This window comes from Simochromis diagramma, unplaced genomic scaffold (genome assembly GCF_900408965.1).
Source record: "Simochromis diagramma unplaced genomic scaffold, fSimDia1.1 OVJJ01000293.1, whole genome shotgun sequence".
Lineage (NCBI taxonomy): Eukaryota > Metazoa > Chordata > Actinopteri > Cichliformes > Cichlidae > Simochromis > Simochromis diagramma.
This window is the reverse complement of record NW_024386801.1, coordinates 14,031-86,119: the sequence shown is the minus strand read 5'-3', so window position 1 is coordinate 86,119 and position 72,089 is coordinate 14,031. Positions and strand designations below refer to the sequence as shown.

Sequence of the window (72,089 nt, the reverse complement as noted above, 5' to 3'; positions counted from 1 at the left end):
TTTGAAAACAGCCGACTGATATTTTAAAGCCATTAGAGTGATCGTTGTACATGGATACATTTTCATTTTATGATTTTAGTTTTTCCATATCACAGCTGTGCAATCATTGCTGCCAGTGCTACATAAGAACCACACGTATGTTACACATTTATAAAATACAGAATCAGGTCTTTTTATCTAAATCTTGTTTACGCTTTGTCTCTTTGTATCTTAATATTAAAGTTTATTTAGTTTATGATCTTATGTGAGGGTTTCCTGCTGTTTGAGCATGTTCAGCTCAAGTTTTTACCTGGAAATTCTGACTCCTTCACTCTTTTCTTTCAGATCTTTACAAGTCACAGCAAATTCTTGTAGATTAGTCAGTTTACCCAGTTTACTTCCACTTTCTTCTTCACATAGAAATGAGGACCTTCGTATTGAATTGTGTTTTATTAACAATGGAAGAAAATGAAACACAGAAAAATGCCTGACACTATGTGATATTTAAGGAAATCTGATACCGCTGTACAGTAGCCTGTCACATTACGCTAAAGGTGGTGGAGCAATGTGCTCTGTTTTTATCACGCTGTGTTTCACCTTTCACACAAATCTCAAGGTGTGTAGGTAGAAGAGGGCCGGCTGAGCTACATATTTGTGGGTCTGCCAGCTATTCCTCTCATTTCAAGTCAATGCTGTGGAAGAGAGCCAGAGATCAGTAACAACTAATACTTTTTCATAGTGCAGTCCAAATCGTCTCACCATGTTTGTTTCAATTGCACTGCTATGCCTCTGCCTTTTATTTCTTATTCTTCAACTCAAATCCAAGAGGCCCAAGAACTTCCCACCAGGCCCCCCAGGCCTTCCCCTGGTGGGGAACACTTTGCAGTTGAGTTTGGAGAACCCCTTAAAGGACTTTGAGAAGGTAAGAAAAAACATTCAATAAAATAAAAATGTTCATAATGTTTTATAATATTTTTTTATCCTATTACTATTATTAGCACTAAATGGGTTTAAATGTTTAGCTACTAAAACATTAGTGTGCTTTTCCTGACTGTGCTGTTAAAGACAATACCAATGCTTGTGGCTGTAAAAGGAAACACCTTTAAAATCCAAAGTTCTTACACTATAGTGAGCTCCTTATGTGATTACAAGCTAGTTTAGCATAGTTTAAACCCCCTGCAATCATCACTGTATATGGATCAATCTTCAGCTTATCGTTTAAGAAATGTCATGTGACAGTGCTACATGAGAAAAGAACCACATGCATCTCTACAAATCAGACACACTGTGCCCCGTTTTTAAAACTGACCAACATCAACATCTTACAAAATGCGAGTGAAACACTGAAATCCTTTGGTCTCATCACTGCTAACGTTTGCTTATGCTGTATATCGTTTTTTGTTTCGCTGCAGGTCATCAAACTACAGAGAGAAATGTGTCTTTAACAAATGCATATGGCATGCTCTGCAAGCGTAAAGTTAATAAATGTGTGCAGTGTGTAATGCGTGCTTCTACCCACACACAAATACAAAGCAATTTTACACCACGTCAAACTATTTTACAAATGTGTATGCCCAGACCTGAATAAATACAGATGTATAATAACTGATTTATAACTTAATTTATTAATTTCAGCTTCAGGAATTGGATAACGTTCTCCTTCAAAAAGCTGTTTGTGCATACACATATTTCTAAAACTACACGTTACTTCACTCTCACTTGCTTAGAAAACCTGAAATGCACGTGCACGAATCATCTGATCAGTCACGTCGTCACGTGGAGTCTTGAGACAAATTTCACGCTGCCAACTTTGCACAGATCCACAAATGTAAGCATGTCCCACTGTAAATATGTGGGCTTCCTCTGTATCCCTCCACGAAATGTTCAGGATTAGTTCACTTGATGCTTTTTTCTCTCCACAGAATAACTGAAATTACTGGACAGAAATGTTTAACCGTGTTGGAGGGAAATGTCCACCTGAGTATCTGGTTCATAAATTTCAAAAACTGCCATGTCATTTTGTTCCCTCCCAGCTGAGGAAGTCTTATGGAGATGTCTACAGTATTTACATTGGCCAGAAACCAGCTGTAGTCATCAATGGGCTGAAGGCCGTAAAGGAGGCGATGGTGACTAAGGCTGCTGATTTTGCTGGACGACCCCAAGACTTGTTTGTTAATGATGTCACCAAGAGTAAAGGTAGAACAGATGTTATCTATCACATGATACACTGTGTTCACACACATTTTACCATCAGTACCCAAAACAGCAAAACGAAAAATTAAATAAAGAAAACAAAACAAACGAAAAAATCCAGTATATACGTTAGCATATACTAGATTCTATGGTTTCAAGTTTTAGTGCATTATTATTTACTGCATGCATGAGGAAAAACACCCAGTTTGAGATAAGCACGCAGGGACAACATGGGTTAGGAAAATTCACCTTTTGCTGTTATCTCTTTGTAGAATACTCCTCTTCATCACAACGGTGCAGCACACATGCTGGACCATGTGAACGATCCATGTAAACAATAGAGTTCTTTTAATGAATGTGGAACGTAATAAAAGACGACACAGTCCAGAAAGTAAATGATCTTGTTTCCCTTTGTGCTGATAAATCTGTTTTAGGAGTAATTTTGGTCGATTACGGCTCTAGTTGGAGGGAACATCGTCGCTTTTCTTTGATGACTTTGAGGAACTTTGGTCTGGGGAAGAACTCGATGGAGGACAGGATTCATGAAGAGATAAAATACATCGTTAGAACCTTGGAAGACAGTGTTGGTAGGTCCGTCTGTGACCACAACGACGTTGCATTTGCTGTTGTTTCCTTTGCATTCCTGTAAAATTCTGTTCTGCTGAATAATCTCTTCCACAGGGAAAACCATGAGTCCTCAAGTTATGTTTCACAATGCGGCCTCCAACATCATCTGCCAGGTCCTCTTTTCTACACGCTACGAGTATGATGATGCGCTAATCAAACAGATTGTTAGGTGCTTCACTGAGAATACCAAGATGGCCAATGGACCGTGGGCTATGGTGAGTAAAAGCATGTTTCCCATGTAATCGTGCTTACTTAGGAATCCTGTCGTGGCTGAAGTTTTACGGCGACAATTCCACTGATACCAAAACTAAGATGCAGAAGTTCTGTGTTCATCCCCCCCACTCTCATTTAACTCTCTTATCTTTCCTTTCAGCTCTATGACACTTTTCCCATAATTCGTAACCTGCCACTGCCCTTCCAAAAGGCCTTTGAGAATTTAGAGGTAATTTCAATTTTCACTTTACCAGCAGGAAGAAGTAAAATTTGTTCAAACTTTGAGTGACTACATTTGCTTTTTAGACTTCAAAGAAAATTGCAATTGGTTTGATCAATGAGCACAAGAAGACCAGAGTTCCTGGAGAGCCACGAGATTTTATTGACTGCTATCTGGATGAACTGGAGAAGGTGTGTGAGTGTGAAAAGAAACAGATCTGCTCTAATTTGAGTATACAAAATATAAAAATTATTTGACTTTATTCAACCTGCACTTTTCCAAAAGGAGATATTTGTATAGTTTTAGTTCACAAGATGGTTAAAAATTCTGTTTTAAATGTAAAGAGCTGAAGGCATTTCTATCATATTCATTATTCCCCTCTTTTTAGAGAGGCGATGATGGGTCTTCATTCTCAGAGGAGTGGCTCATTATGAATGCTTTAGATCTTCACCTTGCTGGGACTGACACTACCTCCAACACCCTCCTTACTGCTTTCCTTTACCTTATGAACTACCCGCACATCCAAGGTAAACCTGCACATGTAAATAAGACATATTATGGTTATTTGTCATTGGTGTCTGTGGTCCTGCTCGAGGTTTTCCAGGTGTTCACTTGTACTTCAGCCTTCACATAATACAATCTAGCCTGAGCCACACCTGATAGCAGCAAAAGGGGCCATGCCCGTCCCAGCATGCTATATTCTATATGCTCGTTATATTAACTTAACAAAGGAGAGTCCCACTTAACTCAATTCCTTACCGGTACAAATTATTTGTATTAGTTTAGGTGTGGATGTGGTGTTTGATATGACTAATATCATCTCATGTTAAAGGTTGAAGACAAATTGAATGAATACAGAAGGTTCCATCTCTACGGGCCTAATGCTTTAGTGTTACATTACTTGTGTGTAGTCTTCCTTTGTCTCACCTACAGATATCTGAAATATGGAATTTAATGTGTGGTGTTATCCCTCCTGCACAGAAAGATGTCAGCAGGAGATAGACGACGTGTTGGGAGGGAAGTATCGGGCCAGTTTTGAGGACAGACACGAGATGCCTTACACACAGGTACTGTATATCAGAGAGATTTCTACTTATAATTGCCTTTTATTTAGCAGGCATGGTTACACAGCATAGCAAGTCCTACAGGTAATCATAAAGAGAGAACACACACATGCACAGGGTCCACAATAAGACGATAGCTCCAGGACAAGCAGTAGGTGGAAAACAGAATAAATATCAGCCTGATCTCCTCATTTCTCAAACAGTTTATGTTGGTTTATATTGGCAACAGACACAAAAACTCAGACCAGTTTTGGTCATCATTAATAACATTAGGTGATGCATTTAAACAGCTTCTTTTCAGGAAACCGTGGAGCCTCCATTGTTGTAGAAAGAACTGGTTTGACTGGAACTGGTCTACTCATAATGAAAAGAGCGTTTCATGTCGAAATCATATTGCAGAATCATCATGACCTTTTTCCACACTGTGAACTATGATGTTTGAATGTTTTCATTAGACATGAAACACAAACGTGTTTTATCTTAATGCATAAAATCTAGTAAGGCTGCTGTGTGATGACGTTGACAAAGAAGTTTTATGTTTCCACATCAGGTAACTGTTTATTTAAAGCAGAACATTAGACTGATGGTCCACAGCAGTGTCAGCTAACAGGGAGAGTAGCCTCTCTGTCGTCGTGCGCTGTCACAAACATTGAGTGTCAGGTTCATGCTCCAGAATATTTAGGAAGCCTAACATGGTAAATGGGCTGGTTCTTATATAGCGCTTTTCTGCTCTCGTGGAGCACCACATGCCACATTCACCCATTCACACTTTTTTCTGTCGTTTTACGTGCTTCCTTATTAACATTCACACATACTGCTCTACCTGCTGAGCCACAGGAACCCACTGATTTTATAAGAAACATACGCACTCAACCATCAGGGTCGTGTTTGCCTACTTTGAAAGAATTATATTGTAATTTAAAAGCTTGTTTTGCATAATGTCCTGGTTACAGACTGTAGTTAGGAAGTACCAGGATAGGTAGGAAGGATGTTAGGAACACCCTTTCCCTAACAAACCCCTGGCTTACAAACACAATAACATGCAGCTCTGGCTGCATGAAGGGCCTGCATATCTGAACATGTTGTGGGTTACACCTAACGCCCATGTGATGGCAGGAGTGTTTCATCACATGACTGTGAAGATTAGATAGGATTAGATTTCCTGGCACTGCCAAAGGCAAAGTCCACGTGACCCTGTCTGAATATTTTTTAAGGTTACATCAGCTGAAATGATCTCATTAATACTGCATCCTGTCTGTGGCTTATAGGGAGAGGTCCCCACGTCTGCAGCCTCTAATTTCTGTTGTGTTTTTATGTCAAAGTACTTAAAAATTGCTCAGAGTCAGATAAAGCACAGAAAATGTCTTCTCTTCATCCAGGCTGTGATTCACGAGATACAGAGAGTTGCCAACACTGTTCCTCTCAGTGTCTTCCACTGCACCACTAAAGACACAGAGCTGATGGGTTATTCCATTCCCAAGGTAAGGGACAACTGGTTAAATAGGTAGAGGCAATAAAGTGACGAGCATCCTTAATGGTTTTGAGGTTGATTTCGTCCTCAGGGAACAATAATCATCGAGAATCTGACCTCAGTGCTCAGCGAGGAGGGACAGTGGAAATTCCCTCATGAATTCAACCCTGAAAATTTCCTCGATGACAAAGGAGAGTTTGTTAAACCAGAGGCCTTCATGCCTTTCTCTGCAGGTACATGAGCACAAACACGCTGAGTAACAGCACAGACATGGTGTCGGGATGAAATGTTATTTTACTGTTACTATTCATAATCATTATTATTACTGTTGCATCACTTATGATCTATCATTATCATTTCATTGACACATTTATTGAAACTGTTGATGTTACATTAAAGTCTATGACTAAGACTAGTCTAAGACTATGGACCTTCAGTCGTATGTCTTTCCTCAAATACGAATCAGGACAATGGCCAGTTCAATCAATGTGTTTTTGATAATTTTGCGGTCTTTTTCAATGCCTCAGGTCCTCGGGTGTGTCTCGGGGAGGGTCTGGCTCGTATGGAGCTCTTCCTCATGATTGTGACTCTGCTGAGGAAGTTTAAGTTCATCTGGCCCGAGGACGCAGGAGAACCAGACTTCACTCCAGTCTTTGGAGCCACTATGACTCCCAGCCCTTATCACATGAAGGTCCAACTCAGGACCGCGCACTGAAGTGGTGTGCATAGGTGGAAGATGCAGAAAGAAAAAGTGCCACTTAGGTTTGAAAACCTATTTAATGAAGAATGCTGTACTTTAGTTTACTGTACCTGTAGTTTAAATAGCTTCTGCTGGGAAAATTTCCCTGAGATGTTTTTAACACAATGATTCTCAAACTGTGGGACATGGAGCCTCTGCAGGTGGGACGTGGGTAACAAAGGGAATGATGAGAAAAAAAATTAGTTGATTAGCATCTGTTGAGTGGTATTTATTAAAACTCAGCTGTGATTTTTTTTTTTTAGATTAAAATGGTCGTAGAGTGAGACGTGCTTTGGGCTTCTTAGCGGGGTGATGCCAGTTAAAACTTTAAGAACAAGTGTATTAAAAACACTAGACAGTCTCTAATAAACATGCCAAACTCACACTTGTCTTACTCCTTTTAAAATCACTTTCTCAAACATTAGGAACTTTGTTTTGGAGCTCCTCGATATTAGATAATATTCATAACTCTTGACTAACTCTGAGTCAGTATAAATGGAAGCATCACTGAGGCTACGAACTACTCTGAATGCTACAGTCACTTACATTATCCCTCTTTTCATTAAAAAGGTGCATTTTTAAACTCTAAAAGCACTTTAGAAAACAATGAATGATAACCAACAGCACTGGTCTGAGAAATGATGGAGGTATGCTTTGGAGACCTGTCATCAAAGCATTCAAATTAAATGTGTACCAGCTGCTGCAGCATGGGTGCTGTTGTTGTTGTTGTTGAGTGTGTGCAGCAGTGTTGTCACGGCAAAACGTTGTCCTTTAGACGTCTCATGTAGCAGAAAAAATGACAGAGTTAAACCCTTTGTCCTTTGGCCTTACTGTCTTTGAACAGGTTTTGTCAACACAACCACTCAAGATGTGTCAAAAACTTTACACATGTGTAGTTAGAAGATGGGTCTGGTCCACGATGGGAACACATCAGTCTTCTGCTTTATGTCAGCAGATTGCCTCCACTAGTTGAATATCAGTTGTTTTTGTTTACTAGCACAAGTTAAAAAGAAATAATCACTTTGCGACTGACCGTCAGAGCCAGACTTTGGCCATTTAGCACAACTGTTACTGTTCAACAACAGTTTGAAATAATAACCTAAACTGAGGATACGCAGTCATTCCTGACTGCTGAATCATGCAGTTTTTCAAATGACCTAAATTATTGATGAATATTCAAAAATATTACTGAACAATATAAAGCACCTTGAGGCGACTACTGAGGCGATACAGCCAAGTGTGACTCACTTCACACTTGGCTGTATCCAGTGAATACTGTGAGTCAGTTCTTTGGCAGTTCTGAGCCTTCCTTTCTTTATAAGCCAATATTTGCAAAGATTATTTTCTATATGGGTGAAAGGGCTTGTGTTATATAACTGATTGCATATTGATAAGATGTTTGATCCTTAGCAGTCTGCAAAGACTCTGTGTGCCTCCCAGAGCACTCTGGCATACACACACATCCTAAGGTCATGAGAGAGGTCGTACCTTCTCTTACTGATTTATACTATGGGAAGACAGCTACTCTGTATCTGCTTAAGTAAGACACAGAGAAAAAACCCAACAATCATATGACCCCCTATGAGCAGCACTTTGGCGACAGTGGGAAGGAAAAACTCCCTTTTAACAGGAAGAAACCTCCAACAGAACCAGGCTCAGGGAGGGGCGGGGCCATCTGCTGTGATTGGTGGGGTGAGAGAAGGAAGACAGGATAAAGACATGCTGTGGAAGAGAGACAGAGGTTAATAACAGATATGATTCAATGCAGAGAGGTCTGTTAACACATAGTGAGTGAAGAAGAAACACCCAGTGCATCATGGGAATCCCCGGCAGCCTACGCCTGTGTCACGGCTGGCGGAGTGAGCCGTGTGGAGTGGAGGAAAAGGAGGACCCAAAATGCAGCAAACTGATGATACGAGTGAAGTTTATTTACACGGTGGCAGTGGCAAAAACAGGCAAGTGAAGCATGAGTAATGACAAACCTAAACTGGGAGAAACTAAAGAGCAAACCTGAAGTCTTCAAAACGGAGAGCGGAGCGGAGCGGAGCGGAGCAGAGCAGAGAGACGCAGACTAAGGAACAGGGTAACAGACTGACACGGAGTTATACAGACGAACCGGCAACAGGCAGGAGAACACACAGGGCTTAAATACACACACCAGTAATCAGGGGATGAGAAACAGGAGGGCAACACAGCTGGGAGGAATCTGAGCTGACGGAATAGGGGAAACGTAAACTGAGCACACTCACATATGACACAGACCTTCACAATAAAACAGGAAACTCAGAACACCACACCAAGACACAGACCTGACACTGAGAGACAGACAGAATGACACATGGAACCTGAACTAAACTAAACGTGAGATACAACCGAGAACAAATCCTTAAACATGAAACTCAAATAATCATCATCATCATCATCATGAACACAACAAGAGAACAAGAACACAATCCCTGATGCAAACTTAAATCAAAACACAACAAACTCAAAATACTGGGTCCAACGGACCCAGAACCGTGACAGCCTGTTGCAGCATAACTAAGGGAGGATTCAGGGTCACTTGGTCCAGCCCTAACTATATGCTTTAGCAAAAAAGGAAAGTTTGAAGCCTAATCTTGAAAGTAGAGATAGTGTCTGTGACAGGGGATTTCTTTAAATCACCCCGTAGTTCTTCAGCTAAGACACCTGAGTTAGAAAACACAAACACTGCAGTTGTCTTTACTCATTCATGAACGCAAGACCTGCGACCTGCGTCTCATCACTGTCTGCGTTCTTTATTTAAACTTTTCTGTGTGTCTGTGTGTGTATGTGTGTGCATGTGTGTGTGTACAAAAATAACAACGTCACTCAGAGCTACGGGTTTTCCCCTTTTCTACATCTGTATGTTCTCGGAAAAGAGCTGAGGTTTCTCTTCTCTACATCTAACTATTCTCTGAAAACAGGAAGCGGTTAGTAGCTGAATAAGTTCATCATCACAAAAGTTATTAGGTGAAAAGTCACGTAGACATGTAGATTGCTTAGTGATCAATAAAAAGCACATTTCATGAAGCTGATCACATTATATAAAAACAATTTCCCTTTGACATTCCCTCCTGTTGATCAAAAAAATTTATAAACAACTCTTTAAAAAGAGATTCATAGTTTTAATGCAGAAAGGTGAACATACGTGTGGCTGTGACCGTTCCGTCTCTCGTACCGTGTCTGTCACTTTCTTTTCCATTTATAACTTTTTCTTAGAGAGGCAACGATGGGTCTTCATTTTCAGAAACGCAGCTCCTTAGGTTCACCTTGGATATTTACTTTGCTGGGACTGACACTACATCCAACACCCTGCTTACTGGTTTTCTTTATCTTGTGAACTACCCACACATACAAGGTAAACCTGCACATATGACTTGGCTTTTTGTTATCAGCTCTTGTTCTCTTGTACCATAAAGTCATGCACACTGCTGTGCTGTATACTAAGGCCCATAATGTAAAACAGCCATTTTTTGCAAATGATTTGTTGATGTTTAGGTCCAATATACTGGACTGCATACACAGTACACCTACAGGGGCTGCTCGTCCATGGAAACCCATGTCACGAAGCTGCCGATGTATAGTTTTAATGCCAATGGTAATGCCAGAGGAGGACGGCTCTGCATTGTCATTGATTCAGCAGAGCATTAGCAAGTTTAATGCACTGTGTGCCTCCGCATTCAGCAAACCCACTGTAACTTAATATGGTCTGTCACTTTGTGGCTGACTTCAGTTGATTGGAGTACCACACTCTGATTCACTGTGCTCTGTGTAACAACTCATTCTTTCACAGATGTTCGTAAAGGCACATTGCATGGCTACGTGCTTAATTTGTTACATCTGTGGCAAAGACACTGAAAACACCTGAATTCAAATATTAAGCATTGTGGTCAAATACTTGTCCATATAGTGTATATCAAATGTTGTATGCCTACGAAGTTACTTTTCTAAAATCATAGTTATATCGCTGGTTATGGTGTACTGCAAAGTGTTGTGTTGTCCTGTTCTAACAGAACAATGTCAGGAGGAGATAGACCGAGTGCTGGAAGGGAAAGATCAGGCCAGTTTTTGAGGACAGACACAAGATGCCCTACATGCAGGTATTTTTTTTTTACTTACATCTAAGGTCTTTGGTTGTGAGTGCTGTGTTTGTTAGATGGTGACACAAAGCCATGTAAAGTTTAGAAATAATTTATAAATGAGTAAAAGTGAAACGGTAACTCTATTTGTAGCTGTGTCGATTCTTCTCAGAGACTCTCAAACCAAAGCACAGACTGTCAAAAAACAGCTGCTCTGTGGAACTGCAGATCCACTAAATTATTCATCAAAATATTGCTCAAAGTATATATGCATTGTTTTTGTGGCTGAATTTGACAGCATGCATGTATTCTGCTCTAAGTCAAAGAAATGTCTTCTCTTCATCCAGGCTGTGATTCACGAGATACAGAGAGTTGCCAACACTGTTCCTCTCAGTGTCTTCCACTGCACCACTAAAGACACAGAGCTGATGGGTTATTCCATTCCCAAGGTAAGGGCCAACTGGTTAAATAGTTTTTGGCAACAGAGAAAGTGACGAGCATCCTTAATAGTTTTGAGGTTGATTTTGTCCTCAGGGAACAATGATCATCGAGAATCTGACCTCAGTGCTCAGCGAGGAGGGACAGTGGAAATTCCCTCATGAATTCAACCCTGAAAACTTCCTCGATGACAAAGGAGAGTTTGTTAAACCAGAGGCCTTCATGCCTTTCTCTGCAGGTACATGAAAACACGATTCACATACCGACATAGTTGATTAAATCTTCTGTCGTAGATGATACTGAGGTATTTTTTTCAACGTCTCAGGTCCTCGGGTGTGTCTCGGGGAGGGTCTGGCTCGCATGGAGCTCTTCCTCATCATGGTGACTCTGCTGAGGAAGTTCAAGTTCATCTGGCCCGAGGACGCAGGAGAACCAGACTTCACTCCAGTCTATGGGGTCACTCTGACTCCCAAACCTTACCGCATGAAAGTCCAACTCAGAACGCCACAGTGAGGCGGTGTGCAGATGGACATTAACTAGCAGTTAGACCTGGTCGGAAGTTATCTGGGAAACTTTTATCCATTTCTTATTTCTACTGCATTGGTGAAATATGAAATAAACATACAAAACTCACATTTGTTTCTTGTATTTCACACTTTCCGCAGTTTGAATCAGCTTCTTTTATTTTCAGGCTGTTCTTTATTTGTTAGCTCATGACTCCATAAATAGATTAAAGATTGTTTCTGGCCCAACAACATAAAACTTCAAACAAACATTTCACCTCAGTCATTTTCTTAGTTACATTTGATTTGGCTTTTCACTAAGTTGTTTTTAATCTTGGTCTATTTACCACAATATAACTGAGCTTTGGTCAGTTATTAGTACCAGACCATGATCATTATGATCTTTAAAGGCCTCAAAGAATTTCTCAAAGAATCTCTTTAAATTCAATATCAGACACTTACAGGATCATAAAAAGTATTGAAATATGATTATTTCAAACTTCAAACGTGAAACATTGAAGATTTGAACTTGCATTAAATCTACTGAAACCCTGTTGTGGAAGTTTTCCCTTAAATAAAGCCTGCAGATGAGCGGTGAGCGGTAGCTAACATTCTTTAATCCAAACACACAAAGAACAGAAAACCAAGCTTGTGGAGAGCCTACATGTCCGCGGGGCAGACGGTCAGCAGAGTCTCCCTGAGCCCAGCATGGCTCTCAGTTAAATACCTTCTTCAGGAACAAAAGGCAGTACACAGCTGTTTCACACTTTAAGGTTCACACTCCCTTGCTACCTCCCAGAGTCCTCAAAGAGACAAAAGACTCTTCCTGTGGAGTTGTCTGCTTCCCCCAACTTCCTTACTACACCCCCACCATTTGTCTTAATGTATGAGTGTGAGACTTGTTAAAATCCAGTGGCACCAAGGCATCATACAATAAAATAATGTGATTAATACATAAGTAAAAGAAATTCCTATACAACCCTTATTTAAGAAATGCACATCCTCAACTTGATCCAACTGCATGTCTTGGATTCTTAGACTTTTATAGCCACGATAAAGTCCTCCCTGCAGTGCAGCACTTGCAAACATTAACAAGATTCTTTAGTCTTGATGTAATGGACTTCAGTAACTCTGCTAGCCTTAATGTTTCCATAATGCTAGCAGCATTAGCAAGAGCAGCTAGGTGAAGATTTTGTTGCAAAGCAATGGTAACTTTTACCATTGCTCTGACTCATCTACCTTACAAAATCCTTGCAATAAAACAAGGTTGGTTGCTCAGCAGCAGCTGGCCCTTTGCTACTTAGCTGATTACATAATGTGTTGTCTGTATAGAGTTCAGCACCTGTACAGTTCAATGATCCAACAGGCCTTTCAACTCACACAAATGGAATGTTTTCTTTTGTTCATTCTTTTTCTCAAAGAAGAGTTTGAAAACAGCCGACTGATATTTTAAAGCCATTAGAGTGATCGTTGTACATGGATACATTTTCATTTTATGATTTTAGTTTTTCCATATCACAGCTGTGCAATCATTGCTGCCAGTGCTACATAAGAACCACACGTATGTTACACATTTATAAAATACAGAATCAGGTCTTTTTATCTAAATCTTGTTTACGCTTTGTCTCTTTGTATCTTAATATTAAAGTTTATTTAGTTTATGATCTTATGTGAGGGTTTCCTGCTGTTTGAGCATGTTCAGCTCAGTTTTTTACCTGGAAATTCTGACTCCTTCACTCTTTTCTTTCAGATCTTTACAAGTCACAGCAAATTCTTGTAGATTAGTCAGTTTACCCAGTTTACTTCCACTTTCTTCTCACATAGAAATGAGGACCTTCGTATTGAATTGTGTTTTATTAACAATGGAAGAAAATGAAACACAGAAAAATGCCTGACACTATGTGATATTTAAGGAAATCTGATACCGCTGTACAGTAGCCTGTCACATTACGCTAAAGGTGGTGGAGCAATGTGCTCTGTTTTTATCACGCTGTGTTTCACCTTTCACACAAATCTCAAGGTGTGTAGGTAGAAGAGGGCCGGCTGAGCTACATATTTGTGGGTCTGCCAGCTATTCCTCTCATTTCAAGTCATGCTGTGGAAGAGAGCCAGAGATCAGTAACAACTAATACTTTTCATAGTGCAGTCCAAATCGTCTCACCATGTTTTGTTTCAATTGCACTGCTATGCCTCTGCCTTTATTTCTTATTCTTCAACTCAAATCCAAGAGGCCCAAGAACTTCCCACCAGGCCCCCCAGGCCTTCCCCTGGTGGGGAACACTTTGCAGTTGAGTTTGGAGAACCCCTTAAAGGACTTTGAGAAGGTAAGAAAAAACATTCAATAAAATAAAAATGTTCATAATGTTTTATAATATTTTTTTATCCTATTACTATTATAGCACTAAATGGGTTTAAATGTTTAGCTACTAAAACATTAGTGTGCTTTTCCTGACTGTGCTGTTAAAGACAATACCAATGCTTGTGGCTGTAAAAGGAAACACCTTTAAAATCCAAGTTCTTACACTATAGTGAGCTCCTTATGTGATTACAAGCTAGTTTAGCATAGTTTAAACCCCCTGCAATCATCACTGTATATGGATCAATCTTCAGCTTATCGTTTAAGAAATGTCATGTGACAGTGCTACATGAGAAAAGAACCACATGCATCTCTACAAATCAGACACACTGTGCCCCGTTTTTAAAACTGACCAACATCAACATCTTACAAATGCGAGTGAAACACTGAAATCCTTTGGTCTCATCACTGCTAACGTTTGCTTATGCTGTATATCGTTTTTTGTTTCGCTGCAGGTCATCAAACTACAGAGAGAAATGTGTCTTTAACAAATGCATATGGCATGCTCTGCAAGCGTAAAGTTAATAAATGTGTGCAGTGTGTAATGCGTGCTTCTACCCACACACAAATACAAAGCAATTTTACACACGTCAAAACTATTTTACAAATGTGTATGCCCAGACCTGAATAAATACAGATGTATAATAACTGATTTATAACTTAATTTATTAATTTCAGCTTCAGAATTGGATAACGTTCTCCTTCAAAAAGCTGTTTGTGCATACACATATTTCTAAAACTACACGTTACGTCACTCTCACTTGCTTAGAAACCTGAAATGCACGTGCACGAATCATCTGATCAGTCACGTCGTCACGTGGAGTCTTGAGACAAATTTCACGCTGCCAACTTTGCACAGATCCACCAATGTAAGCATGTCCCACTGTAAATATGTGGGCTTCCTCTGTATCCCTCCACGAAATGTTCAGGATTAGTTCACTGATGCTTTTTTCTCTCCACAGAATAACTGAATTACTGGACAGAAATGTTTAACCGTGTTGGAGGGAAATGTCCACCTGAGTATCTGGTTCATAAATTTCAAAAACTGCCATGTCATTTTGTTCCCTCCCAGCTGAGGAAGTCTTATGGAGATGTCTACAGTATTTACATTGGCCAGAAACCAGCTGTAGTCATCAATGGGCTGAAGGCCGTAAAGGAGGCGATGGTGACTAAGGCTGCTGATTTTGCTGGACGACCCCAAGACTTGTTTGTTAATGATGTCACCAAGAGTAAAGGTAGAACAGATGTTATCTATCACATGATACACTGTGTTCACACACATTTTTACCATCAGTACCCAAAACAGCAAAACGAAAAATTAAATAAAGAAAACAAAACAAACGAAAAAATCCAGTATACGTTAGCATATACTAGATTCTATGGTTTCAAGTTTTAGTGCATTATTATTTACTGCATGCTGAGGAAACACACCCAGTTTGAGATAAGCACGCAGGGACAACATGGGTTAGGAAAATTCACCTTTTGCTGTTATCTCTTTGTAGAATACCTCCTCTTCATCACAACGGTGCAGCACACATGCTGGACCATGTGAACGATCCATGTCAAACAATAGAGTTCTTTTAATGAATGTGGAACGTAATAAAAGACGACACAGTCCAGAAAGTAAATGATCTTGTTTCCCTTTGTGCTGATAAATCTGTTTTAGGAGTAATTTTGGTCGATTACGGCTCTAGTTGGAGGGAACATCGTCGCTTTTCTTTGATGACTTTGAGGAACCTTTGGTCTGGGGAAGAACTCGATGGAGGACAGGATTCATGAAGAGATAAAATACATCGTTAGAACCTTGGAAGACAGTGTTTGGTAGGTCCGTCTGTGACCACAACGACGTTGCATTTGCTGTTGTTTCCTTTGCATTCCTGTAAAATTCTGTTCTGCTGAATAATCTCTTCCACAGGGAAAACCATGAGTCCTCAAGTTATGTTTCACAATGCGGCCTCCAACATCATCTGCCAGGTCCTCTTTTCTACACGCTACGAGTATGATGATGCGCTAATCAAACAGATTGTTAGGTGCTTCACTGAGAATACCAAGATGGCCAATGGACCGTGGGCTATGGTGAGTAAAAGCATGTTTCCCATGTAATCGTGCTTACTTAGGAATCCTGTCGTGGCTGAAGTTTTACGGCGACAATTCCACTGATACCAAAACTAAGATGCAGAAGTTCTGTGTTCATCCCCCCCACTCTCATTTAACTCTCTTATCTTTCCTTTCAGCTCTATGACACTTTTCCCATAATTCGTAACCTGCCACTGCCCTTCCAAAAGGCCTTTGAGAATTTAGAGGTAATTTCAATTTTCACTTACCAGCAGGAAGAAGTAAAATTTGTTCAAACTTTGAGTGACTACATTTGCTTTTTAGACTTCAAAGAAAATTGCAATTGGTTTGATCAATGAGCACAAGAAGACCAGAGTTCCTGGAGAGCCACGAGATTTTATTGACTGCTATCTGGATGAACTGGAGAAGGTGTGTGAGTGTGAAAAGAAACAGATCTGCTCTAATTTGAGTATACAAAATATAAAAAATTATTTGACTTTATTCAACCTGCACTTTTCCAAAGGAGATATTTGTATAGTTTTAGTTCACAAGATGGTTAAAAATTCTGTTTTAAATGTAAAGAGCTGAAGGCATTTCTATCATATTCATTATTCCCCTCTTTTTAGAGAGGCGATGATGGGTCTTTCATTCTCAGAGGAGTGGCTCATTATGAATGCTTTAGATCTTCACCTTGCTGGGACTTGACACTACCTCCAACACCCTCCTTACTGCTTTCCTTTACCTTATGAACTACCCGCACATCCAAGGTAAACCTGCACATGTAAATAAGACATATTATGGTTATTTGTCATTGGTGTCTGTGGTCCCTGCTCGAGGTTTTCCAGGTGTTTCACTTGTACTTTCAGCCTTCACATAATACAATCTAGCCTGAGCCACACCTGATAGCAGCAAAAGGGGCCATGCCCGTCCCAGCATGCTATATTCTATATGCTCGTTATATTAACTTAACAAAGGAGAGTCCCACTTAACTCAATTCCTTACCGGTACAAATTATTTGTATTAGTTTAGGTGTGGATGTGGTGTTTGATATGACTAATATCATCTCATGTTAAAGGTTGAAGACAATTGAATGAATACAGAAGGTTCCATCTCTACGGGCCTAATGCTTTAGTGTTACATTACTTGTGTGTAGTCTTCCTTTGTCTCACCTACAGATATCTGAAATATGGAATTTAATGTGTGGTGTTATCCCTCCTGCACAGAAAGATGTCAGCAGGAGATAGACGACGTGTTGGGAGGGAAGTATCGGGCCAGTTTTGAGGACAGACACGAGATGCCTTACACACAGGTACTGTATCTCAGAGAGATTTCTACTTATAATTGCCTTTTATTTAGCAGGCATGGTTACACAGCATAGCAAGTCCTACAGGTAATCATAAGAGAGAACACACACATGCACAGGGTCCACAATAAGACGATAGCTCCAGGACAAGCAGTAGGTGGAAAACAGAATAAATATCAGCCTGATCTCCTCATTTCTCAAACAGTTTTATGTTGGTTTATATTGGCAACAGACACAAAAACTCAGACCAGTTTTGGTCATCATTAATAACATTAGGTGATGCATTTTAAACAGCTTCTTTTCAGGAAACCGTGGAGCCTCCATTGTTGTAGAAAGAACTGGTTTGACTGGAACTGGTCTACTCATAATGAAAAGAGCGTTTCATGTCGAAATCATATTGCAGAATCATCATGACCTTTTTCCACACTGTGAACTATGATGTTTGAATGTTTTCATTAGACATGAAACACAACGTGTTTTATCTTAATGCATAAAAATCTAGTAAGGCTGCTGTGTGATGACGTTGACAAAGAAGTTTTATGTTTCCACATCAGGTAACTGTTTATTTAAAGCAGAACATTAGACTGATGGTCCACAGCAGTGTCAGCTAACAGGGAGAGTAGCCTCTTCTGTCGTCGTGCGCTGTCACAAACATTGAGTGTCAGGTTCATGCTCCAGAATATTTAGGAAGCCTAACATGGTAAATGGGCTGGTTCTTATATAGCGCTTTTCTGCTCTCGTGGAGCACCACATGCCACATTCACCCATTCACACTTTTTTCTGTCGTTTTACGTGCTTCCTTATTAACATTCACACATACTGCTCTACCTGCTGAGCCACAGGAACCCACTGATTTTATAAGAAACATACGCCACTCAACCATCAGGGTCGTGTTTGCCTACTTTGAAAGAATTATATTGTAATTTAAAAGCTTGTTTTGCATAATGTCCTGGTTACAGACTGTAGTTAGGAAGTACCAGGATAGGTAGGAAGGATGTTAGGAACACCCTTTCCCTAACAAACCCCTGGCTTACAAACACAATAACATGCAGCTCTGGCTGCATGAAGGGCCTGCATATCTGAACATGTTGTGGGTTACACCTAACGCCCATGTGATGGCAGGAGTGTTTCATCACATGACTGTGAAGATTAGATAGGATTAGATTTCCTGGCACTGCCAAAGGCAAAGTCCACGTGACCCTGTCTGAATATTTTTTAAGGTTACATCAGCTGAAATGATCTCATTAATACTGCATCCTGTCTGTGGCTTATAGGGAGAGGTCCCCACGTCTGCAGCCTCTAATTTCTGTTGTGTTTTTATGTCAAAGTACTTAAAAATTGCTCAGAGTCAGATAAAGCACAGAAAATGTCTTCTCTTCATCCAGGCTGTGATTCACGAGATACAGAGAGTTGCCAACACTGTTCCTCTCAGTGTCTTCCACTGCACCACTAAAGACACAGAGCTGATGGGTTATTCCATTCCCAAGGTAAGGGACAACTGGTTAAATAGGTAGAGGCAATAAAGTGACGAGCATCCTTAATGGTTTTGAGGTTGATTTCGTCCTCAGGGAACAATAATCATCGAGAATCTGACCTCAGTGCTCAGCGAGGAGGGACAGTGGAAATTCCCTCATGAATTCAACCCTGAAAATTTCCTCGATGACAAAGGAGAGTTTGTTAAACCAGAGGCCTTCATGCCTTTCTCTGCAGGTACATGAGCACAAACACGCTGAGTAACAGCACAGACATGGTGTCGGGATGAAATGTTATTTTACTGTTACTATTCATAATCATTATTATTACTGTTGCATCACTTATGATCTATCATTATCATTTCATTGACACATTTATTGAAACTGTTGATGTTACATTAAAGTCTATGACTAAGACTAGTCTAAGACTATGGACCTTCAGTCGTATGTCTTTCCTCAAATACGAATCAGGACAATGGCCAGTTCAATCAATGTGTTTTTGATAATTTTGCGGTCTTTTTCAATGCCTCAGGTCCTCGGGTGTGTGTCTCGGGGAGGGTCTGGCTCGTATGGAGCTCTTCCTCATGATTGTGACTCTGCTGAGGAAGTTTAAGTTCATCTGGCCCGAGGACGCAGGAGAACCAGACTTCACTCCAGTCTTTGGAGCCACTATGACTCCCAGCCCTTATCACATGAAGGTCCAACTCAGGACCGCGCACTGAAGTGGTGTGCATAGGTGGAAGATGCAGAAAGAAAAAGTGCCACTTAGGTTTGAAAACCTATTTAATGAAGAATGCTGTACTTTAGTTTTACTGTACCTGTAGTTTAAATAGCTTCTGCTGGGAAAATTTCCCTGAGATGTTTTTAACACAATGATTCTCAAACTGTGGGACATGGAGCCTCTGCAGGTGGGACGTGGGTAACAAAGGGAATGATGAGAAAAAAAATTAGTTGATTAGCATCTGTTGAGTGGTATTTATTAAAACTCAGCTGTGATTTTTTTTTTTTTAGATTAAAATGGTCGTAGAGTGAGACGTGCTTTGGGCTTCTTAGCGGGGTGATGCCAGTTAAAACTTTAAGAACAAGTGTATTAAAACACTAGACAGTCTCTAATAAACATGCCAAACTCACACTTGTCTTACTCCTTTTAAAATCACTTTCTCAAACATTAGGAACTTTGTTTTGGAGCTCCTCGATATTAGATAATATTCATAACTCTTGACTAACTCTGAGTCAGTATAAATGGAAGCATCACTGAGGCTACGAACTACTCTGAATGCTACAGTCACTTACATTATCCCTCTTTTCATTAAAAAGGTGCATTTTTAAACTCTAAAAGCACTTTAGAAAACAATGAATGATAACCAACAGCACTGGTCTGAGAAATGATGGAGGTATGCTTTGGAGACCTGTCATCAAAGCATTCAAATTAAATGTGTACCAGCTGCTGCAGCATGGGTGCTGTTGTTGTTGTTGTTGAGTGTGTGCAGCAGTGTTGTCACGGCAAAACGTTTGTCCTTTAGACGTCTCATGTAGCAGAAAAAATGACAGAGTTAAACCCTTTGTCCTTTGGCCTTACTGTCTTTGAACAGGTTTTGTCAACACAACCACTCAAGATGTGTCAAAAACTTTACACATGTGTAGTTAGAAGATGGGTCTGGTCCACGATGGGAACACATCAGTCTTCTGCTTTATGTCAGCAGATTTGCCTCCACTAGTTGAATATCAGTTGTTTTTGTTTACTAGCACAAGTTAAAAAGAAATAATCACTTTGCGACTGACCGTCAGAGCCAGACTTTGGCCATTTAGCACAACTGTTACTGTTCAACAACAGTTTGAAATAATAACCTAAACTGAGGATACGCAGTCATTCCTGACTGCTGAATCATGCAGTTTTTCAAATGACCTAAATTATTGATGAATATTCAAAAATATTACTGAACAATATAAAGCACCTTGAGGCGACTACTGAGGCGATACAGCCAAGTGTGACTCACTTCACACTTGGCTGTATCCAGTGAATACTGTGAGTCAGTTCTTTGGCAGTTCTGAGCCTTCCTTTCTTTATAAGCCAATATTTGCAAAGATTATTTTCTATATGGGTGAAAGGGCTTGTGTTATATAACTGATTGCATATTGATAAGATGTTTGATCCTTAGCAGTCTGCAAAGACTCTGTGTGCCTCCCAGAGCACTCTGGCATACACACACATCCTAAGGTCATGAGAGAGGTCGTACCTTCTCTTACTGATTTATACTATGGGAAGACAGCTACTCTGTATCTGCTTAAGTAAGACACAGAGAAAAAACCCAACAATCATATGACCCCCTATGAGCAGCACTTTGGCGACAGTGGGAAGGAAAAACTCCCTTTTAACAGGAAGAAACCTCCAACAGAACCAGGCTCAGGGAGGGGCGGGGCCATCTGCTGTGATTGGTTGGGGTGAGAGAAGGAAGACAGGATAAAGACATGCTGTGGAAGAGAGACAGAGGTTAATAACAGATATGATTCAATGCAGAGAGGTCTGTTAACACATAGTGAGTGAAGAAGAAACACCCAGTGCATCATGGGAATCCCCGGCAGCCTACGCCTGTGTCACGGCTGGCGGAGTGAGCCGTGTGGAGTGGAGGAAAAGGAGGACCCAAAATGCAGCAAACTGATGATACGAGTGAAGTTTATTTACACGGTGGCAGTGGCAAAAACAGGCAAGTGAAGCATGAGTAATGACAAACCTAAACTGGGAGAAACTAAAGAGCAAACCTGAAGTCTTCAAAACGGAGAGCGGAGCGGAGCGGAGCAGAGAGACGCAGACTAAGGAACAGGGTAACAGACTGACACGGAGTTATACAGACGAACCGGCAACAGGCAGGAGAACACACAGGGCTTAAATACACACACCAGTAATCAGGGGATGAGAAACAGGAGGGCAACACAGCTGGGAGGAATCTGAGCTGACGGAATAGGGGAAACGTAAACTGAGCACACTCACATATGACACAGACCTTCACAATAAAACAGGAAACTCAGAACACCACACCAAGACGCAGACCTGACACTGAGAGACAGACAGAATGACACATGGAACCTGAACTAAACTAAACGTGAGATACAACCGAGAACAAATCCTTAAACATGAAACTCAAATAATCATCATCATCATCATCATGAACACAACAAGAGAACAAGAACACAATCCCTGATGCAAACTTAAATCAAAACACAACAAACTCAAAATACTGGGTCCAACGGACCCAGAACCGTGACAGCCTGTTGCAGCATAACTAAGGGAGGATTCAGGGTCACTTGGTCCAGCCCTAACTATATGCTTTAGCAAAAAGGAAAGTTTGAAGCCTAATCTTGAAAGTAGAGATAGTGTCTGTGACAGGGGATTTCTTTAAATCACCCCGTAGTTCTTCAGCTAAGACACCTGAGTTAGAAAACACAAACACTGCAGTTGTCTTTACTCATTCATGAACGCAAGACCTGCGACCTGCGTCTCATCACTGTCTGCGTTCTTTATTTAAACTTTTCTGTGTGTCTGTGTGTGTATGTGTGTGCATGTGTGTGTGTACAAAAATAACAACGTCACTCAGAGCTACGGGTTTTCCCCTTTTCTACATCTGTATGTTCTCGGAAAAGAGCTGAGGTTTCTCTTCTCTACATCTAACTATTCTCTGAAAACAGGAAGCGGTTAGTAGCTGAATAAGTTCATCATCACAAAAGTTATTAGGTGAAAAGTCACGTAGACATGTAGATTGCTTAGTGATCAATAAAAAGCACATTTCATGAAGCTGATCACATTATATAAAAACAATTTCCCTTTGACATTCCCTCCTGTTGATCAAAAAAATTTATAAACAACTCTTTAAAAAGAGATTCATAGTTTTAATGCAGAAAGGTGAACATACGTGTGGCTGTGACCGTTCCGTCTCTCGTACCGTGTCTGTCACTTTCTTTTCCATTTATAACTTTTTCTTAGAGAGGCAACGATGGGTCTTCATTTTCAGAAACGCAGCTCCTTAGGTTCACCTTGGATATTTACTTTGCTGGGACTGACACTACATCCAACACCCTGCTTACTGGTTTTCTTTATCTTGTGAACTACCCACACATACAAGGTAAACCTGCACATATGACTTGGCTTTTTGTTATCAGCTCTTGTTCTCTTGTACCATAAAGTCATGCACACTGCTGTGCTGTATACTAAGGCCCATAATGTAAAACAGCCATTTTTGCAAATGATTTGTTGATGTTTAGGTCCAATATACTGGACTGCATACACAGTACACCTACAGGGGCTGCTCGTCCATGGAAACCCATGTCACGAAGCTGCCGATGTATAGTTTTAATGCCAATGGTAATGCCAGAGGAGGACGGCTCTGCATTGTCATTGATTCAGCAGAGCATTAGCAAGTTTAATGCACTGTGTGCCTCCGCATTCAGCAAACCCACTGTAACTTAATATGGTCTGTCACTTTGTGGCTGACTTCAGTTGATTGGAGTACCACACTCTGATTCACTGTGCTCTGTGTAACAACTCATTCTTTCACAGATGTTCGTAAAGGCACATTGCATGGCTACGTGCTTAATTTGTTACATCTGTGGCAAAGACACTGAAAACACCTGAATTCAAATATTAAGCATTGTGGTCAAATACTTGTCCATATAGTGTATATCAAATGTTGTATGCCTACGAAGTTACTTTTCTAAAATCATAGTTATATCGCTGGTTATGGTGTACTGCAAAGTGTTTGTGTTGTCCTGTTCTAACAGAACAATGTCAGGAGGAGATAGACCGAGTGCTGGAAGGGAAAGATCAGGCCAGTTTTGAGGACAGACACAAGATGCCCTACATGCAGGTATTTTTTTTTTACTTACATCTAAGGTGTTTGGTTGTGAGTGCTGTGTTTGTTAGATGGTGACACAAAGCCATGTAAAGTTTAGAAATAATTTATAAATGAGTAAAAGTGAAACGGTAACTCTATTTGTAGCTGTGTCGATTCTTCTCAGAGACTCTCAAACCAAAGCACAGACTGTCAAAAAACAGCTGCTCTGTGGAACTGCAGATCCACTAAATTATTCATCAAAATATTGCTCAAAGTATATATGCATTGTTTTTGTGGCTGAATTTGACAGCATGCATGTATTCTGCTCTAAGTCAAAGAAATGTCTTCTCTTCATCCAGGCTGTGATTCACGAGATACAGAGAGTTGCCAACACTGTTCCTCTCAGTGTCTTCCACTGCACCACTAAAGACACAGAGCTGATGGGTTATTCCATTCCCAAGGTAAGGGCCAACTGGTTAAATAGTTTTTGGCAACAGAGAAAGTGACGAGCATCCTTAATAGTTTTGAGGTTGATTTTGTCCTCAGGGAACAATGATCATCGAGAATCTGACCTCAGTGCTCAGCGAGGAGGGACAGTGGAAATTCCCTCATGAATTCAACCCTGAAAACTTCCTCGATGACAAAGGAGAGTTTGTTAAACCAGAGGCCTTCATGCCTTTCTCTGCAGGTACATGAAAACACGATTCACATACCGACATAGTTGATTAAATCTTCTGTCGTAGATGATACTGAGGTATTTTTTTCAACGTCTCAGGTCCTCGGGTGTGTCTCGGGGAGGGTCTGGCTCGCATGGAGCTCTTCCTCATCATGGTGACTCTGCTGAGGAAGTTCAAGTTCATCTGGCCCGAGGACGCAGGAGAACCAGACTTCACTCCAGTCTATGGGGTCACTCTGACTCCCAAACCTTACCGCATGAAAGTCCAACTCAGAACGCCACAGTGAGGCGGTGTGCAGATGGACATTAACTAGCAGTTAGACCTGGTCGGAAGTTATCTGGGAAACTTTTATCCATTTCTTATTTCTACTGCATTGGTGAAATATGAAATAAACATACAAAACTCACATTTGTTTCTTGTATTTCACACTTTCCGCAGTTTGAATCAGCTTCTTTTATTTTCAGGCTGTTCTTTATTTGTTAGCTCATGACTCCATAAATAGATTAAAGATTGTTTCTGGCCCAACAACATAAAACTTCAAACAAACATTTCACCTCAGTCATTTTCTTAGTTACATTTGATTTGGCTTTTCACTAAGTTGTTTTTAATCTTGGTCTATTTACCACAATATAACTGAGCTTTGGTCAGTTATTAGTACCAGACCATGATCATTATGATCTTTAAAGGCCTCAAAGAATTTCTCAAAGAATCTCTTTAAATTCAATATCAGACACTTACAGGATCATAAAAAGTATTGAAATATGATTATTTCAAACTTCAAACGTGAAACATTGAAGATTTGAACTTGCATTAAATCTACTGAAACCCTGTTGTGGAAGTTTTCCCTTAAATAAAGCCTGCAGATGAGCGGTGAGCGGTAGCTAACATTCTTTAATCCAAACACACAAAGAACAGAAAACCAAGCTTGTGGAGAGCCTACATGTCCGCGGGGCAGACGGTCAGCAGAGTCTCCCTGAGCCCAGCATGGCTCTCAGTTAAATACCTTCTTCAGGAACAAAAGGCAGTACACAGCTGTTTCACACTTTAAGGTTCACACTCCCTTGCTACCTCCCAGAGTCCTCAAAGAGACAAAAGACTCTTCCTGTGGAGTTGTCTGCTTCCCCCAACTTCCTTACTACACCCCCACCATTTGTCTTAATGTATGAGTGTGAGACTTGTTAAAATCCAGTGGCACCAAGGCATCATACAATAAAATAATGTGATTAATACATAAGTAAAAGAAATTCCTATACAACCCTTATTTAAGAAATGCACATCCTCAACTTGATCCAACTGCATGTCTTGGATTCTTAGACTTTTATAGCCACGATAAAGTCCTCCCTGCAGTGCAGCACTTGCAAACATTAACAAGATTCTTTTAGTCTTGATGTAATGGACTTCAGTAACTCTGCTAGCCTTAATGTTTCCATAATGCTAGCAGCATTAGCAAGAGCAGCTAGGTGAAGATTTTGTTGCAAAGCAATGGTAACTTTTACCATTGCTCTGACTCATCTACCTTACAAAATCCTTGCAATAAAACAAGGTTGGTTGCTCAGCAGCAGCTGGCCCTTTGCTACTTAGCTGATTACATAATGTGTTGTCTGTATAGAGTTCAGCACCTGTACAGTTCAATGATCCAACAGGCCTTTCAACTCACACAAATGGAATGTTTTCTTTTGTTCATTCTTTTTCTCAAAGAAGAGTTTGAAAACAGCCGACTGATATTTTAAAGCCATTAGAGTGATCGTTGTACATGGATACATTTTCATTTTATGATTTTAGTTTTTCCATATCACAGCTGTGCAATCATTGCTGCCAGTGCTACATAAGAACCACACGTATGTTACACATTTATAAAATACAGAATCAGGTCTTTTTATCTAAATCTTGTTTACGCTTTGTCTCTTTGTATCTTAATATTAAAGTTTATTTAGTTTATGATCTTATGTGAGGGTTTCCTGCTGTTTGAGCATGTTCAGCTCAATTTTTACCTGGAAATTCTGACTCCTTCACTCTTTTCTTTCAGATCTTTACAAGTCACAGCAAATTCTTGTAGATTAGTCAGTTTACCCAGTTTACTTCCACTTTCTTCTTCACATAGAAATGAGGACCTTCGTATTGAATTGTGTTTTATTAACAATGGAAGAAAATGAAACACAGAAAAATGCCTGACACTATGTGATATTTAAGGAAATCTGATACCGCTGTACAGTAGCCTGTCACATTACGCTAAAGGTGGTGGAGCAATGTGCTCTGTTTTTATCACGCTGTGTTTCACCTTTCACACAAATCTCAAGGTGTGTAGGTAGAAGAGGGCCGGCTGAGCTACATATTTGTGGGTCTGCCAGCTATTCCTCTCATTTCAAGTCAATGCTGTGGAAGAGAGCCAGAGATCAGTAACAACTAATACTTTTTCATAGTGCAGTCCAAATCGTCTCACCATGTTTGTTTCAATTGCACTGCTATGCCTCTGCCTTTTATTTCTTATTCTTCAACTCAAATCCAAGAGGCCCAAGAACTTCCCACCAGGCCCCCCAGGCCTTCCCCTGGTGGGGAACACTTTGCAGTTGAGTTTGGAGAACCCCTTAAAGGACTTTGAGAAGGTAAGAAAAAACATTCAATAAAATAAAAATGTTCATAATGTTTTATAATATTTTTTTATCCTATTACTATTATTAGCACTAAATGGGTTTAAATGTTTAGCTACTAAAACATTAGTGTGCTTTTCCTGACTGTGCTGTTAAAGACAATACCAATGCTTGTGGCTGTAAAAGGAAACACCTTTAAAATCCAAAGTTCTTACACTATAGTGAGCTCCTTATGTGATTACAAGCTAGTTTAGCATAGTTTAAACCCCCTGCAATCATCACTGTATATGGATCAATCTTCAGCTTATCGTTTAAGAAATGTCATGTGACAGTGCTACATGAGAAAAGAACCACATGCATCTCTACAAATCAGACACACTGTGCCCCGTTTTTAAAACTGACCAACATCAACATCTTACAAAATGCGAGTGAAACACTGAAATCCTTTGGTCTCATCACTGCTAACGTTTGCTTATGCTGTATATCGTTTTTTGTTTCGCTGCAGGTCATCAAACTACAGAGAGAAATGTGTCTTTAACAAATGCATATGGCATGCTCTGCAAGCGTAAAGTTAATAAATGTGTGCAGTGTGTAATGCGTGCTTCTACCCACACACAAATACAAAGCAATTTTACACCACGTCAAACTATTTTACAAATGTGTATGCCCAGACCTGAATAAATACAGATGTATAATAACTGATTTATAACTTAATTTATTAATTTCAGCTTCAGGAATTGGATAACGTTCTCCTTCAAAAAGCTGTTTGTGCATACACATATTTCTAAAACTACACGTTACTTCACTCTCACTTGCTTAGAAAACCTGAAATGCACGTGCACGAATCATCTGATCAGTCACGTCGTCACGTGGAGTCTTGAGACAAATTTCACGCTGCCAACTTTGCACAGATCCACAAATGTAAGCATGTCCCACTGTAAATATGTGGGCTTCCTCTGTATCCCTCCACGAAATGTTCAGGATTAGTTCACTTGATGCTTTTTTCTCTCCACAGAATAACTGAAATTACTGGACAGAAATGTTTAACCGTGTTGGAGGGAAATGTCCACCTGAGTATCTGGTTCATAAATTTCAAAAACTGCCATGTCATTTTGTTCCCTCCCAGCTGAGGAAGTCTTATGGAGATGTCTACAGTATTTACATTGGCCAGAAACCAGCTGTAGTCATCAATGGGCTGAAGGCCGTAAAGGAGGCGATGGTGACTAAGGCTGCTGATTTTGCTGGACGACCCCAAGACTTGTTTGTTAATGATGTCACCAAGAGTAAAGGTAGAACAGATGTTATCTATCACATGATACACTGTGTTCACACACATTTTACCATCAGTACCCAAAACAGCAAAACGAAAAATTAAATAAAGAAAACAAAACAAACGAAAAAATCCAGTATATACGTTAGCATATACTAGATTCTATGGTTTCAAGTTTTAGTGCATTATTATTTACTGCATGCATGAGGAAAAACACCCAGTTTGAGATAAGCACGCAGGGACAACATGGGTTAGGAAAATTCACCTTTTGCTGTTATCTCTTTGTAGAATACTCCTCTTCATCACAACGGTGCAGCACACATGCTGGACCATGTGAACGATCCATGTAAACAATAGAGTTCTTTTAATGAATGTGGAACGTAATAAAAGACGACACAGTCCAGAAAGTAAATGATCTTGTTTCCCTTTGTGCTGATAAATCTGTTTTAGGAGTAATTTTGGTCGATTACGGCTCTAGTTGGAGGGAACATCGTCGCTTTTCTTTGATGACTTTGAGGAACTTTGGTCTGGGGAAGAACTCGATGGAGGACAGGATTCATGAAGAGATAAAATACATCGTTAGAACCTTGGAAGACAGTGTTGGTAGGTCCGTCTGTGACCACAACGACGTTGCATTTGCTGTTGTTTCCTTTGCATTCCTGTAAAATTCTGTTCTGCTGAATAATCTCTTCCACAGGGAAAACCATGAGTCCTCAAGTTATGTTTCACAATGCGGCCTCCAACATCATCTGCCAGGTCCTCTTTTCTACACGCTACGAGTATGATGATGCGCTAATCAAACAGATTGTTAGGTGCTTCACTGAGAATACCAAGATGGCCAATGGACCGTGGGCTATGGTGAGTAAAAGCATGTTTCCCATGTAATCGTGCTTACTTAGGAATCCTGTCGTGGCTGAAGTTTTACGGCGACAATTCCACTGATACCAAAACTAAGATGCAGAAGTTCTGTGTTCATCCCCCCCACTCTCATTTAACTCTCTTATCTTTCCTTTCAGCTCTATGACACTTTTCCCATAATTCGTAACCTGCCACTGCCCTTCCAAAAGGCCTTTGAGAATTTAGAGGTAATTTCAATTTTCACTTTACCAGCAGGAAGAAGTAAAATTTGTTCAAACTTTGAGTGACTACATTTGCTTTTTAGACTTCAAAGAAAATTGCAATTGGTTTGATCAATGAGCACAAGAAGACCAGAGTTCCTGGAGAGCCACGAGATTTTATTGACTGCTATCTGGATGAACTGGAGAAGGTGTGTGAGTGTGAAAAGAAACAGATCTGCTCTAATTTGAGTATACAAAATATAAAAATTATTTGACTTTATTCAACCTGCACTTTTCCAAAAGGAGATATTTGTATAGTTTTAGTTCACAAGATGGTTAAAAATTCTGTTTTAAATGTAAAGAGCTGAAGGCATTTCTATCATATTCATTATTCCCCTCTTTTTAGAGAGGCGATGATGGGTCTTCATTCTCAGAGGAGTGGCTCATTATGAATGCTTTAGATCTTCACCTTGCTGGGACTGACACTACCTCCAACACCCTCCTTACTGCTTTCCTTTACCTTATGAACTACCCGCACATCCAAGGTAAACCTGCACATGTAAATAAGACATATTATGGTTATTTGTCATTGGTGTCTGTGGTCCTGCTCGAGGTTTTCCAGGTGTTCACTTGTACTTCAGCCTTCACATAATACAATCTAGCCTGAGCCACACCTGATAGCAGCAAAAGGGGCCATGCCCGTCCCAGCATGCTATATTCTATATGCTCGTTATATTAACTTAACAAAGGAGAGTCCCACTTAACTCAATTCCTTACCGGTACAAATTATTTGTATTAGTTTAGGTGTGGATGTGGTGTTTGATATGACTAATATCATCTCATGTTAAAGGTTGAAGACAAATTGAATGAATACAGAAGGTTCCATCTCTACGGGCCTAATGCTTTAGTGTTACATTACTTGTGTGTAGTCTTCCTTTGTCTCACCTACAGATATCTGAAATATGGAATTTAATGTGTGGTGTTATCCCTCCTGCACAGAAAGATGTCAGCAGGAGATAGACGACGTGTTGGGAGGGAAGTATCGGGCCAGTTTTGAGGACAGACACGAGATGCCTTACACACAGGTACTGTATATCAGAGAGATTTCTACTTATAATTGCCTTTTATTTAGCAGGCATGGTTACACAGCATAGCAAGTCCTACAGGTAATCATAAAGAGAGAACACACACATGCACAGGGTCCACAATAAGACGATAGCTCCAGGACAAGCAGTAGGTGGAAAACAGAATAAATATCAGCCTGATCTCCTCATTTCTCAAACAGTTTATGTTGGTTTATATTGGCAACAGACACAAAAACTCAGACCAGTTTTGGTCATCATTAATAACATTAGGTGATGCATTTAAACAGCTTCTTTTCAGGAAACCGTGGAGCCTCCATTGTTGTAGAAAGAACTGGTTTGACTGGAACTGGTCTACTCATAATGAAAAGAGCGTTTCATGTCGAAATCATATTGCAGAATCATCATGACCTTTTTCCACACTGTGAACTATGATGTTTGAATGTTTTCATTAGACATGAAACACAAACGTGTTTTATCTTAATGCATAAAATCTAGTAAGGCTGCTGTGTGATGACGTTGACAAAGAAGTTTTATGTTTCCACATCAGGTAACTGTTTATTTAAAGCAGAACATTAGACTGATGGTCCACAGCAGTGTCAGCTAACAGGGAGAGTAGCCTCTCTGTCGTCGTGCGCTGTCACAAACATTGAGTGTCAGGTTCATGCTCCAGAATATTTAGGAAGCCTAACATGGTAAATGGGCTGGTTCTTATATAGCGCTTTTCTGCTCTCGTGGAGCACCACATGCCACATTCACCCATTCACACTTTTTTCTGTCGTTTTACGTGCTTCCTTATTAACATTCACACATACTGCTCTACCTGCTGAGCCACAGGAACCCACTGATTTTATAAGAAACATACGCACTCAACCATCAGGGTCGTGTTTGCCTACTTTGAAAGAATTATATTGTAATTTAAAAGCTTGTTTTGCATAATGTCCTGGTTACAGACTGTAGTTAGGAAGTACCAGGATAGGTAGGAAGGATGTTAGGAACACCCTTTCCCTAACAAACCCCTGGCTTACAAACACAATAACATGCAGCTCTGGCTGCATGAAGGGCCTGCATATCTGAACATGTTGTGGGTTACACCTAACGCCCATGTGATGGCAGGAGTGTTTCATCACATGACTGTGAAGATTAGATAGGATTAGATTTCCTGGCACTGCCAAAGGCAAAGTCCACGTGACCCTGTCTGAATATTTTTTAAGGTTACATCAGCTGAAATGATCTCATTAATACTGCATCCTGTCTGTGGCTTATAGGGAGAGGTCCCCACGTCTGCAGCCTCTAATTTCTGTTGTGTTTTTATGTCAAAGTACTTAAAAATTGCTCAGAGTCAGATAAAGCACAGAAAATGTCTTCTCTTCATCCAGGCTGTGATTCACGAGATACAGAGAGTTGCCAACACTGTTCCTCTCAGTGTCTTCCACTGCACCACTAAAGACACAGAGCTGATGGGTTATTCCATTCCCAAGGTAAGGGACAACTGGTTAAATAGGTAGAGGCAATAAAGTGACGAGCATCCTTAATGGTTTTGAGGTTGATTTCGTCCTCAGGGAACAATAATCATCGAGAATCTGACCTCAGTGCTCAGCGAGGAGGGACAGTGGAAATTCCCTCATGAATTCAACCCTGAAAATTTCCTCGATGACAAAGGAGAGTTTGTTAAACCAGAGGCCTTCATGCCTTTCTCTGCAGGTACATGAGCACAAACACGCTGAGTAACAGCACAGACATGGTGTCGGGATGAAATGTTATTTTACTGTTACTATTCATAATCATTATTATTACTGTTGCATCACTTATGATCTATCATTATCATTTCATTGACACATTTATTGAAACTGTTGATGTTACATTAAAGTCTATGACTAAGACTAGTCTAAGACTATGGACCTTCAGTCGTATGTCTTTCCTCAAATACGAATCAGGACAATGGCCAGTTCAATCAATGTGTTTTTGATAATTTTGCGGTCTTTTTCAATGCCTCAGGTCCTCGGGTGTGTCTCGGGGAGGGTCTGGCTCGTATGGAGCTCTTCCTCATGATTGTGACTCTGCTGAGGAAGTTTAAGTTCATCTGGCCCGAGGACGCAGGAGAACCAGACTTCACTCCAGTCTTTGGAGCCACTATGACTCCCAGCCCTTATCACATGAAGGTCCAACTCAGGACCGCGCACTGAAGTGGTGTGCATAGGTGGAAGATGCAGAAAGAAAAAGTGCCACTTAGGTTTGAAAACCTATTTAATGAAGAATGCTGTACTTTAGTTTACTGTACCTGTAGTTTAAATAGCTTCTGCTGGGAAAATTTCCCTGAGATGTTTTTAACACAATGATTCTCAAACTGTGGGACATGGAGCCTCTGCAGGTGGGACGTGGGTAACAAAGGGAATGATGAGAAAAAAAACAAGTTGATTAGCATGTGTTGAGTGGTATTTATTAAAACTCAGCTGTGATTTTTTTTTTTTTAGATTAAAATGGTCGTAGAGTGAGACGTGCTTTGGGCTTCTTAGCGGGGTGATGCCAGTTAAAACTTTAAGAACAAGTGTATTAAAACACTAGACAGTCTCTAATAAACATGCCAAACTCACACTTGTCTTACTCCTTTTAAAATCACTTTCTCAAACATTAGGAACTTTGTTTTGGAGCTCCTCGATATTAGATAATATTCATAACTCTTGACTAACTCTGAGTCAGTATAAATGGAAGCATCACTGAGGCTACGAACTACTCTGAATGCTACAGTCACTTACATTATCCCTCTTTTCATTAAAAAGGTGCATTTTTAAACTCTAAAAGCACTTTAGAAAACAATGAATGATAACCAACAGCACTGGTCTGAGAAATGATGGAGGTATGCTTTGGAGACCTGTCATCAAAGCATTCAAATTAAATGTGTACCAGCTGCTGCAGCATGGGTGCTGTTGTTGTTGTTGTTGAGTGTGTGCAGCAGTGTTGTCACGGCAAAACGTTGTCCTTTAGACGTCTCATGTAGCAGAAAAAATGACAGAGTTAAACCCTTTGTCCTTTGGCCTTACTGTCTTTGAACAGGTTTTGTCAACACAACCACTCAAGATGTGTCAAAAACTTTACACATGTGTAGTTAGAAGATGGGTCTGGTCCACGATGGGAACACATCAGTCTTCTGCTTTATGTCAGCAGATTTGCCTCCACTAGTTGAATATCAGTTGTTTTTGTTTACTAGCACAAGTTAAAAAGAAATAATCACTTTGCGACTGACCGTCAGAGCCAGACTTTGGCCATTTAGCACAACTGTTACTGTTCAACAACAGTTTGAAATAATAACCTAAACTGAGGATACGCAGTCATTCCTGACTGCTGAATCATGCAGTTTTTCAAATGACCTAAATTATTGATGAATATTCAAAAATATTACTGAACAATATAAAGCACCTTGAGGCGACTACTGAGGCGATACAGCCAAGTGTGACTCACTTCACACTTGGCTGTATCCAGTGAATACTGTGAGTCAGTTCTTTGGCAGTTCTGAGCCTTCCTTTCTTTATAAGCCAATATTTGCAAAGATTATTTTCTATATGGGTGAAAGGGCTTGTGTTATATAACTGATTGCATATTGATAAGATGTTTGATCCTTAGCAGTCTGCAAAGACTCTGTGTGCCTCCCAGAGCACTCTGGCATACACACACATCCTAAGGTCATGAGAGAGGTCGTACCTTCTCTTACTGATTTATACTATGGGAAGACAGCTACTCTGTATCTGCTTAAGTAAGACACAGAGAAAAAACCCAACAATCATATGACCCCCTATGAGCAGCACTTTGGCGACAGTGGGAAGGAAAAACTCCCTTTTAACAGGAAGAAACCTCCAACAGAACCAGGCTCAGGGAGGGGCGGGGCCATCTGCTGTGATTGGTTGGGGTGAGAGAAGGAAGACAGGATAAAGACATGCTGTGGAAGAGAGACAGAGGTTAATAACAGATATGATTCAATGCAGAGAGGTCTGTTAACACATAGTGAGTGAAGAAGAAACACCCAGTGCATCATGGGAATCCCCGGCAGCCTACGCCTGTGTCACGGCTGGCGGAGTGAGCCGTGTGGAGTGGAGGAAAAGGAGGACCCAAAATGCAGCAAACTGATGATACGAGTGAAGTTTATTTACACGGTGGCAGTGGCAAAAACAGGCAAGTGAAGCATGAGTAATGACAAACCTAAACTGGGAGAAACTAAAGAGCAAACCTGAAGTCTTCAAAACGGAGAGCGGAGCGGAGCAGAGAGACGCAGACTAAGGAACAGGGTAACAGACTGACACGGAGTTATACAGACAAACCGGCAACAGGCAGGAGAACACACAGGGCTTAAATACACACACCAGTAATCAGGGGATGAGAAACAGGAGGGCAACACAGCTGGGAGGAATCTGAGCTGACGGAATAGGGGAAACGTAAACTGAGCACACTCACATATGACACAGACCTTCACAATAAAACAGGAAACTCAGAACACCACACCAAGACGCAGACCTGACACTGAGAGACAGACAGAATGACACATGGAACCTGAACTAAACTAAACGTGAGATACAACCGAGAACAATTCCTTAAACATGAAACTCAAATAATCATCATCATCATCATCATGAACACAACAAGAGAACAAGAACACAATCCCTGATGCAAACTTAAATCAAAACACAACAAACTCAAAATACTGGGTCCAACGGACCCAGAACCGTGACAGCCTGTTGCAGCATAACTAAGGGAGGATTCAGGGTCACTTGGTCCAGCCCTAACTATATGCTTTAGCAAAAAGGAAAGTTTGAAGCCTAATCTTGAAAGTAGAGATAGTGTCTGTGACAGGGGATTTCTTTAAATCACCCCGTAGTTCTTCAGCTAAGACACCTGAGTTAGAAAACACAAACACTGCAGTTGTCTTTACTCATTCATGAACGCAAGACCTGCGACCTGCGTCTCATCACTGTCTGCGTTCTTTATTTAAACTTTTCTGTGTGTCTGTGTGTGTATGTGTGTGCATGTGTGTGTGTACAAAAATAACAACGTCACTCAGAGCTACGGGTTTTCCCCTTTTCTACATCTGTATGTTCTCGGAAAAGAGCTGAGGTTTCTCTTCTCTACATCTAACTATTCTCTGAAAACAGGAAGCGGTTAGTAGCTGAATAAGTTCATCATCACAAAAGTTATTAGGTGAAAAGTCACGTAGACATGTAGATTGCTTAGTGATCAATAAAAAGCACATTTCATGAAGCTGATCACATTATATAAAAACAATTTCCCTTTGACATTCCCTCCTGTTGATCAAAAAAATGAAATGTACAAGTCATCAGTAAGTAACTACTTGTCTTTCTTCAGTTACTACATAATTAGTTGCACTTCATCTTCATCTTACAAATAGGAAAAGAAGTCTTCATGATCTTCATCGGTTTGTGGTACATCTGCGTATGCTGTGAGTGATAAACGTATCATCTGTGAAATTACAGCTTTTAAACAAGGAATAACACAAGTAAAGAAAAGCAAAATAAAATAAAATAAAACTAGGAAAACTCCAACGCCGATCAACAGTCTCCTTAGAATCTGAAGCCATGTTTAAAGAATGTACATTATCTGGTATGTAGGTGCAGCACATGGTGTTGAATAAGACACACAATCCTCCTTTCTCAGCCAGGATCATGTCCAGTGCTACACGATGTTGCATTACAGCAATTCTGAGAGCGTCTATTTCTTGGTTTTGTCCCTCGTTGACCTTGCAGGATGCATTGAAGAGCAAGCCGAATCTATAGTCCAGTGTCTCACTTCCGAGACCATGTTTTCCGACTCCTGTCCACGGGGAAGAGTGAGTTGAGTACCTTTTGTCCAGTTGTCCAGAGTTGAATTCTTCAGGTACGTCGGTTCCCCAGATTGAGTCATGTGGTCTGACTGTTGAAGTTGAGCGTTTCTTCCTGGATGAGGATGTTGATGTTGATGTGCACTTTACAAAAGTCATTCTGAAGGTGTGGTCGGAGATCAGAATTAGTGCACTTGTTCCAGTGTGTTTCCCATATATGGTTGTGTTAATATGCTCGGCATGTGCGAGCAGACGTAGCAGTCTTTCTCTGTGGTCCTGTTAAACACGTATCTGTATCAGGCATTTTTCATCCAAGGATAGATGTGGTCTTGTGTCATGTCCATTAGGTGGAAGTTGTCGTGCGTCCATCTTCTCAGTCTGCCTCGTGGCTCAGCTGCTGTTGGCATCAGCTGGGGTCCTGTAAGGGTGAGCTTTGCAGTTAAGGTAACCAGGAGGGTTCCCCCTTCCCGTGGTTGCACATAGGTCCATCACACCCACACCTGGCCGCCCTAAAGTTGATCGGATGGAAGGTGGAAGTGCGGGCTTACCCTACGGGGGCCCAATCTTCACTCATCCCCGAAGCAGCCAAAACGTGGGTGAGACTTCCCTAATGTGCTTCCTCCTTGGTGTCGGGGCTTCCCGGGACCTCAACCTTTTTGCAGTGGCTCTGATGTATCCAGGAGGGTCTCTCTGCTATTTTACAGGCTCTGGGTGTGGTCAATAACACTTGATAGGGACCCTCCCAGCGAGGCAAGCTCCAATTTTTCCTCTGGAGTACCCGTATTAGGACCCAATCGCCTGGTTTCAACCTGCAAGAGACTAGAGAAGCGTCGCATGGCAGTTTATTGTTCAAAACAATATCCTTATTTTCTAGTATTTTTGCCATCCATTCTGCCAGAGTTGTTTCTCTGACAGATTTGTCTAAAGGTTCACTTGTCACTGGTAGTGGAAGAGGTCTCCCATGAACAACCTCGAATGGTGTAAGTTTTTGAGAGCCTTGTGTTAATCTCATCCACATTTTTACTAGACCTATGCATTCAGGCCCTGGTCTTCCTGTTTCTCCCATGCATTTTCTGAGTCTCTGTTTTATGGTGCCGTTAGTTCTCTCCACTAACCCTGCACTTTGTGGGTGATAAGCACAATGGTTTCTTATGCTGAATCCTAGTGCTTCAGAGACTTTGCTGATCACATCATTGACAAAATGTGTCCCATTGTCTGATCTTATCAGAGTAGGGATGCCATATGTTGGGATGAAATGATTACATAGACATTTTGCCACTGAGATTACATCTGCTTTTTTCACTGGATAAATCTCTGGCCATTTTGAGAATACGTCTATAATCACTAGAGCGTATTTTGAGCCTTGACCTTCACTTAATTCATTGAAGTCCATATGAATGGTGTGAAATGGATGAGGTGGTGTGGGGAAATGTCCTCTTTTTGGCCTTAGATTTCCCTGTGAGTTGTGTTTCTGGCAAATCATGCATGTTCTCACAAATTCTTTTACTGAAGTTTCGAAATTCAGAGTGTAAAAGTGTGTATTAATGATCTGAATCATCCCCACCGATGACACATGAGTAACTCCATGTGTCACTAATGCTGTTGTTCTGTTTAGGGATTTGGGAAGTATTGGTTTTCCTTCACAAGTCATCAGATCATCTTTTAGTTGTGCTCCACACTTTGACCATTTCTTCTGTTCTGTGGTTGGTGCTGCTTTTTGTTCATCCTTAAGTACGTCAAGTGGTATTTGCATGGTGGATGCAGACATTAATGTGTCTACAGTTTTTTGTTCGGCTAACTTAGCTGCTTGATCTGCAAAGTTATTGCCTTTAGTTATTTCTGATTTATCTTTCTAATGTGCAGCACATTTGCATAATGCTAACTGTTTTGGCAATATTATTACATCTAATAGTGTTTTCAGAAGACTTCCATGTTGTACCGGGTTTCCAGTAGATGTAATCATTCCTCTGTTCTGCCAGATTTTTGCAAAGTGGTGCACTGCTGAAAAAACATACTGGCTGTCAGTGTATATATTTATATCTTGGCCTGCGTGCAGTTCACATGCACGTGTGACTTCTTTCAGTTCTGCACTCTGAGCGGAGTGTGAGGATGTTAGTGGTTTTGCTTCTATCACTCTGTCTGCTGCAGTCACTGCATAGCCTACACAGTTTTGTCCTAGGCTATTCTTAGACGCTGAGCCATCTACAAAAATGTCACTGAAACCGGGTTGTGGTGTGCTGTGAATGTCAGCACGTGGCTTTGTCTCCTCATCTAATTTTTGCATACAGCAGTGTGGATGACCTTCTTCGGGTGAGGCCAAAAGTGTGCTCGGGTTCAGCTGACAACATTTCTTGATTCTAATGTGTGATGGCGACAATAAGATTCCAACATATGAGAGCTGTCTCGCATGTGTGAGGTAGGTCAAATTGGCTTGGAGTAGAATTGAAGTCACTGCGTGGGGTACTCTGATTATCAGAGTATGCCCTAAAACAACGGCAGCTGACTTTTTTTTTTTTACTGCCTCTGCTGCGGCTGCACAGGCCTGCACATGCAGGCAGGTCTGACGCAACAGAGTCTAATTTGCACGAGTAAAATGCGAGCGGGCGTTGTTTTTCTCCAAATGCCTGTGTTAACACTGCTTTCATATAACCTGCTCCTCCATCTACATGTAGGTAGAAAGGCTTAATCATAGTCAGGCAATGCTAAAACTGTATTTGTCTGTAATGCTAGTTTCAAGTCACTGAATGCTTCTTCTTCTTTTGTAGATGCAACACTACATTTTTATTTAAAGCATTTTAGGTCATTTCTATTTTTTTTCAAAGAATTCACACATCTCACATATTTCAAACTTTTAAGTTAGGATTTTTTTAAAAAAACAAAAAACTTTGCATTGCTCACAGCTCACAGCTCTAAAACTAGGCATTTGTAAATCATATGCCTAATCACTATGTGTCACTGTGATCCACAAGTATGGTCACAAATTCGTTTCCAAACAAACAAAATAATCAAACAAAAACAAAAAACAAATTGCATGAATGCTTTACACACATGAGTCTAGACACAAAAGGAAAAAAATGCTGCCAGAAACAAAGCAGAAGTGTGAGGACAAAAAAACTGAGCGCACAGACAGCTGCATGTGTGAGCTTTTAATGTCATGCAGCCTCTGCTCTAAAAAATAAAAATAAAAATAAAAATGTGTAACTTGCTCATTAACTTGGTAGTCTACATATTTAATTCAACTTCTCAATCCCGTAGCTGGTGTATACAGGGTTTAGCTTATTAGTTGTTATTATAGGTTTGCTCTATATCTCAGCAAAGTCTCATCTAGGATGACAGGTTTTCAAGCGGATCAAGTGCCTCTACGCACTTCATTAGTTTAGTTATTTTCTTCGTTATCTTCATCTCATAGGTTGTTCTACTGAGTTTGAGCAACCTTAAGCTTGATGCAGACTACTTCTTAACAATTATCCACCTCACATCATAACTGACCAAGGTGCCTCTTCATATTAACATTATGTCATTATTAATGTTATTATCTTTTTTTTAATTTATTTTTATATAACAGCAATAGTATATTACAATATTTTATTAGTGTATTACAACACACTACTACTGAGCCAATTTAATAGTTAGGATCATCTTACTCAGCAAACAGATAATTCAGAATTCATCCAATCTGCGCAGATTTGCTTTTTCTCTGAACAGGTTTGTGCCTACCTTTTTAGACCGGCCTTCTGTTTGCCTCATATCAGATCCAACCTTTGGTCACATTCATTCTCTCTGTTGCATGGCGAACCAGGCAGTTTATTATAATATTTTATTTATATTTTATTTTGTATCCATCAAGGGCTTCAGGTGATCTGCAGTTTCACCATTTCCCAAGATGGAGACATTTACCTTTTCACACACTTTCCTTGGCTGAACAATAATAATAATGGATTGGATTTAAATAGCGCTTTTCAAGGCACCCAAAGCGCTTTACAATGCCACTATTCATTCACTCTCACATTCATACACCGGTGGAGGCAGCTACGGTTGTAGCCACAGCTGCCCTGGGGCAGACTGACAGAAGCGAGGCTGCCATATCGCGCCATCGGCCCCTCTGGCCAACACCAGTAGGCAAGTAGGGTAAAGTGTCTTGCCCAGGGACACAACAACCAGGACAGAGAGCCCGGGGATCGAACCGGCAACCTTCCGGTTACAGATGCGATTCCCAACCCCCTGAGCCACGGTCGCCAATGACACAGCCTTAATGTACCTTATGCATCTCTCTATTTTATTTAATAGGTTTTCATGTGAATTATTTGCTTTCATTCATTCCATACATTCTGGGCATGGTCGTCATCCCAACTATGTTTCATTGTTAATACCAGTATACAGGTTGTTATCCTTGCTATTATTAGTTTCAATACATTAAAGATAAGTTCTCATGTAATTTTGCCATTTGTTTATTTTATTTTGTTCTTCTTGTATTTATATCTATTCAGTCGGGTCTGTTTCCAACCCTTTTTAAACTTCTACTTTGATCTCTAATTTCTCACTTCATTAGGGATTATTATGTTCTTCCTGATATGGGTGAGTGTATAACGGGTGGGGCAGCAGCTGCGGCTGCAGGAACAGGTGGTGGATTAATAAAAGGATTGCGAGGACTGCACAGTGTCTCGTCTTCTGGTTTTACTAAACTGGCAGTTAAGTTCTGTTTTTCTGACTGTTTATCTTTTTTCTCTTGTTTCTTTTTTTTTCCTTTTTATTTTCATCTCGCCTAACTGCTTCTTCTTTTAAAGAGCCTCCTTCAGATGTGTTAACGCTGAAGGACTACTTTTTATTTTCTTAGGATTTCTCAATCTATTAGCACTGATTTGTCCGGTGCCTGGACTTTGCTTTTCTAGCCACTGCTCGACAGCAGTGAGTTTTTTGGGCTGATTCCCCATTATCACAGAACTGCAGAGCCTTCTCTGGTACTAGACTCATGGGTGGTGGCTGACACGCCCTTCTACTCCACACTATTCACGGAGCGGTGTCAGTTTTATGAGGCGGAACTCAACCTTTTCCCTTTGTCACCAGTACGTGGGCTTTTGCAGGATACACAGAGAAAACAATAAAAAAAACAATGGAAGTAGTTCAGCAGCGTATTGTGCTGTAAAATCAACTTACTTCCAAAACACATATACATTCACACAGATAGACATTTGCGCGCGAATTTGTCACGAAGTACTTTTGGCTACTTCTGAAACCAGTCTAAACATAATTTATCACGAAGTAATTGCGGCTACCTTTAAACCCAGCCTAAACTTAGTTCCTTTCGTCGAACTCAACCCATTTCACGTGTTTCACGAAGTAATTGCGGCTACTTCCAACCTATTTTGCGCATTTCACTAAACCCTTCCGGCGGTTTAAGACCAAACAGTGTTTTCTCACCCTCAGTCGTCTTTTGCTGGTTGTTCAAGTTGTCTGGCTGGATCCCAGCATCATGGACCAGAAAAGTTCACCGGCCTGGACCCGAATTAACGTCCCAGGTCTTTCACCTCTACCTGGAGAGGGCTGTCGACAGACTTCGGTGCTGGCTTCCTACGACGTCAGGATACAGCAGTCAGACCTTGGATTGGAGTCACAGAAACGTGTCTGTTGTTTCCATCGCTAAGCTCGAAGGACCAATTTAAATGACAGGGGATTTCTTTAAATCACCCCGTAGTTCTTCGGCTAAGACACCTGAGTTAGAAAACACAAACACTGCAGTTGTCTTTACTCATTCATGAACGCAAGACCTGCGACCTGCGTCTCATCACTGTCTGCGTTCTTTATTTATACTTTTCTGTGTGTATGTGTGTGTACAAAAATAACAACGTCACTCAGAGCAACGGGTTTCCCCCTTTTCTACATCTAACTGTTCTCGGAAAAGAGCTGAGGTTTCTCTTCTCTACATCTAACTGTTCTCTGAAAACAGGAAGCGGTTAGTAGCTGAAAGTAGCTGAATAAGTTCATCATCACAAAAGTTATTAGGTGAAAAGTCACATAGACCTGGGTCTGGGTGCAGTTCCCCCCTCCAGGGGCAAGGGTACCTAGACCCGGTTCGTAGAGTACGCTTGGGGAGTGTGATCGTGTGTACAGCGTCTCTTTATGTCTGTCTCCACGTTGGTTGAGTGTGGAGTGAGTGCATATGAGAGCATGAGGGTGGGAATGGATGTTTGTATCTCTGTGTGCCTGTATGTCTGTGTCTATATGTCAGGTTGGGTATCAGACGCCACCTCTCTGGGGACATCTTAGGCCCTCCAAGGTTTGGAGGCCTATCTCCCCCTACCACCACTTCCCCTGCCAGTGGCGGACTCCCTCAGACATTGGTGCGTTGGTGGTTCTTTGTGTCCGGGGATGGGCGTCCAGGTACACACCGGCTCACTCCTTGGCGGCCGCTTATCGGGGCCTGGAGCCTGGGGCTCGCTCGGGCCACTTCGGAGGTGGGGTGCCCCCGGCCTCTCGGCCTGGGGCTCGGTCACTCAGGCACGGCTGGCTGCCGGCGGAGCTCACGGGCGCGTCACTGCAACCCCCCCTGGCTTCTGCTCCGCGGCTGCTGAGTGAGCCCTCATCTGGGACTCTCCTCAGCTCTTTCTGGGACAGTGGCGCGGCTGCCCCTCTGTTGGTCTTCCTTGGTCTCTTGTGTTCTGGGGGCCTCTGGATGTCTGGAGTTTTGATCTCCTCCATACCTGCTTCATGCCCTGGAGGACGGGGCTGTGGCCCCCCCACACCCTCTAGCAGATCATTACATGAAGGAACCTTTTTAAAAAAAAAACAAGCGCGTCCATGCTCACAGGTGTACACACGGGTGATCACACCCACAAACTACACCCTTTTTGGCTCCTACCTCAAAGCACACTGTGTTCTGTTGATCTTATGTGCTGCACAATAATGTTTAATATTTAGTATTTACTGTCATATTCCCATATATCATTGTGATGCTGTTTATTCTATTACTCTTGTTCTCTTCTGCTTGTTTTCTTTTTTCTTTCTCAGCAGGTGACCCAGGTGATCGATATATGCATTTTTTTTCCTTTTTTTTCTGCTCATTCTGTTGGTTTTTGGTTTTTGCCCTTCTCCCCCGTCCCTCTTCTCAGCTGTTTCTCTTTCCCTCTTTCTTTCTCCCCTTCTTTCCTCCAGTCAAGTCTGTCTCGTATTCAGTAAGTGAAAATAAAATAAACAATAAAAGGTGAATCAAATGGACCATTACGGCAAGGCTGGGATGGTCAATTTGGTAAAGTAAATCCGTTGGGCACCTTTCTTTGCCTTTAGACAACAATTCTGATGCAAAAGAGCCAAACGGGACAGGCAAAAAAAAACAAACAAAAAAAAAAAAGAAAAGTCACATAGACATGTAGATTGCTTAGTGATCAATAAAAAGCACATTTCATGAAGCTGATCACATTATATAAAAACAATTTCCCTTTGACAGTCTGTCTCCTGAATCCAAACTGGAAGCTGGTTCCACAGAAGAGGGGCCTGAAAACTGAAGGCTCTGCCTCCCATTCTACTTTTAAATACTCTAGGAACAACAAGTAGGCCTGCAGAGCGAGAGCGACGTGCTCTAATAGGGTGATATGGTACTACAAGGTCATTAAGATAAGATGGGGCCTGATTATTTAAGACCTTGTATGTGAGGAGCAGGATTTTGAATTCTGGATTTAACAGGAAGCCAAAACAGGAGAAATCTGCTCTCTCTTTCTAGTCCCTGTCAGGACTCTTGCTGCAGCATTTTGGATTAGCTGAAGGCTTTTCAGGGAGTTTTTTGGACTTCCTGATAATAATGAATTGCAGTCGTCCAGCCTGGAAGTAATAAATGCATGAACTAGTTTTTCAGCGTCACTCTGAGACAGGATATTTCTAACTTTAGAGATGTTGCACAAATGGAAGAAAGCAGTCTTACATATTTGTTTAATATGTGCATTGAAGGACATGTCCTGGTCAAAAATGACTCCAAGGTTCCTCACAGTGTTACTGGAGGCCAAGGTAATGCCATCCAGAGTAAGAATCTGGTTAGATACGATATTTATTTTATTTATTTATTCAGGACAATGCATGTTAATGAACATAAATGTAAAAAAAAAAATTACATGAATGTAAACATGCCAGATTATAGCCAAAGGCTAATTTCCATCTGTTGTCCTTAAACATAAAAAAATAGACATAATAATTCATAAAAATTCATCATTCATTCATAATAAAAACTCCATCACCAAACTTACACATACACACCATTCTGTTCCCAAATAAAACATTAAAACTATACAACTCATACATGATCACACACTCGATTTGTCTATAACCAGTTTTTAACCTTTGCCTTAAACAAATTGAGTGTAGAGCATTCTCTAATGGGTTGAGGAAGACTGTTCCACAGATGGCCTCCTGGACAGAGAGGACGTTCTGCCCAAATGCTGTCCGTCTGTAGGGTATAAACAAGTCTCCTCGGATTGTAGCTCGAGTGGTCCTGTCTGAGCTTTCTTTATGCCTAATGAACTGCTTTAGTGGTGGTGGAGCAAGGGAGTGTAAGACTTTATATATTAAACTCACTCTTTTAAGTTTCACTAAGTTATTGAAGTTCAGTAATTTATGTTTTTTTAACACATGACAGTGGTGGTGGGAAGTCGGTTTTTTGTCAAGTAGTTTTAAACTTCTTTTATAAATGTTTTCAATAGTTTTAAGTGTTGTTGGACAAGCAAGTGACCAGGACGTCAAACAATAGTCCATATGAGAGATGATCACTGAGTAAAAATAAGTTTTTGCAACATTCATATTTAAATTATTACGTATATGATTAAAATTTCGATTATTAAATTTAAGTACCTGGGACACTTTATTTATGTGACTGTTGAAGGATAATGTTGGGTCTAGAATGACCCCAAGATATTTAAATTCTGGAGCTAATTCAAGCTCTACTCCATCCAGGAATATGTTTGACTGCTTCAAGTTTAAGGGGCGTTTTGAAAAATACATGCAGACAGTTTTTGAGGTGTTCAACATTAGGCATGAGTCCTCCAGCCAGCTATGCATTAATGCTAAAGCAGCTGTAAGATCTTTTGCCACCTGCTGGACACTATTTGCTTGCGTATATATAACTGCATCATCCGCATACATTTGAGCAAATATATTTGGACAGACTTCAGGTAAGTTATTGATAAAAAGAGAGAACAATAAGGGCCCAAGAACAGATCCTTGAGGAACCCCTGTATCACAGTCTAAATATGGAGATTTAACCCCATCCAACACCACACACTGTTTCCTGTGTGAGAGATATGAGGCAAACCACTGAAGAGCCTGACTGGAGATATTAAACCGAGTCAATCTGGACAACAATATCTGATGGTTTACAGAGTCGAAAGCCTTCTTCAGATCTAAAAATACAGCTCCAACACAGGGACTCTTGTCCAGCAAGCTCTTCAAGTTCTCCACTAACATACACAGGGCAGTATCGGTGGAGTGATGTGCCCGAAAGCCAAACTGCAATGGATGTAATGAGGGTTGGGTGTTTTCTAGGTGAGCAGTGAGGAGTTTAACCACCCACTTCTCAGCTATTTTAGATACGACCGGAAGTATGCTTATGGGGCGATAATTAGCCATGTCAGTCTTCACACCTGCTTTGAAAATTGGTGTAACTGCAGCAATTTTCCAATCTGTTGGAACAATGGAATGTTTGAATGACATATTCAAAACATGAGTTGTTGGACGTACAAGCAAATCCATATGTTCCTTTAGGAAGTTTGTGTTAATACCATATACATCAAGTGCTTTTGATTGTTTTAAACCTGTAATTAGTTTAGCAACTTCAGTGTCTGAAATATGAGTGATGGTGAACAAATTTTGACCAGCATCATTCACATTATCAGAGCATACGACTGAGTCAAAGCTCTGACTGATCTCCTTAACAGATGAAATAAAGAAAGTGTTTAAGTTACTGGTAATAGATAGAGGCTCTCTAACAATAGAGTTATTTACATAAAGTTCAATTGTTTTTTTTACTTTTGTTTGAATGACGGCCTAGTAATTTATTTAAGTGTTGCCAGATAATTTTACCATTACCTTTGGCTCTTTCAATTATATTTATAAAAAATTTTGCTTTGGCCTGTCTCAAACTTCTTGTTACTTTGTTCTGCATTGAAGTGAATCTCTGTCTATCCAGAGTTAGACCTGTTTTCAAGAACTGCTTTAGTAATTGATCTCTTGTTTTCATTAAATTCTTGCACTCTTTGTTAACCAGGGCAAATTAGATGTTGTCTTTATTTTTTGTCGACCTCTAATGGAGTATGTTGATATAACATCCTTGACAATGTCAGTGAAGTGACTGCTGCAGAATTGTGGATCATCACTACACAATAAAGGCTCCCGGTTAACTGATGCTAATGCTTCTGCTACATTTTGTCGCTGACTTCTTGGTATGAATTCATAAAAGGATCTCCTATTAGATGAACTTTGAAAGTCATTCTTAACCCGTGATTTTAAAAGTTTTCTAGAAAATAATATAAAATTGTGGTCTGAAATACCAGTGATAAAATTATAAGATTTAATAATTCGCTCGGGCTTATTACTGATAACCAGATCTATTTTAGTTTTAGAGTGTCTTGTTATTCTTGTGGGTTGTTCAATGTGTTGAGTAAAGTTCAAAGTCTCCATTATGTCCTTGAGTGTTTTTCTGTCCTTTTCACAGTCCCAGTTGACATTAAAATCTCCCATTACAATTATTTCATTAGACTTATTATTTATAGCATGATATTTAAGTAATATCTGCAGTTGTTCATAAAAAATATTCTTTGCGGAAGGAGGGTGATATAAACAGATCAACGTAAATGACATTTCTGGGGAAAGAGTGATTTTAACAGAAATGTGTTCTATTTCGACATCTATTGGTGAACTAAGTAAAGAGCAATCCAGGTGTTTTTTTACATACACAAGTATTCCTCCTCCTCTTGTTCCAATTCTATCCCTTCTGAATACTGTGTACTCTGGAAAGACAACCGCAGACTCAGGAGAAGAACTTGTGAGCCAAGATTCAGAGATACCCAAAATAGAAATATTGGAATTGCTTAGAATATGTTCCAGTTGCTCATGCTTTGGTAACATACTGCGAATGTTAATGTGTCCACATAGAAGCCCCTTTGGTTTATTTTTAGTGTCCCAGATTACTTTAGCCTGATTAAATGTCTTGCAGATCTTTGTTCCTCTGTAAATTTTAATAGCAGGATTTCTTGTCCTTTTGTTGACAATGCTATGAGCATTTAATGATGAGAAACCCTTTACCGGAGACTGTAGTTTGGGTACAGCAGGTGGGGGCCCAGGCAGCCGAGATGGAGGCCCAGGCAGCCGCGTTGGGGGCCAAGGCAGCCGAGGTGGAGGCCCAGACAGCCGAGGTGGAGACCCAGACAGCCTAGGTGGAGACCCAGGCAGCCTAGGTGGAGGTCCGAGCAGCTGAGGTGGAAGCCCAGGCAGCTGAGGTGGAGGCCCAGGCAGCCAAGATTGAAACCCAGGCAGCCAAGGTGGAGGCCCGAGCAGCTGAGGTGGAAGCCCAGCTAGCTGAAATGTAGGCCCAGGCAGCTGAGGTGGAGGCCCAGGCAGCCGAGGTGGAAACCCAGGCAGCTGAAATGGAGGCCCAGGAAGCTGAAATGGAGGCCCAGGAAGCTGAAATGGAGGCCCAGGCAGCTGAGATGGAGGCCCAGGCAGGCCTAGGCTAACTAGGCTAATTAGTTGTAGCCAGTCCAAATCACTGATGTTTGAATTAGGTCCAGAATTTAGTTCTATATCACCAGCCAAAAGTAGCATCAGAACAAGTTTCAGAATATTTCTAAGATTTTCAGGGCCGAGTACAATAACCTCAGTTTGATCTGAATTAAGAAGCAGAAAGTTAGCGGCCATCTTTAAGACATTCCTGCAGTTTAACTCATTGGTGTGTGTTATCTGGCTTCATGGACAGATAGAGCTGGGTGTCATCTGCATAGCAGTGTAAATGTATGCTATGTCTTCTAATGATGCTGCCTAAGGGAAGCATGTATAATGTAAACAGAATTGGTCCTAGCACTGAACCCTGTGGAACTCCATAATTAACCTCAGTGTGTGAAGAGGACTCTCCATTTACATGCACAAATTGGAGTCTATTAGATAGATATGATACAAACCACTGCAGCGCAGTACCTGTAATACCTACAACATGTTCTAATGGCTCTAATAGGATATTATGGTCGACAGTATCGAACGCTGCACTGAGGTCTAGCAGGACAAGCACAGAGATGAGTCCACTGTCAGAGGCCATAAGAAGATCATTTGTAACCTTCACTAAAGCTGTTTCTGTGCTGTGATGAGCTCTGAAACCTGACTGAAACTCTTCAAATAAGCCATTCCTCTGCAGATGATCTGTTAGCTGTTTGACAACTACTCTTTCAAGGATGTTTGATATGAAACGAAGGTTGGAGATTGGCCTATAATTAGCTACATGCCATTTCCTCTCCAGCTTACGAGTCATCTGCTTTAGGCTACGTGTTTGAGAATTATACCACGGAGTCAGGTACTTCTGATTTGAGGCCTTAGTTTTCACCGGAGCTACAGTATCCAGAGTCGTACGTAGTGAGGAGGTAAAATTATTAACAAGATAATCGACCTCTGTTGGGGTAGGTTCAGATAGCTGCTGCTCTATGTTGGTACAGGCCTTGGAGATGATAACAGTGGGTGGATTATATTCTTAAACTTAGTTACAGCACTTTCAGAAAGACATCTACTTTGATAAAGTCTACTCTCCACTGCTGTGTAATCAATTATTGTAAATGTAAATGTTATCAGGAAATGATCAGACAGGAGAGGGTTTTCAGGAAACACTGTTAAATGTTCAGTTTCTATGCCATATGTTAAAACAAGATCTAGAGTGTGATTAAAGTGGTGGGTGGGTTCTTTTACATTTTGAGAGAAGCCAATTGAGTCTAATAACAGATTAAATGCCATGTTGAGGCTGTCATTTTTAGCATCTACATGGATGTTAAAATCACCCACAATAATTATTTTATCTGAGCTCAGAACTAAATTAGATATAAAGTCTGAGAAATCAGACAGAAACTCTGTGTAAGGCCCAGGTGGACGATAGATGATAACAAGTAAGACTGGTTTCTGAGTTTCACAGCTGGGGTGGACAAGGCTAAGCATCAGGCTTTCAAATGAATTAAAAGTCTGTCTGGGTCTTTGGTTGATTAATAGGCTGGTGTGAAAAATTGCTGCCACACCGTCCCCTCGGCCTGTGCTTCGAGGTTTCTGGTAGTTAGAATGACTCAGGGGTGTTGATTCATTTAAACTAACATAATCATCCTGCTGCAACCAGGTTTCTGTAAGGCAGAGTAAATCGATTTGTTGATCAATTATTAAGTCATGTACTAACAGAGACTTGGAGGAGAGAGACCTAATATTTAATAATCCACATTTCACTGTTTTACTCTTTGGTTCAGATGTGGATACTGTATTGTTCTTTCTTTGTGATTGTTTATGTTTAAGTTGTTTGTTGCTGGTTTTTAGTTTGTTTTTTGTCCTTTTGGAAGCTGACACAGTCTCTATGGAGATGGGTTTTTGGGGGGGTAGCAGGAGGAGAGAAGCTGCAGAGAGGCGTGTAAGACTGCAACTCTGCTGCCTGATCCCAACTCTGGATAGTCATATTTTGGGGGGTTTAATAAATTTGTCCATATATCTAGAAATGAGAGCTGCTCCATCCAAAGTGGGATGGATGCCGTCTCTCCTAACAAGACCAGGTTTCCTCCAGAAGGTTTGCCAATTATCTATGAAGCCCACATCGTTTCTGGGACACCACTCAGACAGCCAGCAATTTAAGGAGAACATGCGGCTAAACATGTCACTCCTGGTCTGATTGGGGAGGGGACCAGAGAAAACTACAGAGTCCCACATTGTTTTGGCAAATTTACACACCGATTCGATATTGATTTTAGTGACCTCCAATTGTTGTAACCGGGTGTCATTACTGCCGACGTGAATTATGATTTTACTGTATTTACGATTACCCTTAGCCAGCAGTTTTAAATTTCCTTCAATGTCGCCTGCTCTGGCCCCTGGAAGACAATTGACTATGGTTGCTGGTGTCTCTAGCTTCACATGTCTGAGAACAGAATCACCAATTACCAGAGTTTGACCCCCGGCGGGTGTGTCGCCGAGTGGGGAAGAACGGTTAGACACAAAAAGCGGTTCACAGGGGAAAGCCAGTTCAAGATAACCTTGGCAAGCAGATCTTTAGTTAACAATGGAGGATAATAAGCTGGCACGATCATTTGAAAAGAAGCTTTTTCTTTGCATATGAATTCGTCAAGGATCGATCTGACAGTTGGGTGGCCCCTCTCCCATTTCAGTCACCGAAACAGCGTCAGCTATTACAACAGGAAGTAAGACCTCAAACGTCTCATGTCTCTTTGGTGTAGGAAGGAAGCCAGAGATGAAAGACCACTATGTACAGTTCATGGAAAATATGTCCTGCAATGGTCAACCAGATTCTTCTTACATGGTAAAGAATGCTGGTACTTATCAAGGTTTGGTGTCTGTCATCCGCAGTAGTCATGGCAAATCAAGGGAGTGTTTGACTTCAGCGCTCAGTACAATAATATGTCCCTTTTTCATGTGCTACGCCAGGCTCAGGTCTAAATAACAGCCTGTTCGCTTTGCTTATCTGTTTCAAGTGCGAACCTTTTGCAGTTTAACTGACATTCAGCAAATGTTCCACAGCTTCTTGAATTCCAAAGAAATCTTTGGTATTATTTCTGTGTCTTGTGGTTTTGTGACCTCAACCTTGAGTTTCAGATGAAGGTCCATGTGTTTGGTAATGGCCGATCTCCAGCGGCGGCCATCTATGGTTTGAAAAGAACAGATCAAACAGTTCACAAGAGTAAGACAATGGAAGTATGTGTATAACAATCCAGCTGACCAGCTAGTCTTTTCTTCATGGCTAATCAAGCCAACTCAGCAGAGCACAACCTTTCCTCGAAACATCTCAGAGTTGTCGGGTGGTTAACAAGAGCCCAGCTAACATCAGATGAATCACACCTGATACTCATTCCTGGTAAACATCATGTTATTAAAGATTATCAGAAATGGTGACTGTTCCCAAGACCTGTGTCAGAGGTCATTCTTCTTGTTTGTGTTTGCTTGTTGTGTTTGTTAGTGTATATATGTTGTTTCTGGATCTTATAGATGCCAGGCCGGGAGTGTACTGATCCCAGTAAAGTAATTTAAACTTCTGCATATAAAACAGATCCACCGTTTTATTCTGGGGCACAGCAGTGTAAAGAGGCATTATTTGGTGTTGAGTTTGTACAATCTGTAAGTATGTTTCAGTTGATTTCATGATTCACAGATTGTTATTTTCTTGTAATTTAATTGTCTCATGATTAGGGATGGGTACCGGTGTCCGGTGCCATGATGGCACCGGTTCTGACATAAACGGTAGTAACCAGACCGAAAAGCAGCGCACATTTCGGTGCTTTATTTCGGTGCTTTTTTTTCCTGAGCTGTGATACACTTCTAGCCAATCATTTTACGTTTCCGAGGATAGTAGGCGGGTCCAGGTACGTACGTTCTTTTAGAGCAGAGCTACAGATTAAAAATGCCCAAGGCGAAGCGGTCAAAAGTCTGGCTGTACTTCACAGCAAAAGATGCAAACTCAGCAGCCTGCAACAAGTGCTTTAAGCTGATACTGTGATACTGTCAAAGGAGGTAACACCTCAAATCCGATGAAACACCTGGCGACGCATAGCGTTTTTTTTAAAAGCCGAGAAATGCGCCGTATTTGATAGCTTGCTGCGAGACCTCACACCGAGCACATCTACTGCGGGTGGGTTGCCTGTTATGCAACATCCCCCAAAAACACGAAGAGGAGAGTCCTGGTCCCTAGCCCTGCCAGTGTAGCAGAAATGATGAGGATGATGATGCAGCAGCAGCCGTTCTTCTCTGCGTGAGTAGCTTAATGTTGTTCGTGTGTAATTTACGTTGAGTAGGCTAACCACGTTATTACATTAATGCATGTAAGGTGAACTAGCAAACCTCATCATAGCTACATGCGGCTGTCTTCTTGTTTGATGGCAGATACTCCCTTCACCTGGCCAAAAAGGCTAAAATGACCAAAGAAAAAGTGGGAAACAGCTAAACATGAGAGGTTTAGGACAAAGTTTGTGTTTTTTCCATTGCTTAAGCACTGCTTCCAGCCAAGAGTGATACCATATATGCCCCATAGCTGCAGAAAAGGCTAACATGAGAGGTTTTTGGACAAGGTTTGTGTTCTCCATTCTTTAAGCACCGGTTTGAGCACCGTTTAAGCACCGGCACCGTTTAAGCACCGGCACCGTTTCAAAAGTACCGATTTGGCACCGGTATCGGATAAAACCTAAACGATACCCATCCCTACTCATGATTATAGTTAGTGAGGCAGATGGTACTATCCAGTCAGAACTAAGTATGTCACTGTTAAATGGCTTCCAAACCTTGCAGAGTTACTTTACTTGATCATATATTGAATAGGGTGTGCGACTGATGTGAACTTACGTTGTTACATAATTTATGTAATTACACTGAAATTGTCTTTTATCTTTATCTATGTTTGCTTACAGTTTAACAAGTATGGTCCAGTAAACTACCTCAAACTTTGCTCTGGTCTCAAGTGTTTTATTGGACACTTGTTGAGCTCACTGTCCGTGTAAACTGTACATTGCATGGTGAGGGCAGCAGCAACGTCTTGACTTTAAACATCTTACAGAATTCTTCAAGATTTTTTTCAAATATTTCAGCATATTTTCTCAAAGGTTTTTCACAGTTTTCTTTCATAAACTACCTCTGAGGTATTAGGCCATTCACTTTCTTTACCCCTGTAATACTCCATCATCTGTATCAATCAAACCCAGCACAGTGCTCTTAGACTACCAAAGTTTTCCATTCCAGTACAAAGAAAAAGAACAAATAAGCAGAGAACAAGGCATTGAATAGACACCACTAGCTTCTGAATGCTAAAAGTGGTTGAGCAATGTGTGCTGTTCTTTCAAAGTTGTGACTAACCTTTCACATAGAGCAAAGGGTAAACAGCTGGCTGAGTTACGCGTTTATAATCAGGTCAGCCAGCTACTGCTCTCAGTGCAGTCCAACTCATATGACCATGTTTCTTTCAGTTGTGCTGCTATGGATCTGCATTTTCTTTATCATCCTTCAGGTCAAATCCAAGAGGCCAAAGAACTTCCCACCAGGGCCCCCAGTCTTTCCCATACTGGGAACCATTTTGCAGCTGAGTTTAGAGAACCCCTTGAAGGACTTTGAGAGGGTAAGAAAAACCTTGCAATGAAATGTGTTTAAATGTCATATTCTTATCCCACTAGTGGATTTATTAATAGTATTAAATGGCTCTAAATGTTTAGATACTAAAACTCACACATAAATTAACATTATTGTGATTTTCCTGACATTAACAGATTCAAGAGTTGTTGTGGTTTTACTGTTAAAGACATGAAACCATGAAACAGCTGTGACTGGTAAATGAAATCATTTGAAATCCAGAAATCTTACACTGAAAGTGAAAATGCCACCATGAAACTAAACTACACTGGAAAAACTAAAAAAAATAAAAATAAAAACTAATTAGGAAATGGAAACTATAATAACACCTGCGTCTCTAATCGGTCACACACTCATTAACATCTTTTAGAATATGAGTAAAACCCTAAATAATTGTGAAAGCTCATGCTAAACATACACCTTTATGCAATAAACAACTTACTGGTTACCAGTACAGTTCCTTTTATGTCATGACTGTTAACTTTTGCATATATAAACTTTATATGGTACTTCCCCCGAAACACTTAGCTTAACTAATTTGGTAAATATGTTTAAGTCCTTTAGAAAGAAATGTTGATCTGAATATGTGTAAATGATTTCAGTCACTGTCATGTTACTTTGTTCCCTCCCAGCTGAGGAAGTCTTATGGAGATGTCTACAGTATTTACATTGGCCAGAAACCAGCTGTAGTCATCAATGGGCTGAAGACCATAAAGGAGGCGATGGTGACTAAGGCTGCTGATTTTGCTGGACGACCCCAAGACTTCTTTATTAATGATATCACCAAGAGGAAAGGTAGAAGAGATGTTATCTATCATATGAATTTTATACACCTAATATTTTACAACAAAAAAATAAAAATATAGACACCATCTCATTTAATGTTTTTTCTTAACTGTCACGACTACTTGAAACTATGAATAAACACATATGGATTTATTTACTAAATAAAGAAAGTGTGAAATTTGCACACTCTTGGCCTTCTCTCCGTGAGCTTCATCAGGTCGTCACCTGAAATGGTTTCCAGCAGTCTTGAAGGAGTTCACAGAGATGCTGAGCACTTGTTGGTCCTTTGCCTTCCTCTGCGCTCCATCTCATCCCAAACCATCTCCACTGGGTTTAGGTGACTATGGAGGCCAGGCCATCTGACACATCACTGCATCTCTCTCCTTCTTAGTCAAATAGCCCAGACACAGCCTGGAGGTGTGTTTGGGGTCATTGCTCTGTTAAAAATAAATGATGGGATGGCATGTTGCTGCAGGATGCTGTGGTAGCCATGCTGGTTCAGCGTGCCTTCAGTTTTGAATAAATCCCCAACAGTGTCACCAGCAAAGCCCCCCCACACCATCACACCTCCTCCTTCATGCTCCACCTTTGCACCAAATGACTCACGGACCGGTGGTTGGGTACCGCTGGTCTAACGTCCAGTCCTTGTGTTTCTTGGCCCAAACAAATCTCTTCCGCTTGTTGCTTTTCCTTAGTCGTGGTTTCTCAGCAGCTATTTGACCATAAAGGCCTGATTCACACAGTCTGCTCTGAACATGTAGAGATGTGTCTGCTGCTGGAGCTCTGTGCGGCATCTATCTGGGCTCTAATCTGAGCTGCTGTTAATGATTTCTGAGGCTGGTGACTCGGATGAATGTATCCTCAGCAGCAGATGTGACTCTTGGTCTTCCTTTCCTGGGGCGTCCTCATGTCAGACAGTTTGATCGTAGTCTTGATGGTTTTGGGGGACACATTCAGAGTTTTAGTGTTTCCTGGACTGACTGACCTTCAGTTCTTAAAGTAATGATGGGCTGTTGTTTCTCTTTACTTAGCTGATTGGGTCTTGTCATAATATGAATCCTAACAGTTTTCAAATAGGGCTGTCAGCTGTGCACAACACACCTGATGGTCCCAACCCCATTAAGAAGGCAACAAATTCCACAAATGATCGCTGACAGGCACACCTGTGGAGTGAAACCATCTCAGGTGACGACATCATGAAGCTCGTTGAGAGAAGGCCGAGTGTTTGCAGCGCTGTCAACAAAGCAAAGGGCGGCTGCTTGCAGGAATCTAAAATATAAGACACATTTAGAGTTATTTATCAGCTTTTCCTTTGCTACATAATTCCATAAGTCTTGCTTCATATATTTGATGTCTTCAGTATTTATATAAAATGTAGGAAGTAGTAAATATAAACAAAAATTATTAAATGAGAAGGCGTGTCCAAACTCGGTAGTGTACCAGACCAGCCTGGTAGTATATTTGATACTGATCTTGGAGGTTTTAGTGTGTTATTATTTAGTGCATACATAGGGGAAAACACGAATCGTTTTGGAAATAATCATGGTAAGAAAACAGACATGGGTTAAACTGCTCTTTAATATGTCTTTGTCCTATACTTCATCTTATCACAGAAAACAACACAAATTAAAAACACAACAAACTACGTTATTATTGATAACCTTCATCTATCATGTAAAAAAAGCAATAAGTTATAAATTGAATCTAAATTATAAGATGAGTCTAAGCTGATCTAAGTTTTCAAACCACATTGGTTCATCTTGTTTGTTATTTCTAATTAATGAGATGTTTTTTGTTGTACCGTATTTTTTGGACTAAAAGGTGCACTCAAAATCCTTTTCTCAAAAGTGCGCCTTATATATGAATTCTGGTTGTGCTTACTGACCTCGAACTGATTTTATGTGGTACACTCAAAAATCTGTCAACAAATGTTTTAGTACGACTTTGGTAAGCTATGAAGCCGCACCGCTTGATGGACTGTGGGAGCATTACGGCTACCGTAGTGATCGCAAGGCTCCTGCAAACACAATCGCATGGCAGGATGCTGTAAACCGACCAAACTTCAGTCAGGAGAACAACTGAGATAATCCATCCACAATATGAGGTTATTCATTAATATACTGCAACAACATGGGAATAGAGCAGCGGCCAGAGAATTCATCATTGATGAGTCAATGGTACGGAAGTGGAGGAAACAAGAAGAATGAGTTGAGTAAAGTTTGACTTATCTGTTTTGTTACGCTTAATGCGCCTTATGGTCCAAAATATATGGTACTAGCCTGTAGGTTCAGCAAGAGTCTAGCATTCCCAGAGCAGCTTCTATCAATGGACCTGTTATTCTCATTTCAAGATCCTTGTAGTTATCCTGGAACTGGACTCGACTAGCTTTGCATCATTCACAGTTTAAATAATAATTTAATTTTAGCATGCATGCTAGAGATGTTAACAGTCCTTTCTGACTGCAGTGAAACTCCAGTGAGATGCTGGTGTATCGAGCTGTATTGAACTGGACATAAATAAAAGATGAAATGAGCCAGAAAGTCGAGGTTCTCTGAGAAAGAACAAAATGCCACCATTGATTATCCTAACGTTCTTCCCTTCTTTGTCGCTATTACTGTCGTAGGTGTCGTTTTGGTAGATTATGGCTCTAGTTGGAGGGAACATCGTCGCTTTGCTCTGATGACTTTGAGGAACTTTGGTCTGGGGAAGCACTCAATGGAGGACCGGATTCATGAAGAGATAAAGTACCTCGTTAGTACGCTGAAAGACAGCGTTGGTAAGTGTCCACATAACTGAATTTTGTGCTGTGCCATTATTTCTGTAATGTTTTGTGTTACATTACCAGGTAAAACCATGAGTCCTCGAGTTATGTTTCACAATGCTGCCTCCAACATCATCTGCCAGGTTCTGTTTGCGAGACGCTTTGAGTATGACGATGCGTTAATCAAACAGATTGTTCAGTGCTTTACTGAGAACTCCAAGCTAGCCGTTGGACCGTGGGCTATGGTGAGGACGTTTTTATGAAGTAATAAAGCTCAATTAAGTATATAATTTATATTGAGCTCTTAAACCCACAATTCTACCAGTAACAAAACTAATATACAGATGTTTTACATATACAGCTGTATATTTACCAATCTGGACTGGCCTCTTCTGCTCCCAATTAAACAAAACTCACTTATCGTTCTTTCCAGCTCTATGATTTGTTCCCTATAATTCGTAACCTGCCACTGCCGTTTCAAAAGGCCTTTGAGAATTTTGAGGTAATATTAACAAAAATTTTATCAGTAGGAAGAATATGTTTTTGTTTCTTTGTGAATGACAACTTTTGCTTTTTAGACTTATGGGACTATTGCAATTGGTTTTATCAATGAGCACAAGAAGACCAGAGTCCCTGGAGAGCCACGAGACTTTATTGACTGCTATCTGGATGAACTGGAGAAGGTGTGTGAGTGTGAAAAGAATCAAATCTAACCAGTGTAATCTTTTGAATTCTTGGAATCCTGGCTTTTCCACTGTGGAATTTTGAACCCAATACAGGAACGTCTATAATTGGTTCTGTTTAAAAAAGTCTAAGTCTATGAATATTACCTTGTAGGAAAACAGCTTAGAAAATGGAATTGTGAGGAAGACTCGCCCAGCTCTGACTGCTTTTCAGTCATCCATATGTTGAGCTTGCTCATTCTGGCCTAAGGTGCGCATGCAAGGATGGCCCTCCATTTGAGCCCAAATCCCCTCAGTCACAGCCATGATCAGCAGCTCTCCTCTAAATCTGTGCACTTGATTACATACCAAAGTTAGAATTAGTGATAATTACTGTAATCATAATCCTGTTTTTGCCTATTACAGTATACTCAGAATAGCTTTTTTCAAATTATACATGTTAACATCAGAGTGTCTCTTTAGTGTCTCGCTTATTCCCCACTCCCATCCACACAGCCTCCAAGGTCATCTTTAACATGAACAAGCCACTCCACACAGAATCTCAACACACACACACACACACACTAATCTGACAGGGTCGATGCAGAATCATGCCAGCGCACAAAAAATCCAGACACGATAATCATTTTCATTTCCCAACGGCATTCCTCATTCAACATATTAATTAGACTTATACTTTGATTATATATTTGATTAAGAATTAGAGATGATTTACAATTAGCAAACTCACGTACAGAAACATGATGTTTGAGCCCTCTGTGTCACTTTTAACATAAAAAGCTGGATTTAGTCTGTTTACTGTCTCTCAGATATACTGAAAGGTACGCTTCTCAACACCAAAGAGAGATATCCATAAAGTTTTAATTCACACATTTAAAAAATGCATTTCCTTACTACAACTGAAAAAGACATTTGTCTTACAATAATCATTCTCCTCTTTTTAGAGAGGCAATGACGGTTCTTCATTTTCAGAAGAACAGCTCATTATGTACTCTTTAGATCTTCATGGTGCTGGGACTGACACCACCTCCAACACACTCCTTACTGCTTTCCTTTACCTTATGACCTTCCCACACATACAAGGTAAATCTGCACATGTAAATAAGACATATTATGTTTTTTTGATATTTGTTTCTGCTACAGGCTCTGTATCTCCAGTTTGTCACATTCACGTGCACTTTAGGCTTCACATAGTAGAATCTAATTTGAAGAACACCTGGTAGCAACTAATTAGGGGTCAAAAAGTGCCCTGCGCATCACATATCATCACATCTTGTAAAGGTATGAGTCCTACTGAAGTCAGCTGAAATCATTTCCATTAGATCAACTGTGGATTTTGTATTTAATGACTGGTATTGTTTGACAAGATGAAGTGAATTAATACAGAAGGTTTCATATGTTTTCCCCACTGCACGCATATAAAATAACTTCACTCTCAACACGACATGCTCCTTTACTGACAACATTAAACCAGTTCCTTTTTCAAGAATGTAGTCGCAACAATGCGTTGGCTGGAAACAACTCTCCTAGTGTGATAGTCTCAACATGTTATATAAGCCGTCATGTGAATTGTGTTATTTTATTTTGTCTGCACAGACAGATGTCAGCAAGAGATAGACCAAGTACTGGAAGGGAAGTATCGGGCCAGTTTTGAAGACAGGAGCAAGATGCCTTACACCCAGGTGCTGTACATCAGGCAGTTCTACTTATAAATGTCCCTCGGTTTACGTCTTGATGCATGCTCAATCATCTAGCATTTTCAGTTGAACTACGTCCAGATGAACAGAATCAACCTTTGGAGGTCCCTCTGTTTAGCAGGTGTTGTTCAATGGTGTGTTTAATTCAAAAGCCGACACAACTGCTGGCAGCTGTAAAAATTCAAGGGACCTTATGGAAGAGTGAGGTATAATCCATTCAATTACAAAAAGGCTAAGAAATAAACAATATTAATATAAAAGGGACACAAAAAAATGCTTAGGGTCCACAATAATAAGAACAGATGAAGAACAGGAGGTGGAAACTCCAATAGACAGAAGTCCTTTATTGGGGTGATATGGTACTATGAGGTCTTTAACATAAGACCTTTTATGTGAGTGGAAGGATTTTAAATACGAATTCTGGATTTAACAGGGAGCCAATGAAGAGAAGTCAATATGGGGTACATATGCTATGCTTTCTAGTCCCTGTCAGTACTCTAGCTGCAGTATTTTGGATTAACTGGTTATTAGGGAGTTTTCAGGACAGCCCGATGATAAAGAATTAAAATTATTAACCCAGAAGTAATAAATGCATGAACTAGTTTTTCAGCGTCATGCTTAAATGGGATGTTGCTAATTTTAGAGCAGTTTAACTAATTGGTGTGTGCCATCTGGCTTCATGGACAGATAAGGTTGGGTATCATCTGCATAGCAATAACAATGTATGCTGTGCCTTTGACTGATACTGCCTAAGGGTAGCGTGTATAATATAAACAGATCTGGTCCCAGCACAAAATCCTTTGAAACTGCATAATTAACCTTTATTGCATATGATTCAATCCACTGCAGCACAGTAGCTTTAATACCTACAGCACGTTCAGCTCTCAGTAATAATACATTATGGTCAAACCTTTTGACCACTATACTGAGATCTAGCAGGACAACCACTGTCAGAGGCCATAAGAAGATCATCTGTAACCTTCACCAAAGCTGTTTCTGTGCGCTTTACACAACTTGTGCATTCGCACAAGCACATTTTCTTAGTGCTTTCTAACTAACATTCACACACAAATTCATACTTCGATGGATGCATCGGAGAGCAATTTGGGGTTAGTATCTTGCCCAAGGATATTTGGCATGCAGACTAGGAGAAGCGAGGAATCAAACCACTAACCTTGCGATCAGTAGATGACCTGCTCTACCGCCTGAGCTACAGCCAACTGAGGAAACAGGTGGCTGAGGAAAACACTTCTGTGTTTGAAGAGGCTCTGGGTTGTACCCAACAGGGCGTGTAATGTAATACTCCTGCCACTGCTCAGGGAACATGAACTAACAGGAGTAAGTGTGCACTGCCCCAAAACATTTATTACTACTAATAAGTAGTTGCACCACAACTGTGGCTCAGGTGGTAGAGCAGATCAGCTACTGATCGGAAGGTTGGTGGTTCGATCCCAGGCTGCTCCTGTCTGCGTGCCAAATATCCTTGGGCAAGATACTAACTCTGAGTTGCCCTCCGATGCGTTCATTGGAGTATGAATGTGTATGAATGTAGTTTAGGTTGCACTTGAGTTTAGAAGTGCTTTTATGAGTGGGTGAATGAGGCATGTTGTATAGAGCGCTTTGAGTACTCCAGGAGAGTAGAAAAGCGCTATATAAGAATCAGTCCATTTACCACAAGGCATGTGATAATACAGGGGAGACTGCCTGACTGTTCACTGAGGCTACATTACTTATCTCACCACTACAGCATTCTGCCAGTTGCTTGGGAGACGAGCCCTCCACTCCAATAATGTCTAAAACTGGCTAAAAGCTTTTTAAAGTTTTTTTTGTATAAAAGTGAAAAAGGAGCAGAAAGTCTTGCTCACAGAAGTTTGAAACTCTACGTTTTGCCATTCCATCACTTCCTGATGATAATCAAAAACCTGACAGTGTGTAATCATCTCAGATGACCGACCTGATCTATTCGTATGTATTTTTTGTCTGAGCACCTGAAGTCTTCCCAGAGTCGATTAAGCACAGACAATCTCTTCTGTTGGTCCAGGCTGTGATTCATGAAGTGCAGAGAGTTGCCAACACTGTTCCTCTCAGTGTCTTCCACCGCACAACTACAGACACAGAGCTCATGGGATATTCCATTCCCAAGGTAAGGTACAGCTCTTTAAATATGTTTGAACAACTGAGGCAATAAAGAGCATCCTTGGTGGACATTTTTTCTTTGTATTCACTTTCCCCTCAGGGAACAATGATCATTGAGAATCTGACCTCAGTGCTCAGCGAGGAGGGACAGTGGAAATTCCCTCATGAATTCAACCCTGAAAACTTCCTTGATGACAAAGGAGAGTTTGTTAAACCAGAGGCCTTCATGCCTTTCTCTGCAGGTACATGAGCACACTGACGGGGACAGACATAGCCAGTTAAAACAGTTTTTGTTTTGATAATTCTGAGGTCTTTTTCAATGCCTCAGGTCCTCGGATGTGTCTCGGAGAGGGTCTGGCTCGCATGGAGCTCTTCCTCATCATGGTGACTCTTCTGCACAAGTTTAAATTCATCTGGCCCGAGGACGCAGGAGAACCAGACTTCACTCCAGTCTACGGCATCACCATGACTCCCAAACCTTATGACATGAAGGTTCAACTCAGAATGCCACAGTGAGGCAGTGTGAATACAAAGAAGCAGATGGAAATAGAATGCCAGTTAGTTTAGAAAGGTCATTTTAAAATAGGAAATACACTGACTCATCCTGCTGGGAATGAGCTGGGATGAGACAGCATTTATGTAATGGTTCTCAAATGGTAGGAAACAGTCAAGGGAAAAAATTAGAAAAGCAAAGCTGAATGAGTCTGATTTATGTAGGAAAAAGACAATAAACAAGATGCTCACACACTCATTTTGATTGTGATTTTATTAAAATCCATCTTTTATTAATTATGTGATTTTTTTTATATAAGGTTATGGACTGAGAACTTTTGGGGGGCTTCCTAAAAACATAAGAACAACTGTAATCATCCAAGAAGAAGACACTCTCCAAGAAATTGTCATATTTGTTTATATATATATTTTCTCTAATATTAAACTGCAAAAAAAAATAGTTAAAGTAAAACAGATTAATCATAACTGTGTGAAACCTTCGTATGCATGGTTTATGCACAGATTTGTGTGGTCATACAGTTTGTGACTGACATGATTCACCTTTAACATAAAGAAAGTACACAGACAGAAAAGGCAGTGCTGAGAGTTGAGCAGCTCATTTAAAGGTGCAGTCCAATTCATCTCACCATGTTTGTTTAAATTGTGCTGCTAATGATCTGCATTTGCATCGATTCAATTCAATTTCAATTCGATTTTATTTATACAGCACCAAATCACAACAACAGTCGCCTCAATGTGCTTTATATTGTACAGTAGACGCTACAATAATACATACAGGAAAAAACCCAACAATCATATGACCCCCTATGAGCAGCACTTTGGCGACAGTGGGAAGGAAAAACTCCCTTTTAACAGGAACAAACCTCCGGCAGAACCAGGCTCAGGGAGGGGCGGGGCCATCTGCTGTGATTGGTTGGGGTGAGAGAAGGAAGACAGGATAAAGACATGCTGTGGAAGAGAGACAGAGGTTAATAACAGATATGATTCAGTGCAGAGAGGTCTATTAGCACAAAGTGAATGAAGAAGAATAGGGATGGGTATCGTTTAGGTTTTAACCGATACCAGTACCAAACCGGTACTTTTGAAACGGTGCCGGTGCTTAAACGGTGCTCAAACCGGTGCTTAAAGAATGGAGAACACAAACCTTGTCCAAAAACCTCTCATGTTCAGCTGGTTTTTTGTAAAAAGATAACAATGTTAGCCTTTTCTGCAGCTATGGGGCATATATGGTATCACTCTTGGCTGGAAGCAGTGCTTAAACAATGGAAAAAACACAAACTTTGTCCAAAAACCTCTCATGTTTAACTGTTTTCCACTTCTTCTTTGGTCATTTTAGCCTTTTTGGCCAGGGTGAAGGGAGCATCTGCCATCAAACAAGAAGACAGCCGCATGTAGCTGTGATGATGTTTGCTAGTTCACCTTACATGCATTAATGTAATAACGTGGTTAGCCTACTCAACGTAAATTACACACGAACAACATTAAGCTACTCATGCAGAGAAGAACGGCTGCTGCATCATCATCATCCTCATCATTTCTGCTACACTGGCAGGGCTAGGGGCCAGGACTCTCCTCTTCGGGTTTTTGGGGGATGTTGCTAACTCCGGGTTGATAACAGGCACCACACCCGCAGTAGATGTGCTCGGTGTGAGGTCTCGCAGCAAGCTATCAAATACGGCGCATTTCTCGGCTTTAAAAAAAAACGCTATGCGTCGCCAGGTGTTTCATCGGATTTGAGGTGTTACCTCCTTTGACAGTATCACAGTATCAGCTTAAAGCACTTGTTGCTGCTGAGTTTGCATCTTTTGCTGTGAAGTACAGCCAGACTTTTGACCGCTTCGCCTTGGGCATTTTTAATCTGTAGCTCTGCTCTAAAAGAACGTACGTACCTGGCCCCGCCTACTATCCTCGGAAACGTAAAATGATTGGCTAGAATCTAAAGTGTATCACAGCTCAGGAAAAAAAAAGCACCGAAATAAAGCACCGAAATGTGCGCTGCTTTTCGGTCTGGTTACTACCGTTTATGTCAGAACCAGTGCCATCATGGCACCTGATACCGGTACCCATCCCTAAAGAAGAAACACCCAGTGCATCATGGGAATCCCCCAGCAGCCTACACCTATTGCAGCATAACTAAGGGAGGATTCAGGGTCACCTGGTCCAGCCCTAACTATATGCTTTAGCAAAAAGGAAAGTTTGTAGCCTAATCTTAAAAGTAGAGATAGTGTCTGTCTCCTGAATCCAAACTGGATGCTGCTTCCACAGAAGAGGGGCCTGAAAACTGAAGGCATCACCATCCTTTAAGTCAAGAACTTTCCATCAAGACAAATTAATGTGCACGTGCTAGGCAGCATTTTTCATTTGAGCCCCTAGAAGGACTTTGAGAAGGAAATAAAAATGTTGGTGCTGATGGATTTTTTTTAAAATGACCTCTTATTTTAAATTTAAGAATAAAAAAAATTACTTTCTCATACAGCCATGAGTTACTCATTAACAGTACTGATCCTGGTTTTTTATGTGATTGCCTAATATGTTGTTGGCATAATGCTGAGACACTCGGCATATGTCCAACCAATACTGTGAGCTATTTACAGCCGGCGTTCTGTACCTTCCATTCTTGATAAGCCAGTATTTGCAAAGAGACTGTGTTTCTTTTTTTTTTTTAGGGGTGAAAGAGATTTGTTTTTTAAGGCATTAAATTATACAACTAAATATGAGAAATCCCTTCAAAAAAGAATTTTGTGTACAATAATTTAAAAACAGAACGGTTTCTGCCACAACTTTAACTACTTTTTAACTTTAACTGACATTATTCCCAGCTGGACAGAGTCAACTACAGGCATCCATAACAAAAATATATTTGTATAGGTATCGTAGTAGGTGCAAGGTGCATGGAGCAGAACAAGCATCTAAAGAGGCCAAAGCTTGTAGTAAAAAGAACAGCTGTATTACTTGACAAACATATTTGTCAAGTAATAATGCTGAGAAAGTCTTACAGAGATGTCTACAGTATTTTTGTTATGATCTTAGTGGGCAGATCATGTTGGAGAGAGGAACCAAAAGCAGACGCAGAGAGACAAGAGCAAAAAAGCGAGACAATTAGAACATCGAACGTTAAACCAGGATCATGGAACATGGCCAAGACACATGGAGGGAGGTGAACTGACATTCTGACGAGCAGACGTGGGTAGTAACGAGTTACATTTACTCCGTTATGTTTACTTGAGTAAGTTTTTGAAAAAAATGTACTTTTAAAGTACCTTTTTTGCACGATACTTTATACTCTGGATATAACTTAACAGGGAAATGGAATTTAAAAATACAAAGTGCTAGAACAACTTTAAGAACTATTTCTATCTCAGTTGCAGGAGTTAAATTATGGAACAGTCTAACAGAAGAAATAAAAGACAGTAAAAACATAAAACAGTTTAAAGTAAAATATAAAAACCTAATTTTAAATAAGTATAAGAATGAAGAAAACGGGGTTAACCCAGGACGGTAATGTTGCTGGTAATGGTGTTGTGGTTCTTTTTTTGGGTTTTTTTGTTTTGGTTTGTTTGTTTTTCCATAACTTGTGTATCTGCAAATATACACATTCTGTATTTTTCATATGAAAGAAACTATACTGTGGTGGGGCTTGCTAATTTCTTGTTTTTGATTTATGTATGTTTTGTTTTGTTTTGCTTTACTTTTGTTTCATATGTTGTTTGTTTAATTTAAGACTAAAAAAAAAAAAATTAAATGAATGAGAGGTAAAACTTGAGGGGTTAGGGACAAATAAGTAAATACTTCTGCCTACTCCTTTTTAAACAAATAATGGAATGATATTTTGTAATGATTGTGAAGGCACATGTTTGAAATGTTTGAAATAAAAATGAACTGAACTGAACTTTTACTTGAGTACATTTGTGAAGAAGAAACTGTACTTTTACTCCGCTAAATTTGAAAAATTTGACTTATCAGTCTTATGTTACAGTAGCTGTGTCGAGCTGCGAGTCATGTTTTCGGCGCTACGTTGTAGTGAGATAAGTTTGTGGGTGTTTTGTGCAGCTTCGGCTGTCCTTTTAACTGCTCGCTGGTTAGCTAGCGTGAGCTATAAGCTAACAGCTAGCCTGGTTAATGACGCTAGAGTTCCACGCACATGCAAACAGCTCGTCTCTACTGCTTTAACTTTTAAAACAGAGGCAATACTGCGGCTGACAGGGTTTATTATGTGAAACAGCAGCTTGTTTAGTTTAAAGTCTGCATTAAGCTGGACAAACACTGCGATTTTTTTTTCAATCGCGTTATTCAGTCCCTGCTCAAACTGTACAATTGAATTTCATGTTATGGACACACTGTGTCCACAACATGAAGCTTATCATACAAAATCTGTCTCTCGCTCTCCCTCTCTGTCTTTCACTCACACAGACACACACACACCAACACCATCAACTTTGCTAAATTACTAATGAAAAACATTGACCAGGCAGCTGCAATTGAGCAGCAATGTCCATCCAACTCTTTTCATGGTTGTTGTAGTCGTGATAATTTTGTGAGGCCACATTGAAAAGCCTTGGATACCGAAGCGTAGTATGGAAGCGTAGAGCTGCCACCCAGGCAAAAGAAAAATAGAAAAGTGAAAAGTATATTATTCTAACAATATACCTTTCACGTTTGAACAATATAATATGACGTTATTACAATATACATAATTATCACGTTCGTACTAGGGCTGCCACGATTACGTCGACTATCAAAATCGTCGATGACAGATTTAATAGTCGACGCGTCGTTTGAAGCTTTGTAAGATCACAAAAGACGCAGGAATAAGTAGCAGGATTTAAGAGTGTAATAACGGACTGAAACAGAAGATGGCAGCACTGCATGTACAAGGATGCCAGCTGCCGTTAAACCCCGAAGAAGAAGAAGCTGTGTCCCAGAATTCATAGCGCAGCCCAGCTCAGTTTCCAACAATGGCGGCAGCTAGTTAGTTTTAATATTACTCTTATTATTCTTTCTGGGTCACAAAATAAACGTTTAACATATTTTCAGGCGAGAATGTAGCTGTGTAAACCTCAAATATCTGCTCAGTTTATCAAGACACCACATATTTTCAAAAGCGCTCCGACGTTTTCGGAGACGTCTGTTACCCACTAGCTCGATAGCGAGCCGGGGGCAAGGCTCACTAGAGCCGTGAGAACACCGGACTCCCGGCAAATCGTTTTTAAACCCACCGCCGTCTTTTGCTACTCAGGTTAAACATATATTCATGTCCATTCACTGGAGGTGTGGATCTATTGCATGGCGTTCCTCACATCAAGAAGCTGTCGATCAAAATCAATACAGCTCTTTATGCATCTGGAGCTTGTGCATCTGCTAAACAGTTACAGCTTCACAGCAAGAACCTTGAGAGCAAACTGCTGCTGAAGCTTAACCATCACCTCACTGAGTGAAGAAATGGCACATTTTTGCTAAATATGCAGAAATAGACACACACCCATACAATTTATGGTAAACTGAGCTGCCTTGTATGTACATATGATGAAGATGCCTCGTTCTAATGTTTTCTCTGAGGCTGCTGTGCCATTTGGAGCAAAAATGAATATAAAGTTTACAGCATATCTTGTCACTGGAGATTGTTTGCACTGTTTATATATTTATACTATGTACTGTAGGCATTGGTGAAAAAAGCTTTATGTTGTGAAAAACTGAAAATTAGAATTGTTGTGCCTTATTTTGTTGATGTTTTTATAATAATGGATTGGATTTATATAGCGCTTTTCAAGGCACCCAAAGCGCTTTACAATGCCACTATTCATTCACTCTCGCATTCACACACTGGTGGAGGCAGCTACAGTTGTAGCCACAGCTGCCCTGGGGCAGACTGACAGAAGCGAGGCTGCCATATCACGCCATCGGCCCCTCTGGCCAACACCAGTAGGGTAAAGTGTCTTGCCCAAGGACACAACGACCAGGACAGAGAGCCCGGGGATCGAACCGGCGACCTTCCGGTTACAGATACGCTTCCCAACCCCCTGAGCCACGGTCGCCCATACATATATTACATATATTACATATATTCCTGTTGAAAATGCAAAGTATAGGTTTAGTTCTAGTTTTGTTTTCACCCTTGTTTATGGACAAGAGTAAGGGAAGGGACACCATCAGATCTTTGCAATGTTTGTTCACCTTTATGTACACAAGAGTTGAAATTTTCCAAATCGTGCACTTAAATATGCTCATTGCTTACCTTTTTTGCTGGTTACTCTTATGTTGTAATCGCCTTAGTTAAACATGGTGAATGGTATTGAGGTGGGGGCGGCTGCTGTGCGATTCATTAGCTGGAATGTGAAGGGTTTGAATGGGCCTGTTAAAAGAGCTAGGATATTCAATCATCTTAAGTATCTAAAATGTGACATTGCATTTCTCCAGGAAACCCACCTGTTGGTAAAAGATCACATCAGACTTAAGAAAGGATGGATAGGAAAAACGTTCCACTCAAGCCTCAACTCAAAAACATGTGGAACAGCCATACTAATCCATAAAAGAATTCAATTTAATGCATCCACTGTTATTTCAGACCCGCAGGGGCGATTTGTGATGGTTTCAGGAATCCTGTACCATAAGCCTGTGGTTCTGATAAATATTTATGCCCCGAACTGGGATGATAATAAGTTTATTAGCAAAATAGTGTCATTAATTCCAGATATGAACTCAAAACAGCTGATTTTTGGTGGAGACTTGAACTGTGGGATGAACGTAGCACTTGACCGTTCCAGTTGTAAACCTACAAATCTCTCCAAAAAAGCCAAGTTATTATCAGTTTTTATGGCCCAAGTAGGATATAATAATAATAATGGATTGGATTTATATAGCGCTTTTCAAGGCACCCAAAGCGCTTTACAATGCCACTATTCATTCACTCTCACATTCACACACTGGTGGAGGCTACGGTTGTAGCCACAGCTGCCCTGGGGCAGACTGACAGAAGCGAGGCTGCCATATCGCGCCATCGGCCCCTCTGGCCAACACCAGTAGGTAGTAGGTGAAGTGTCTTGCCCAAGGACACAACGACCAGGACAGAGAGCCCGTGGATCGAACTGGCGACCTTCCGGTTACAGATACGCTTCCCAACCCCCTGAGCCACGGTCGCCCCGATATGTTGACCCCTGGCAGTTTTTATTTCCACAAACTAAATCATTTTCTTTTTTCTCTAATGTACATCATTCATATAGTAGAATAGACTATTTCTTCATTGACCAGAATCTTCTCCCCTTAGTCAAGAAAACTGAATATTTAACCATTGTAGAGTCAGATCATGCCCCTGTACTTTTAGATCTTGCGTTTCCTTTTTACCAATCAGAATACCCACCCTGGCAATTAGACAGGACTCTCTTGGCAGATGAGGGTTTCTGTGAAACGATATCAAAAAAAATACATGATTTTCTATTTTTCAATCAGAAACATAATGTTTCACCTTCCCTCCTGTGGGAAGCATTAAAGGCTGTAATCAGGGGAGAAATCATTTCATATTCGTCTAGAAAAAATAAAATGAATCAAATTAGGCAAGAGGAACTAATTAAAACCATCTCTATGTTAGATGCTCAGTATTCTGCTTCTCCTTCTCCTGAGCTTTATAAAAGGAAGCTGGACCTCCAAATACAATACAATTTGCTGTCAACTGAAAAAACTGAACGTCTTCTGTTAAAATCACGAGGTTATGTATATGAGCACGGCGACAAAGCCGGACGTTTATTAGCACAACAACTTAAATGCCGCTCAGCCGCACAACAAATCACACAAATACGAAAAGATGATGGTGAGTTAACAATTGACCCTGAAGAAATTAAAGCAACTTTCACTACGTTTTATTCAAACCTATATACATCTGAGACTACAAGTGATTGCTCTGATATGGAGCATTTCTTTAATAATCTTCAGGTTCCTCTTATAACATGTAAAAGTATGAATAAATGATTGAACCTGTCACTGTGCTTTATCTTTCAAACTGATCTTTATAAACCGGATGCAATATGTACAACACTGAATTATAAGTAAAATCATTATCTGATGTTATCTGATGTGTGTTTACTTTGGAAACAGATATAAAAAGGACATCGTGATTATACACTAGGAATGTGGAATGTGTGTATCATTTTAAATCGTCTTATATTTGTGAAAAATAACTGCAATGGAGAAGTAAAGCTGGATGTATAACTGCTGGATAAACAGAACATGTCTATATCTACAGTATCTAAAAAAAAAAGAGAGAAAAAAAAAGAAAATGCAAAAATGTGTATATTTATTTTTGTTTGTCTGATAGCATTTCTTTAAAAAATAAATCAGACATTTCAAACAGTTACTCGCTACTTGAGTAGTCTTTTCACCAAGTACTTTTTTACTCTTACTTGAGTAACTTTTTTGACGACTACTTTTCACTTTTACTTGAGTAATAATATTTTAAAGTAATGCTACTCTTACTTGAGTACAATTTTTGGATACTCGACCCACCTCTGCTGACGAGGGACAAGGGAAACTAACACAATATACTTACATGAGCGTGATTAGAGAAAGTTTTGGTCTTTTACCCAGGCTAATCTGCCATTTTTTCCTTGGTTAGGTTTAGGGATTAGAGATCTGATGTAGATTATCATATTAAATTTGGGACACATCATCAGTAGTGGACCTTGGATTCATCGGGTGTTTCGGCCGTCATCACTAGACACCCTCATCCCAGGAGGCCCTGCCAGGGTTGATCAGGCCCCAGAGTGTGTCACTGGTTTGTGTTAAATTGTTCTTTCTCTTCCTTCTTCTGTTTAGTTTTCTACTGTTTATTTTCTCCTATCTATTCACTGCAACTGAGAAATAATTCTTACCTCTTTAACATTTATGGAGCCTCACTTCTTCAAAGGGATAGAAAAGTTGATAGAAGTAAGACAAAAGGGAAAAGGTAGGAGAGAGCAGAGCCGGAAGCGATCTGGCTTCTCACTCACTCCCCGCCGGATCGGGCTGTACGCTCTACCGCCCCACTCCCTCCCAGAAAAGGGGAGAAGAGCAGAATATTTTCTTTTCTCTCGCGGTTAGCTGACTGCCTTAGCTGCCCAAGTGATGTCAGCCCTTTTTAACCATAGCCAGTGACTGGTCCTCTCAGCAGTGTTAGCTAATTCTCTTATAGCCTGCTGTTGCGCCTGTCCTCTGATCCCTGATCCTCTAAGCAGTTTTGCTTATAATAAATCTTAAAAACAAACAAACATATAGATTTCTCTATTATGTGATGAAGTTAATGCAAAATTTCATTCAGATTGGCGCAGCCGTTAAGACAGGATGATGGACAGGGTACATACACATTAATTTGTTACAGTCACGATAGCAAAATGCTGTAATATATTCTTAAGTTCTTTCTTCTTTATGTTGTAGCAATTGTGACATCATCTGCCAGGTACTGTTTCCTAGACGCAATGAGTATGACGAGGAGTTAATCCAACTGTTTGTTGAAGTCTTTACTGAGGTTGCAATGATACCGAATGGACCGTGGGGTGTAGTAAACACAATGTGACACAAGTACTAAAAATGACGAAGCAATGCCATCAAGGCTAACAGTTTACAGTCAAGATAACATCGAAATCTAATAAGAAGTCCATTTGTATGTAGTTTTAAGGATTTGAAAGATTCCCACAAATTGATGCTGTGGCCTGATGGGGCCCACACACTGAATATTGCCAGTGTGTGTTTGATGTTCAGTAATGACGCTGAATTTGTGATTTCTTGCAAGCTTACAAATTACATTTCTTGCAACATTACATGCAAGCAGCTCGACTCCCAGGGGCGGGTCCAGCGTTAGACCTTTCTCACTGCGTGCGTGCGCAGTGTACTACTCGGAACAGGCATATGAAACCAGCATTAATGAACAATACAAGTCAGATGTTCTACATCCTCTTTCTTTTTAGCTTAGGACTGTATAAATGACTAACAACATCTTTAGCATAATGCATTAACAACATATACTAATCCATAACATTCATTTCACACCTGGAACTATGTCATTGGTAAGAACATAGTAAATATTTAACCTTGTCAACATCATGTCACATGTAGTGTCCATTAATTTTTTCTTTCTTTTTTTTCATGTTAAAGTCCATCTCTTA

General features: G+C 40.5%; 2 protein-coding genes and 2 pseudogenes across 6 annotated transcripts; all 4 read left to right on the top strand.

The window, feature by feature from the left end:
• Window positions 1–361: 361 nt before the first annotated feature.
• LOC120729395 (cytochrome P450 2J6-like) lies at window positions 362–6,697 on the top strand. Its single transcript, XM_040024928.1, has 11 exons — window positions 362–901; window positions 2,013–2,175; window positions 2,607–2,759; window positions 2,854–3,014; window positions 3,173–3,241; window positions 3,319–3,423; window positions 3,621–3,759; window positions 4,214–4,299; window positions 5,676–5,777; window positions 5,859–6,000; window positions 6,295–6,697. The coding sequence occupies exons 1-11, from the start codon at window positions 740–742 to the stop codon at window positions 6,480–6,482; spliced, it is 1,470 nt and encodes a 489-aa protein (XP_039880862.1). The 5' UTR covers window positions 362–739; the 3' UTR covers window positions 6,483–6,697.
• LOC120730456 lies at window positions 6,632–11,566 on the top strand (annotated as a pseudogene).
• A 2,152-nt stretch (window positions 11,567–13,718) lies between these two features.
• LOC120729392 lies at window positions 13,719–19,863 on the top strand (annotated as a pseudogene).
• Window positions 19,864–26,178: 6,315 nt separating this feature from the next.
• LOC120729390 (cytochrome P450 2D3-like) lies at window positions 26,179–62,196 on the top strand. Of its 5 annotated transcripts, none has more exons than XM_040024922.1 (11): window positions 26,179–26,839; window positions 27,951–28,113; window positions 28,545–28,697; window positions 28,792–28,952; window positions 29,111–29,179; window positions 29,257–29,361; window positions 29,559–29,697; window positions 30,152–30,237; window positions 31,614–31,715; window positions 31,797–31,938; window positions 61,778–62,196. In XM_040024922.1, the coding sequence occupies exons 1-11, from the start codon at window positions 26,678–26,680 to the stop codon at window positions 61,963–61,965; spliced, it is 1,470 nt and encodes a 489-aa protein (XP_039880856.1). In that variant the 5' UTR covers window positions 26,179–26,677; the 3' UTR covers window positions 61,966–62,196. The 5 variants fall into 5 exon arrangements, with proteins under 5 accessions (XP_039880856.1, XP_039880855.1, XP_039880854.1 ...); XM_040024921.1 differs by lacking the exon at window positions 61,778–62,196 and adding an exon at window positions 32,233–32,827 and having other exon boundaries at window positions 26,184–26,839; XM_040024920.1 differs by lacking the exons at window positions 26,179–26,839; window positions 27,951–28,113; window positions 28,545–28,697; ... (5 more) ...; window positions 31,614–31,715; window positions 31,797–31,938 and adding exons at window positions 53,167–53,375; window positions 54,019–54,181; window positions 56,796–56,948; ... (5 more) ...; window positions 61,355–61,456; window positions 61,550–61,691.
• Window positions 62,197–72,089: the final 9,893 nt, after the last annotated feature.

Excerpts from the sequence above, each read along its gene's own strand:
- LOC120729395 (XM_040024928.1), top strand. The coding sequence starts at position 740 with ATGTTTGTTTCAATTGCACTGCTATGCCTCTGCCTTTTATTTCTTATT. Across the intron at positions 5,778-5,858 it reads TGGGTTATTCCATTCCCAAG|GGAACAATAATCATCGAGAA; the intron begins GTAAGGGACAAC and ends TTTCGTCCTCAG. Across the intron at positions 6,001-6,294 it reads CTTCATGCCTTTCTCTGCAG|GTCCTCGGGTGTGTCTCGGG; the intron begins GTACATGAGCAC and ends TCAATGCCTCAG.
- LOC120729390 (XM_040024920.1), top strand. The coding sequence starts at position 53,208 with ATGACCATGTTTCTTTCAGTTGTGCTGCTATGGATCTGCATTTTCTTT. Across the intron at positions 57,436-57,511 it reads AGGCCTTTGAGAATTTTGAG|ACTTATGGGACTATTGCAAT; the intron begins GTAATATTAACA and ends TTTGCTTTTTAG. Across the intron at positions 61,457-61,549 it reads TGGGATATTCCATTCCCAAG|GGAACAATGATCATTGAGAA; the intron begins GTAAGGTACAGC and ends CTTTCCCCTCAG.